A 67922-nucleotide genomic window follows, 5' to 3' on the forward strand; every position below is an offset into this window, starting at 1 on the left:
GAGCCCTCCAGTGCTGCTGTTCCTCCTTCTGGCTGCTCATGGGGTGTGGGGTAAAAGGTAAAGTGGGGGTTTCAGTGCCATGAACTCAGCTGCTGCTGTTTCTGTTGACAGGATGCTGAGGGAGCAGCTCCATTTTTAGGGAACACTACATAGAGAGCGGGATGGCAGCTTTCTGGGTCAGGATCTGCTAGACCTCAATTATTTTAAGCAGCTGGAAGCACTGCAGTCCTCAGCCTGTGTCTGTGTGTGTGCTGCTGGAGAGAATTTTACAGCAGGGGTCTGTGAAGTTCCAAGGCTGTGCTTTAGCCATAAAGAATAATGCCTGGTGGTTTAAAAGCAGGGACCTGAGGCTTTTCTTCTCCTGAAGGTAACCTCAGTTGCGTTTCTTTCACTCCTGTAAGGGCTGCACTCACTCAGCTGTTGACTAACAGCTCTCCCATGTCCTCCTGAAGCAGATAATGACTTTGCACAGCACATCAAACTCAACAGGAGCTGACCGCAGTGATGGCAGAAGAATTCTCTGTTCTAAAGTCCTTATGTTAAAAGAAACACAACAGGAGAGCTTTACAAAGCATCCCCAGCTCTGGCTGAACACCGCCTCTTTTTCTGGGCCTGCTCCCTCTTCTGTTTCCCCTCTCCCCTGATCGTTTTCTGAAGGGTCCATTAGGGAATTGCTGAGGTTTTAAGCATCACTTAATGGGAGCTGGAAAGCCGTGTGAAGGTCTGCAATAAACTCCTGTGCTGCCACTGTGGGTTCCTCTTAGATTTTAACGTGTCTTTGGCACTCCAGATGCCCTCTCAAACCCCAGATCTCCCACAGAGCAGATGGATGGATTTGAGCCAGCAGGGAGAGCATTGTTGACTTGCCCCTGGGCAGTTGTGACCCCCAGAGCACCTCAGAGCCAGCCAAGCCATCAGCTCCTTTTTCTGCTCGGCAGCAGCAGCTCTGGCTGCTGCTAAACACCTTTGCTCATGAAGCCCAGGGGGTTTGAGCTCCAGCAGTGATGGATGGGTCCTGCAAGTGCCCAGGACTCGGGAAACTGGGTGCTGAGCATTGGATCTGCAGCAGTCTCCTTGCTGAAAAACGGGTGACAGGACTGGGATGGTGCAGGACATGAAGGGATTGCCTACCCTGGTGAAGTCCTTGGACTAAGTCAAGCCAGAAACAAGCTACCAAAACCCTCTGCTTCTGGGGGTGAGAAGAGTGGAGGGTGACAAAACCACCACCATGCGATGGTGAGCAGCACAGAGCTCAGGGGTCAGAGGTGTGCACAGGGTAAGAACTGAGCAGTGTGGGCACCAGGATCTTGGCTCTAAGTCTGTGCTTTTGGCCCTCTCCCCCTCCTGTTTTAATTTACAGTTTTCCCTGGCTGTGGTGCATGGAATGGGGACAGCCCTCCTCCTGTGAGGCCTGTGTGCAAATCTGTCCTTGCAGCTCAGCCCCAAGTGCTGGGGAGCTGAGCATGCTGCACACTGCTCTTGAAAGGAAACCAGCCACAACATGAAGCAAGGAGCAGAGCAAAGCCCCAGGGCCTGTCTTGTTACCTGGTTGGCATTTTGGTGGTCAGCTGCCCATACAAAAAAATGGCTGAGAGTAGTAACAGTTTCTGGAGGTCCCAATCAGGAATTTTAATCCAGGAGGTGCTTTGGTCTTCAAGTTCATCTGAAAAGATCTGTGTTAGCATCAATTCAAAAAGCTAACTTAAGATCTCATCACTAAAGGACTCGCCCTGGTTTCCCCCTAAGAGCTGAGTGGGCAGAAGGGGCATCCCCTGTTGGGGAAGATTTGCCTTTGGTCGCATTAGCGAAGGTCTGTAGCTCAGAGAGGAATGCAAAGACTTGGGAAGGAAAGGAGAGAAGCTGGGTAGAATGTGATTGGCTGGGTTAAAAGGTTGTTTTGTTACTTTGACCTGTTGTGTGCCCTAGTTACACGTATGCCAGTAGAAAACAGCCAGTTTAGATCTGACGCCTTTGCTTTCAGAAAGCCTGCAGAACCCTGCTGTGCAACGTGATAAAGGTCTTTGCTTACAGCCGCTCCTGAAAGCATTGCTCCGAGGTGAATCCCAACAGCTCCACTTCTACAGTCCCCAGCTCTCTGTGCTCGTCGGCCAGCGACAGGCATTGACTGAGGGCTCTCAGCCTGGCTCCTCTTAAACCCAGCAACACTGGCTTTGATTTCTTGGGAACCAAAGAGGCAAAGCTGCCAACAGTGAGGCGCCTTTTCCTACCCTGTCGTGTCACTGAGTCTCTGCAGGAGACACCTGCACTCCTCTCCCTTCTTTCAGCTGCTGGAGACCTTCAACTAGGACACGGCAAAACAAAGGTTTGGTAAAGAACACTGCCTGTGCTCAGATCTCCACCCCCAAAGTGCCTGATCCCCATCGCTGCTGACCTGCCAGGTGAGTGCTAGGGGAGCTGTAGGATTACGAGATGTGTCTGGTTACAAAGCTACTGCTGCGTTTGGCCTTGGAAGCTTTCCCAGGCACTGTAGGACTGCTGCTGTGTTTCCCTGGCCAACTGGAAAAGTCTGGGTGAGGACTCAGAGAGGGAAAGGAAGGTCGAAGGAAATCGGAAGCAAAAATGACCATGGGTACCAGAGAGATCCAGCATCCTTGGAGAGCCTTAAAAGCTGTCTGGCAGTGGTGCTGGGCAGCCAGCTGCTTGGACCCCCCCGACCCAACCCCAGAGTTTTTAACACAGAGAATTCAGGGCGTAGCTAACTGCATAATGTGCAACCAAGGAGAGTTGTGCTGTCTCTAAAGCCTCCTCTGATCGCTCTCTTTTCTGTCTGTGTTGCTGATGGGCTTCTTCCTTCGCTCCTCTGCGGTCTCCACAGCGCAGTGACAGTTCGCAGGTCCTGGTGCGGTGAGGTCCCAGCGGGTCAGGGAGTGCTGCTGCCCGGAGAAGTCAGGCTGTGCCGGGCTGCAGAAACATCTGCTCTCCTTTCTGGGTCACGGAAGTGAAGCCTGACTTCGCAGAGCGGCAGAGTTCTATCAGCCTGGGTTCTGGTGAGGTTTGTGGAACAAACCCCCTCCTCTGATGGGAGTCATTAGAGCCGCTACGGAGAACCTGCAGCACCGGCAATTAGCCCGGGGATGGTGTGATCCTCATTAGGCTGATTAAGCTCGCTGAGCACCACATTATTTAAGTGGCTCCAGGCAAAGCAGCCGTGCTCTGCTGGGGAGGGTGTGCTGAAAGGCCGAGCCGGCAGAAGTTTAGAAGGCTGCCAGCGCATTCGCTCCCCGCACTGAAAAAGGGCAGGGAAATAAACGCCGTGCCTGAGCCTGGGGCGAGCAGTGGCACTGAGCCTGTTCCGGCGGAGCCGCTGAAGAGTTCCGCAACTCATTTCTTGCCTTACAGGGCGCACTGCTAGCGCGCTTCCACCTGACCCCCTTCTGGGGAGAGGGATGAGGTTAGGGCAGTAGGGATGTGGGAGTCGAGTGGCAGCCCGTGGCTGTGGGAACAGAGCTCTTGATCTTCAGACTCCTGAAGACAAACCCTCCTTTTCTCCCACGGTTTGTGAAGGAGGAGAGGTTTGTGCTCTTGCTTTTGCAGGGCGCTGCCGGGTGGGGAGCAGGCAGCCTGATTCAGCAGCTGTGCTGCATGCTCCCAGGATTCTGCAAAGCTGCTTCGAGCTTAAAAAAAACTCTAATGAAAAAATTGAAATGCCTCCCCGCCTCCCCCCCCGTGTTTGTTGTTTAAGAGGTGAAGGCTGGTACAGCAGGATGAGTTAGTGCAGAGGAACAGAGGTGTCAAATCCTGAGAGGCATGCGTTTGTTCTTCTCTAGAGAGAGAGAAGGAGAGAAAGCAGCTGGTTATGACCCTGCTTGCAGGAGGGGTGGGGAGCTAATTACTTGAAGGGAAGAGAGAATAAACACAGCTTCTTTGATGGAGCCATTAACTCGCTGCTCCCTGCAGCCAGCTGGAAATGTCTCTTTTACCTCACCAGGGTTTGGATGAGCCCTTGGCTGTTGGAAGGAACTGGTGCACCTATGTGGGCATTGTGCTTCCCACTCTAACAAGGACGCTGAGGAGCTGGAGCAGGTCCAGAGAAGGGCAACCAAGCCGGGGAAGGGGCTGGAGAACAGGGCTGGGGAAGAGCAACTGAGGGAGCTGGGGGTGTTCAGCCTCCAGGAGGCTGAGGGGAGACCTCATTGTTCTCTACAGCTCCTGGAAAGGAGGCTGCAGGGAGGTGGGGGTTGGTGTTGGTCTCTTCTCCCAGGGAACAAGTGGCAGGACAAGAGGAGGTGGCTTCAAGTTGCACCAAGGGAGGTTTAGGTTGGGTATGAGGAAAATTTTCTTCATGGAAAGGGTTGTCAAGGCCTGGCCCAGGCTGCCCAGGGCAGTGGTGGAGTCCCCATCCCTGGGGGTGGGGTTCAAAGCCCTGGAGATGTGGTGCTGAGGGACAAGTGGTGGCAGGGGTGACCTGGTAGTGCTGGGTTAAAGGTTGGATCTGAAAGGTCTCTTCCACCCTAAAACGTTCCAGGATCCTGTAAGTCTATGGCTCCTCCAGCTCCATGCTGCTGGTATCATAACCAAGGTGGCATTTTAGGATTTAGAAGTGATGTAACAGTCAAATCAGGTAAGGCACCCCCTGCACCCCCATTTCCCTCCTCCTCCACCTACTGAAGTTCTCCAGCCCCGGACAGCTCCTCACCCCGCCCGGGGCTCTCCCAGTCCCGGCGAGCGGAGTCCCTGGCGAAACGGCCCCAGAGCTCGGGCGCCCGGTTCCGCCGGGGGCAGAAGCCCGTCCCCGGGAGGGCAGCAGCGCAACCCCCGCCTCTCTCCTCCCCCTTCCCTCCTTCCGTGCGCCGGAGCCCGGGCGGCGCTGCCGGGAGCCCCCCGGCAATCATTGGCTTCGGGCGCGGCGCTGCCGGGAGGGCGGCAGCTCGGCTCCAGCCGCGGCTCCGCCGGTAACCAAGGCGCTGCCAGGCACAGGCGCAAACAGCCGCACTCGGAGCGGGCTCGGGGCCGCCTTTGCAGCCTTTCCCCTTCCTCCCTGCACCATGCTCCGCTGCCGGCGCAGCCCGCCCGCTGCTCCCTGACTGGGGCACAGAGCCTGCTGCTGCCCCGGCACCCGCCCACCGACCCTCGCTTACCCGAGTTAGCTCCATCCCGGGGACTTCGGGCAGCGTCTTCCCCCCGCCCGCTCCCCGCTGTGGCAGCCCTTGGGCGGCGGGGGAGTGAGCTGCGAGCAGCTCGGAGGGGACTGCAGCCGCCGCGGGGGAAGAGGAGCTGCAGCCGCCGCCTCCGGAGCTCTTCATGGCGGCTCACCAGCAAACCAGGATCCAAGCCTACCTGGAGAAGAACAAGATCGGGCCCCTCTTCGAGGTAAGCTGCCGGGGGCTTCGCCGCCGCGGGGGCCTGATGCCCCCGGTGACGGCGGCTCAGGTGAGCGCAGGGACGGGGACGAGTTTGAGCCTGGGGATGGCACCGCCGGCACCCCCTTGTCCTCCCGCACCGCACCTGTGCCCTCTCTCGCCGCCCTCTTCCATGCCCCCCAGGTGCCGGAGCTCCGCGCAGCCCTTCCCGGCGGTCCCGTCGGACCGGGGACTCGCTGCCCTCTGCTTCTTCAACCCCGGCGTGTCGTGGAGCAGGTGGAACAGTTGCCCCTGCGCCCTCCCACCCGCTCCCTGGATACTCCTCGCGGTGGTGGGACGGCGGCTGGGGATCGGCACCCTTTCGGTGCGCTGTGAGGGGGCGGTGGGCTGCCCAAACCCCTCGACTTGTCCTCAGGGCAGGTGCAGGGAGGAGCCGACATCCCGACGGTGCCCTTCCGTGAGCGGCAGCGAGGAGAGGGAGAGGATGGATGGGTGGGTGGATGGATGCCCCCGCCGGGAAATCCGCCCGCCCCCTGGACCCGGCACTCCCGAGGAAATCTGTCCTGTGCAAAGTCCCTGTCGATGGTATCTTGCGAGGTTCTCATCCGCAGTCACACACTCGGGAGCTCGGCTTTGCTGCGGGCTTGCCTTGCTCTCACGGAGCGCAGGGCTGGCTCGGATGGGCAGCAGCACAGATGTGCATCTTTCACTCTTTCTGTGCAGAAGCTGCGAGTTCTCAGAATTCGGGAGTGTGCTGGAGCAATCGTGATTATTGCCACTTGCTCATCCTGTTTCTCAGGCAGTTTTTGCATCTAAATGCACATACATTAACTCCGGCAGCCGGATCCCCAGACGCAGCTCCCTTTTCTCAGCGTTTAACTCGTTCTCCATCAGTGAAACCTCTTCTGCTCTGCTGGGGAGGATGTCTTCTCTCCAGTGCACGTTTAGGGCTAGAATTTGCCAGCCCTCCTAAGAAAGGTTTGAATTTTGTTGCTAGTCCTCCTAAGAAAGGTTTGAATTCGGTTAGTGTTGGCTGAGGGCTGGGGGTAGCACGGGCTGAGGCGGGCTCAGTGTCAGAGGCGGTGAATGCTTTCCTTCAGCACTGCCTGAACCCCCCTTGACGGAGCGTGGCAGGGTGCTGGGGAGCAGCAGGTGATGTTTCTAGGTCTGGAACTCGCAGAAACCTCTGAGCCGTTCTGTTTGTGAATAAGCAGCTGCTCAATGAACACCGTTGCTAGGGCTGTGCAGGGAGAGGGTTTGGGGATCTTTCAATGGGAGCCGTGAGCCCTGGGGCTGTGGAGGAGTTAAGCCCTTGGCAGCTGTCATTTTCTTCTCCATTTTCTTAACTCCTTGTTTTACACATTAAAATGCAAGCTGCTCGGCTTGCCTGCCGTGACTCACTGCGTTTTAACCTAGTTTCTTGGTAGTGTAAGATGCTCCTCTCTGTTGTAGGATGCTTCAGAGCTCAGTAGTGGAGGAAGAAGTGGAGAAGTTGTGTTGGTTGCAGCCTGTCATAGATCATTGCATATTCCACTGATCTCTAGAAGAAGGGAATTTCATCAGGGCAGGAGGAAGCTGTGGAAGGCTCTTTGCATAACCTTGCAGGCTGTCCACAGGTTGTCAGTGCTCTCCTGTGTACCAGGAGGAGATCCTGGGTGTGAAATCCACCCAGACCTGAATAGGCAGGAGTGGATCTGTGGCAAGAGGGTTGTGTAGCTGTTTCATTTAACTCTGTAACATTGGGAGGAAGAGGATGGGGATTCTTCTCTCTGCCACGTTCTGGTTAGCCATTCAAAATCCAAAGGATGAGGTGGAGAGAGGACATGCAGGCTTTCTGGGATGAAGGCAGGGATGGTGATGCATAACCAGGTCCTAGCACATATAAGGAAGGATCGGCCATCAGGAGGACCTGATCCCATGGATCTTGGACAGTCTGACAGGCACAGCTGGCTGGGGCAGAGGGTGGGTTCCTGCTGCTGAAGCACAGTTCCCTGCAGCACAAGCTGTTAGTGGCTGGTTGGTCATCCTGTTCCAGTTGCCCTGGTAGTGTCTCTTTCCTCCCTTCTGTCCTGTCCTTGCCTGGTACAGTCTTTAGGGCTTTTTGTGCCTCATTAGCCAGCACTATCTACTTGAGAACATCTGCTCCTTTGGCCTTCAGCTGGGTCTGCTCACCTTCAGCACAAGCTGCACATGCAGGTGACCTCAGGTTTACTCCTTTGCTGAGGTTTGGTGTGGTTTGACACTGGAGTTGTCTTCCCAGCTGGTGTAAAGGAGAGGTGTTGAAGAGACGTTGCTGCCACGTGAGCTGCAGGCCGGCTGTGGGTCCCCCCTTGGTTAAAAAGTGGTTTCCATCCCTAAAGGAAGGTAGGAGTAACCTTCTGGAGAAAGAATTAATGAGCTGGGGCTGACTCAGCAGGCATCAGGCTCCTCCTGACTACCACCAGTGCCTCCTGAGGGGTAGTAGGAAGTCCTCTCCCCTCAGCTGTGGATGGCAACACACAGGTTCACTCCATTCCAAACAGTTTTACTAGTTAGGTTCTTATTTATGGCTTGGAGGTGGGAAGGGAGGTGGGTGGGAATTAGTGTGTGCCTCTGAGACTGTGTCAGTTTTGGGACTTAAGACAGATTGCAAACCAACTTGGATGCTTCAGCCTCATTTCCCCCTGGAATGCATGTCCTCAGATCAGGGGGTTCTCAGACCTGCTACTTCTCTGCCTTGCCCTCTCCCTGCTGCCTAGGGGGTCTGCAGGTAAAATCCCTCTGAAGCTACAGGTCAGCTGCAGCATGCCCCGGGCTGTGCCGGTGTGCAGGGCTGTGCCGGTGTGCAGAGCTGACAGTGAGGTCTTCAGTTAACCCCTGAGCTTCTGCCAGCTCCCCTGAAGGGCTTGCCCTGGTGTGTAGGGTTTGTGTGCTGTGGTTGTCCTTTTTCTTTCACTTGTGAGAGCTTAGGCATCTCTGTAAGAGATCTGAGGCCTCTCCTTAGGTTTGAGGAATGCCCTCTGGAGATGCCTCCCTGGCATTCTGCTGCTAACAGCAGCAGAGCACTACCTGGGCTTTTTATTTCCTTTTCTAGGTTGTTTCTTTTGCTCTACTGAACCTGGAGTGCAACAAGAATTCCCAATCTGATTTCTTTCTGTGATGAAGCTTCACTGTTGTGGGTTTTCTCCCTCCCCCCCCCCCCCCCCCCCCCCCCCAGTCTTTCTCAAATGTGAACAGGAGGTGTGTGCCTAAAAAAGGCTGGGACAGAGTATTCGGAGTGGGCACCCACTCAGTGCTGCCTGAGTGAAGTGCTGACCCACTTTGTGCTTGCAGCATCCAGTCCTGGCTCTGCTGATAACCCCAGGCAGGGATCCTGCAGGCTTGGTGTGGCTGCAGCTCCTCAGCAGCCAGCTGTGCTCTCATCTGGGCAGCCTGGCAGTGAGCTGCTGTGCAGGGGGAGCTGGATCAGCACTCCTGAGAACAGGCTGCAGTACATCTCCACACTGAGTCTTTGGGGATATTCTTATGTGTAGAGCCACAGCAGGAAAGCATCTGGGAGGTACCTCCTGGCTGTGCAAACCAGGAGGCTGGGAGCTCTTGGAGCTATAAAGAGCCAAGTGGACAAAGCAGTCCCCTGGCTGCCTAAGAATCTTTCTCAGAGCAATGTGGGTTTAAGACCGTGAGTTTGGTTTGAGCACATAAAGGTTCTGTGCATGTTCAGAGAGTTACAGAACTGCTGTGGCTGGAGAAGCCCTCTGAGGCCACTGAGTCCATCCAGCAACCCAGCACCAGCAGGGCTCTGGGGGTGTTGCACAGGGAGGGGCAGGCAGAGTTGTTCTCTTTGGTTTTGCTGCCTGCTTCAGTCGGACTTTGTGGTAGCCTCGATGTGCACTGAAGCAAAAGACCTGCTTAAGGGGAGGGAAAGTCAAAAGTGGTGCAGGGATGTCCTTTGCTTTTTGGGGAAGAGCTGCCTTGGTAAGGTTGGCTTTAAGGGAAAGCAAGTGAAAACCCTGACATGAAACTCCAGGCAGACCCTGGGCTGTGGACAAAGCTCCATCAGCAGGGGCTTTGTGCTTTTGGCTTGGACTGGGGGACTGGCAGGCTGCAGGAGCTGTCAGAAGCCTCCCTGTAACGAGGCCCTGGTAATCCTCCTCTCCTGTGGAATCTGGGTTTGGAAGAGGTTGGCCCTGAATGAGCAAGATGACATCTTTGGGTCTTGCCACCTGGCAGGTTCATCTGTCAGCAGTTCTGCTGTGTGTGCTCCTCTGGGAAGTGTCTGCAGGCAGCTGAAGGCTGGGACCTTTCAGCTGTGTTGGAGCCTTTTTAATTGACTCTTTCCTGCTCTCATAGCTTGTGCTGCTCCAGGGTGGGGGTTTAGGACTCAAAAGGGCAGGCTAAGAGGCTCAGTTGCTGCAGGTCCTGGTTATGTTCATTGCTGGCTGCCCATCCCTGCCATCCTCGTCCCAGGGCTGGTGGTTGTTTCACTCTGCCCTTAGCAGAGGAAAGGGAAGAACAAGAAGTCTGCGAAGAAGTGGAGAGTGCTCAGTTGGTTTGGCTTGCTGGGTCACCAGCTGGGCTGATGGGGAGCATGGCACTGACTTGGGAGACACAATGTGGGTGCCAAGGGGTGAGGGGTAGGAGAGGAGCACAGGAAGCTGCTCCATAAGGGTGGAAGTGATCTTCAGATCATCCCAGGCGTTCCAGCTGCTGTACACCAGGAGCTTGTGTGTTTCAGTCAGCTCCCTGGGGACCTTGGCTTTTAAAGGGGCAGCTCCCCAAAGGTGAGGAGAGCGTCCTGGAGGCCACAGTCCCTGCTGGGAAGGAACAGGAGAGGGAACTGAATCGTTAGGAGGAAGTGTACCATGTGAATAGAGTGACCTGGAGGGGAGAATGGGTAGGATGTGGAAGGGGATGGGGTGACAAAGATCAGTGCCTCACTGCCTGCACTGCTCTCTTTCTCTCCTTTGGCTTCCTTCTGTAACCTCAGTCAGATGGTTACCTGGGAGCTGTGCTGCTCTGCTTTGCAGAGAGGTTCTAGTGCTTGTGGCTGCTGAGAGGAGGACTGAAGGGTGACAAGCACAGGGCAAACACCAGAAGATGTCACTTCTCATCACCTAAAGAGCTCTGCGTGTTTTGCACATTTGAGTGTCTGACTCATCCTCCTGCTACTTGAGCTTGGCAGTGCTGCTGGGACATAGCTCTGCCAGGGAGTTAAAGGTGTCCTTAGCACTACCACTGACACTGCTGTGCCACAAGCTCCTGCAGCAGGCTGGCATCACACTCCAGTTTGGCAGGCTGACACCCCCCCACACCCCCCACTCTCCCCAGCTCTCTCAGCCTGTCCCCACTGCAGAGGGCTTTCCTCCTGGGGCCATTGTTGTGGCCTCCTCTGGACCTGGCCCCTGTCTCCTGCACTGAGGATGCCAGAGCTGGGCCCAGCACTGGGTTTTGGCACATCCTTTTGCATGGTGTGAAGCCTCCAGAAAACCCAGAAGGTGTTGGAGAGCTCCTGCTGCATGTGCCCAGCTGCAGGGGAACTGCAGCAGAGGTAGGGCAGTGCCCAGTGTGGCACAGGGAAGCTGTTTGGAGGTGAAGGCTGGCTGGAGACTCACCTGTGTGGAGCAAAGGAGGGATACACAGAGAGGACTACATGTCTCAAGTAACAGATTTCAGCTCCATTTCCTCTCCTGTGAAGGAGAATACCTGCAAGAAATAGCTAGCAGGGGAGGGAAGGGAGCAAAGGTAAACATGCAATGGGAGAGCAGATTCAGTGGTGACAGGAGAACAGGCTGGGAAAGTGAAGATGGCCAAAGGAAAGAGCCTCTTGATGGTTGACTGAAGAAAAAGCCAAACAGTAAGGAGAGGAAATCAAACACACAGGAGTTAGGGTACTGAGTGCCTGGCAGTGCCATCAGCCCATGGCCTGGTGCCATCCATTGCCCCAGATGGGCTTCTCTCCTGCCCTGCCTCCGTGGTGTCTTCATTCCACAGAGCAGTGTCCGTGGGTTGTCCTTCCTTCATCCTTGTGCCTGGCATGCTGCAGAGATGGCTTTAACCTTGGGCTCAGCTATGTCACTTAGCTAATGTGTAACTCGGAGTGGAGTGTCCAGCTTATGTAAGCTGATATTTATTTAGCTGTCCCCATTATCTCAGACCTACTTTAGTTGTGGCCATGATATGATAAGTGTCAGCCTTGAGCCTGTGCAAGCGCTGCTCTTGTCCTCCCAGGGGCCAAATAGCAGTGACCAACATTTCCTTGCATTTCAGAGGCTTTCCCTCAGCTCATATTGCCACAGTTCTCAGTTTCCAGCTGCTCTTGGACTCCAGCATGAGGGAGGTTGTTCCTGCTGCTCGCTGGGGTGAGGATTCTGTGAGGACTCAGGCATGCCAATCACTTCTGAATGGAAGAAATAATGAGGAATGGAAGAGTAAAGAGGAACTGATGATGAAGGTAAACTCTGGAGGTGCTGCAGCTCTCATCCAGCAGCCTCACACCTGAGTCTTCATTGGCATTCATCTCGTTCTCAGCTGCAAGTGCTGGGTTTATACTGAGAGGTGCAAAAGACCTGGCAGTAGGATGGGCTGGTGGCAGCAGCTGCAGCCATGAATCATTGAACACAGAGGGCTGAGCAAGAGGCTTCACCCTAGACCCTGACATTGGGATAAAGAGGCTTCAGCTGATCAGAGGAAGCTCAGCTCTAGGCTGCTGAGGCTGCTGTTGGGAGAGGCAGTGATGCACAGAGTGCTGCTTCATGGCTGGAAGTTCAGGAAGTCAGAGCAGGTTGTGCCAGCCCTCCTGAGCCCCTGCCTGTGAGCATTGCCCTCCATGGAAGCCCTGAACCCCCCTCAGAGAACCTCTGCTTTCCCCTTCTCTTGGCTGAACTGTGCAGTGCTGCTCCTTTGGGGCAGAACTTGCCCTGGCTGATGGAGCAGGTGGGAACTGAGGAAGATTCTGGGTTACACTCCAGGGAAGCTTTACAGTGACTCTGCTCCATCCCCAGCCCCCCTCGTCTGATCAGCCCCTGCTGAGTGCAGGTCATGATGTGAGAGGGACAATTCCACAGCCCCAGATGGGTGTGCAGAGGCAGAGGGCTGCTGGGAGCAGTGCAAGCTGCTCCAGAAAGTCTTTGTGGTTCAGCAGGCTGGGTGAGTGGGGGCAGGCTGGGCTTACCTCAGGGCATGGCCCTGGCCTCCTCCTCTTCTGCTGAGCTGCTGGCAACCCTTGGGGGCAACCCAGGAGCAGCGACCTCCCTTTTGACAGCATTCTTGTCTGCAGTGATTGAACAGCAGAAAGGAAACCTTTCAGGGACAAAGCCCAAGAGCGGAGGTGTGGAGCTGCTTTGTGATCCCAGGAGCGGTGTAATGCGCTGGGGACAAAGATGTTTGAAGTGCCAGGAGTGAGATAAGATGGGAAAAGCCCTCAGAGGAAAGAGGAGGCTGGGGCAGGTGCTGCAGGTTAGGATATGTGTGGTGGAGTGTGACAAGCTGTCATCAGCTCAGCTTGGAGCTGTCCACCAGGCATACACTGCACGTACCCGGGCTGCTCACCTGGGAGCTCGCTGGGCTCCTCTGTGCTCTCTGTGGACCGCATCAACACTGACACTGGTGTGAGGTCTGCTGGATCTAATTGCCATCGTTTGGAGCTGATCAGAGTCTTGTTGTCTAAGCCACCTGATCCTTTGTCTGGTCAGGAGAGAGCTCTCCTGAGGGCTGCTCAGAAATGAGAGTGAGCAGCTTGCAGCCAAGGCTGTGCCCCCCTGCCACAGGCTCTGGGAGTCAGCCCTGTGATTGGTGTGTGCTTACTGTTAGCCATGACAGGGCAAGACAGAATGTCTCTTAATTAATTTAATAACCTGCTAGGTTAGACATAGCTAATTAGAGCGTTCTTGTAATTGGCCCTATGATTAATTGACTGTGAAGACTGCTTCATTTGTATGAGCCGCATGGACAGTCACAAGGCAGTGACAACCTGAGTGGCTAATGGAGGAGCTGAGCACAGCACAGCAGTGAGAGATGGTCCCTGCAGGAAGAGTTCATGCATTAGGTGCTAGCTTAGACCTGCTTGCTTCAAGGTCTCTTGCAGCCTCATCAATATGTGCACGTCTCCTGCTCTTGGAAGCATCCACAGCTCAGCTGCTGCTAGTTCCTTTTAACCCAGCAGTGAGAGCAGTGGCTGTGAAAGCCTAGGGAGAGACAGCTCCAGAGGAAGGAGAAATCACTGCCCACACTTCTGGCTTGCACAGGGCAAGGTGCAGTCCCTGCAGGAGTGTCCTGCCAGGTTTTCTGGAGCTTCCAGCAACTTTCTGCCTGCTCTGTCTCATTCTGGTCAGGGCAGGACCTAATCTGGGGCAGTACAGTGGGGAAGCAACAGCAATGGCTGTGTTCTCCTGGTGCTCCAGTCTGTAGGGATCATGGAGCTTCCTCCCACCCCTTCTCTGCAGTGCAGCTGGAGTGCACAGGGGGATAGGCACTGAGAGCTGAGCAGGATTCTGCTGAGCAGGAGTCCCACTGAGGGAGAAGGCAAAGGGAGGTAGTGTGGAAGGGGGACACAGCAGTCGAGATGTGGAGAGCAAGGAGACCCAGCCTGGCATGGCTTTCTCTTTGCTGTTATGGGGTGTGCTGTGCACAGAACATGGTATAAAAGAGGCAAAACTCTCTCTCATTTCAGCTAGGTGCAGCTGAGCTCAAGTAGAAAATGCAGAAGTTTGAGCTAGAGTCAGAGACTGCATTGGGCTGGAGGGGAGCCTCCAAGGGCAGCTTGTGCAACCCCACTGCAGGCAGCAGGGACACCTCCAGCTAGAGCAGGCTGCCCAGGGCCTCAGAAAGTCTGATCTGGAATGTCTCCAGCCTTCACCACATCCCCGGGCAGCCTGTTCCAGGGTTCCACCACCCTCACTGTGCAGAACTTCCTCCTGGTGTCCAACCTCACTCTGCCCTGCTGCAGCTCAGAGGAAGGGCAGAAAGCAGAGCTGGCGTTTTGAGGAGACGTCGGCGTGCCTGACACTTCTGCTTGCACTCATAGCTGAAGCTCCTGTGCTGAATTTCAGATCCAGACATGGATCTGTTTGCATCATCTTGTGCTGTTCCTGCTCTGCCCTGGTGCAGAGGCAGCTTCATTCAGGCTGGCTTTCGCCTTCCCCTGGTGCAGCCTCCCCTGCCGAGCGCGCTGTGAGTCAGAGCAGAGAGAGGCTTTGTTTCTGTGCCTCGTTGTACACTTCGGCTTCTCTTATTCAATCCCTTCCCTTCTGTCATCTTGTTTTGGAACCAATTCAAACCTGTGAAGTCTATTTTGAGCCTGGTGTAGTTTGTGATTCCTGCTGTCTGCTGAGCTGTCACTCGAGCAGCAGCTGAGAGCATGGAGCGAGCTTGGGTTGCTTTCATCTGAAGGTGAAGGTGGTTCTGCTGCAGGGCGGTGCTGAGGTGAGACTCCCCCCAGCAGGCAGTGCTGACCTCTCATCTCCTCTCACCTTCACTGAAGCTCGTGTTTAGACTTAAAAGCTGAGCTGGGTGCTGACTGGGGACCTGTGCTGCTTGTGGGAAGTTTGCTCTTTCTGCTGGGTGGCTTTGGGGTTTCAGTTTTGGTTTCTCTTGCTCCTCTACCCCATGGCACAGCAACCCAACACATGCAAGTCACACATTTGATGGGTGAATGCCTTCCTGGAGCTGGTCAAGGACAGGTTGGATGAGGCCTTGGGCAACCTTGTCTAGGGGAGGATGCTCCTGTCAGTTGCAGGGGGCTGGAACTGGAGGATCTTCCAGGTCCTTTCCACCCCAAACCATTCTATGAGGTTTCCTGCTGGGGATGATGAGACTCAGAGGAAGCATCAGCTGGAGGAGCATGGCTTGGGGGTGAGCAGGTGCTGTGAGGTGCCTTGGTGGTCTGAGTGGCAGAATCTGGCAGGAGGGCAGAGGCAGTGAGGACCCCTTCTGGGATCTCTGACAGGAGGCTGTGGAAGGAGATAACTCTCCTGCTCGTGGGTGTGGGTTTGCACAGAGCAGGTGTCTGAAGCTGTGCTGACTGTGCTGTTGGTGCTGGCTGGGTGGAAGTGTCCAGTGCAGAGGCCAGGACCCAGCTGTGCTGAGCTGGAGACCACATTCAGATCTTGCTTGGAGCAGCTTGGGAAGCAAATCTCTAAGAGCTTCTTCCCTCCCCTTTTAGAACAGAATACTCAAACCAAAGAGCTCTGCCTTCCACAATCAGCAGGCTTCGTGCTCTGGGCCACCTTGCTGTTGGCTTCAGTTGTGCTTGCTTGGAAGGACCTCTCTGGAAGTGCTTGAGGCAGCTCAGCTTGAGGCTCAGGACAGGAAGAAGTTTGGTGTTTTGCACTGCATCTTACTGCCTCTTTGTGAGGGTTCCAGCAATGGCTTTTCTTTTCAGCTTTAGGCGTCCAGGATTGGCACAGCCCCTCTGTTGCTCCAGATAAAGGAGCCTCTCTCTCCCCACTCCTTCAAACTTTCCTGGTTCACAGCACACAAGTGATTGTGCTGGGGGTCAGCACAGATCTCTCCCTCAGCCAGGTCATCCTCAGTGTTAGCAGAGGCTTACAGAGTGGTGCTGCTGACCAGGGGCTGATTTCCCCTCCCCTCAGAGCTGCTCTTGTTCCTTGTGTGCTGGATGCAATTATATCCTTCAGTAAGGTACAGAATCCCACAATCAATCTTGTCAGGTTAATTAAAGAGCACTTCCTCCTGTCAGTGGTGGCAGCAGTCAGGCTCTGGCACACAGGCACTGGCACGCAGGCACTGCACCACCTCTCAGCACCCTGTTCCTGGGTGGATTTTGCCATGTGTCCTTAGCAGATTGCCACCCAAGCTTGCCTTTAGAAATGAAGAGCATCAGAGCCTGCAGCTCTCTTCTCAGCTTCTTGTTTTATCCATCCAAGACCAAAAAAAAGTCAGGACTCAGAGAAAAGGTTCAGTCAAGAGCTGGCTGCTGCAGGCTGGCACTTCCCCTTTGGTACAGAGCCCTCTGCAGCAGGGCTCCTGCAGCTGCTGTGTCACAGCATTGCACCTTGCCACTCGTCACCAATTCTGCACTTTGGAGGAAGAAAAGGAAGCAAGCTTTGCTGTCAGGGTGTTGCCAAGCAACCAAAACATGAATTACTCCCCTTTCTGGATTTTTCTTGTGTGATGTCTGTCAGAGGCTTTCTCCCACCTTGGTGAGAGACAGTCTAGATGAAGCTCCCCTCCAGAGCTTCGCTGTTTCTAACTTTAGCAAGCAGCTGAGTCTCTCCCTGTTTGGGCTGGTTTGGGTAGGAGTGGGCAGGCAGGGGGCTGCTCGCTGTGCAATCCAGAGGGGAAGTGACTGTGGAGGCCAAGAGCCCTGCAGGGAGCACCATCCAGGGCAGAGCCAGCAGCTGTGTGAGGATGTGGCTCTGTCCAGCTGCTCTCTCCAGTTGCTAACAGGCTTCTCCTCTATTGATGCTCCTTCTGTGCAACATCCCACTAATGTTTTGTTCTGTTTTGATTTCCCAAAGGAGTTGATGACCAAGCTGATAACAGAGACCCCTGACCAGCCAATCCCATTCCTAATTGATCACCTTCAGTCCAAACAGGGGAACCGTGGGCAGCTCCAGAGGACTCTGTCTGGCTCTGCTGCCCTTTGGGCAGAGACTGAAACCCCAGGTATGTTCTGTTTGCTGGGCAGGGCTGCCTGCACTGTCACCCTCCTGCACTTCCCTCCATCCTCTCCTGGCTGGGCAGTCTGGCTGGGGCTGGGCATGCCCCATGAACCCTCTTTGCCCAGCAGACACTGAATTGAATGGGTGCTGCTGGCTGCCAGCTGCCAGCAGGGGGCAGATAAAGGTCCCTTGGTTCCCTCACTGCCCTCTTTGCCTTCCCATTTCCCTCCTGTGGTGTGGTTGTGCCTGAGGTTAGCCTCCATCCAGGTATTTTCTCTAATGAGACACATCTTTGCCCAGCCACACTCCCAACACCTCCTGAGAAGCTGCTGGTGCTACCTCATGACCTCCACGGTGAATAATTCATGACAGCAGATCTTCAGAAGCATAAAATATAACTTCTGAACTAATATTTGCTGTGACTCTGAAGCAGAAGTGTTGGCTTTGATATTCTGGCACAGGCTGCTATTAGAATGTTGGAGGCTGCACTTAAAAGCTGACTGTGAGCACTCTCAGGGAGTCCAAATGTTCACTGCCTGACAAATCAGCTTCCCGTTTCTATCGAATGGAAAGGTCTAAGCACTGCAGCACAGAAGGCAGCAAATGGAGGTGAAAAGGACTTCTCCATAACAAAAAATGGAGGTTGTGTTTCTCATGGCCAGACTCAGTGATTTCTGAGTTCTGATGGTTAGGAAGTGGCAGAGCTCTGCGAAAGGCAGAGGAGAACAAGCAGAGCGGGCTTGGGACTGCTGGGGCTTGGGTTCTGTGTTCGTGAAGTCTTTGGCCAACCCTCTCATTGCCTGGTCCTGTTCTCTCAACAGAAAACAAGGGAACAAGGAGAGATTTTAGAAGCTATGATAAGCCTTGGCAGGTGAATGCAAAGAAGCCTAAGAAGTCCAAGAGTGACCTTGCTGTGTCCAACGCTTCCCCACCCTCGCCGGAGTCCAAGTCATGTAAGGAGCTTCCCTACCTTGTTAGCTGCTGCAGAGTGCCAGCCCCGTGGCAGTTCTGTTCTGTTGCACTGGGGTGGAAGTGGAAAGCAAACTATGAGCAGCTGAAGTGGCTGGAGATACATGCTGGGGGAGTTTGAGTCTTGCTCTGTGATCACTGGAGTGATGAATGTGCAATGATCATGGAACTGTTTGCTTGGGGAATCCAGTCCAACATCAACCCAGCACCACCGTGGCCCCAGGGCCCCAGGTTTCTTGCACACCTCCAGGGATGGGCACTCCAGCACCTCCCTGGGCAGCCTGTGCCAGTGTCTCAAGTGTTGCATCAGGTCACAGCTCCTCCTTACCCCATGCTTCAGTTCACCATTCTCACCACATCCCACTCACACTCCACTGCTGTGAACATCTGCTTGGCCCTGCTCAGTCCGGGGCTGCTCATCGCTCTCTCAGGCTTTCAGTGTCCAGGAGCTGTGTGAAGCTCTGGCTGTGGCAGCAGAGAGCTGACCTGGATGCCAGTGTGGGCTGCAAAGCCAGGAGTCATGTTTTGCTCCCTAACAGCACAGAGATTTTTGATCCTGGAGGTGGCCATGCAGTGTATTAATGAGCTGGAGGACTTGAAGAGCAGCTGGCCTGGCTCTGTCTGCCAGCCCTGAAGTGTGCAGATGAGAAAAGCAGTATTGATCCTGTGCCATCAGCCCGCAGAGCAGGCTTGCTGAGCTGTGACAGGGCTCACAGACACCTGGGGACGGAGCTGAGATGCATTGGTTGGGGGCTGTGCCACCAGAAAATGATGGCAGGCAGGTCTGTGCAGCCTTCCTCTGTGGGATGGGGAAATCTCAGCTCCACAGAGGGGAAAGCTGAATGTTTCGGTGCACCTCCATCACAGCATTTGCACAGCATCTCCTGGGCTGTAGGCAAGGGGCTGTGAGAGAATCTCTGAAGTGACAGAGTTGGGCTTGAGGCAGCTGATGTGATGAGGGAGCTAAAATCACTGCTGTGATGATTGTGAGGAATGAGTGAGTGGAATGAAGAAAGAGGAAGGTCAGGATAGCATGGAAGGATGCTATGAAGTGTGCAGTGACGAGTGCATGGGAATGGGGTCTGATGGACTCCACCCATACCAAAGAGGGTTGTGTGTTTCAGAGGGTTTGTCTGTAGCCTTGGCAGTTCTGATCCTGGGAGCTCCACAGCTGCTGGGTAGAGTTTATCTCACTTTCATTGAGCTTCACTCATGACAAATTGTGTTTGAGTCCCATGGTTTCTCCAGACTTCTGCCCTGTGGTGTTCTGAAGGATGTGGTTTGTTTCACTCCGATGTGAAGCCAGTTCCAACTCCTTGGAGTTCTCTGCAGCCTGGCAGCCCTGAGGTTTGGTCATCTTTGGGTGTGGGTTTGCTGTACTCAGTTAGTGCCTGTTAGTCCTTCAGTGGTGCTGTGAGGTTCCTGTGGTGTGGGCTCAGTGTGCACATGGAGAGAGCGTTGCCAAGCTGCAGCCAGGCTGGGAGGTGTGGTGCTGCCGGCTGGAGTGAGTGTTGGCACACTGAAGGGAGGAGAGGAGATGGCTGCAGAAGCAGGCAGGGAAGGAGTGTGGGATCTCAGCACAACAGGCAGGGGAGCAAAAAAGAGACCTCAGGGTAGAATTTCTTTCCTAGCCTGCCAAGGACTTGCACTTGCAGCTGCTCCAAGGCTGGAAGCAGTGCTGTCTGGGGCATGATTGCATTCTTTCTCTTTACTTCTCTTTTTCCTTCTCCTTTTTGCTGTAAACAAGAAAAAGGATGAGAAATACTCAGGTTGTGCTCTCCTAGTTGCCTGTGCTAGGGGCTGTGAAGGGAGGCAGGTTTTGGTCACACAAGAGTTTAGGTGACTTTCAATGAGCATGCTGGTTCCTAGCCCAGGGCACTACACATGAACTGGTTGGCATTTCAGAGTGTCCCCAGGAATGATCAGAGCTGGCTCTGGCACTCCAACCTGCCCTGCTCTTCCCTCCTCCTCACTGAGGCTTCCTGTGTCCCTTTCCTCCTGTTCCTCTCTCTGGTGGCTCTGTTTAATGTCTCCTCTGTCTGTGATTGCAGCTGAAGGCATTACCTTACCTCTTGTCCCCTCATCCTCATCCTGAGAATTTGGTGGTAGATGATGAGTAGGAGACTGTGAGCTCAGGACTCTTCCATAGACTCCTAGAATGGTAGGGATTGGAAGGCAGCTCTGGAGGTGACCTATTGCCACCCCCACTGCTGACACAGCTACACCCAGAGCAGGCTGCACAGGAAGATCTCCCCAGGATCCCGTTTGAGTGTCAGCAGGAAGATGAAAGGCAGCATGGGCAGCAGGGAGGTCTCTGCTCCACCTCTTTAATCAACTCTGTTTTCTACACTTGATGCCATCTCTAGATGGTGCTTTAAAGGCTTTGTCTGAAAGCTTTCTCCTTCATGAGAAAAGGGCCAGCAAAGCCCAAAGTGCCAGCTCCTCACCTGCATTCTCTCCTTCTTGCCCCCTGGGGCACACAGCTCTCCTTTGGGCTAAGTGAGGTCCCTCCACAGCAAATATTTTCATTACCTTTGGATGGGCTTGCACTATTGTATTGCTTTTCATGTGGTGGTCACTATGAATCCTTCCTGCTTGCCCCTGAGCTCAGCCCCACGACTCATCCCAGGTGTGGCTTTGTTCACATTGAGCAGAGAGAGTATCTCCAGCTGTTAAAGCAGGAGGAGAGTGAAGTCCTTTCCCCTCCAGGTACCTGAGCTCCTAAACTCACTCTGCAGCTTTGTTGTGGGGTTTTTGTTGTCATTTTTCCCCCCCCGATGTAGGAGTCTGAAGCACCACATCTAAACTTCCTCTATATATCTGTGTACATTCAGTGCCAAGGTCAATAGAGCATCCCAAGTGGGACTGGAGGACAAACCCGGAGAGCCAGGATTTTGATGAACTAAATCATATCCTCCAGGAGAGCAGAAAGCTTGGAAAAGCCCTTGAGAATCTGTCTCACAGTAAGTTGTCTGATTTCAGTTGTTTAATGTAACCTTGCTGCCTGAGTTGTCCTTGGGAAGTGCCCAGCAGGAAGGTGGCCTTCTGGCAAGGAAGGCCAAGCTCAGGGCCATCAGCAGCTCCATTCCTGAGGAGGAGGCTTGCAGAACGTCAGAGATCATTTAGCAGCCTCCTGCTGGCTGAGGCCATCGCCCCCCACCCCCTCTGTTTTGTTCCTTTAGCTTTCTGCCACTTCAGTGAATGAGCTCCTGCAGAGCCCCCCCAGAGGCTGGGCTGAAGAAGGTGCTGGGAACACACAGCAGTGAGGCTGAGGGTGAAGCTTTAACCTCTTTGATGGAGATCACTGGGAAACAGGGAGGTGTTTGGGGTCCTCGGCCCCATGTCGTTCCTGAGAGCTTCCCAGAGCCATTCATGTGCAAAGCATCTGCAGCAAATCCTCCCACAGATGGTACTCAGCTCGTCCATCACAGCCCCCAAGTGCTGTCCCCTCCAAGGCACAGTCCAGGAGGAGCAGTGTCTAAAGGCAGCATCCTCGTGTGAGCAAGGAGTAGTTGTGACAGCTCCTGGAGGTGATGAGGAGCAGCTTTGGTAGGGTTTGTTTCATGTAGAAGACAACTGCAGACAGCCCATGAGAGGTGTCTCCTCAGCATGGGGAAATAGATAAGAGAGAGAAAACAGTGACTTTGGAGGGGGAAACAAGGACTACATCAGTGAGAGCTTGCTGCAAAGTGGGTGTGAAGGACACCTGCCTTCTGAACCCCTTCAGATCCCCTCTGTGAACAGTTAGGGGCTGGAGTGCACATGCAAACAGGGATGGGATGGCTCACTTTGCACAGGGCAGCAGCAGCTGGTGGCATCCAATGTGCCTTGCTGTGAGATAGGTGCTCCACAACACAACCTCTCAGCAGAGACAGCCAACCCTGCTTCAGGAACATCTGAGTCCTTGGTAGGGCCAGGTGGCTGCCACAGAGCAGAGGGGAAGAAATTGGTCATGCTTTGGATTCAACAGGCAGCCTCAGATCAGGAACTGACAGCAAGCTAAGGTTAACCAAAGCTTTGGCAACCATTCCAGGTGAGGTGGCCAGAGGGAGTCCCAGAGGCAGTGGCATCTAGCTGCTGCCATGGGCAAAAGCTTTGCTTTCGTTCCTTCCTGTGGCAGAGGACTAACCAAGCCATGAGCACAGAAGAAAGCCAGCTGCAGGCTAGGAGGAAGTGCTGCTGGAAACCAGAAAGAGCCACAGAATATTTGAGTGTGGAAGGGACCTGTAGAGATCATCTGCCCCAACCCCCAGCTCAAGCAGGGCCACCTAGAGCTGATTGCTCAGGACCATGTTGATAGCTCCTGAACGTCTCCAGAATGAAAGATCTGAGTCCCTCCAGAGAGTCTCCACCAGTTCTGATGCTGTTAGACTCAGCTGATCCTGCAGAGCTCAAGGCAGGCAGGATCCTGCTCCTTTAAGAGAAAGGCAACACAGAGAGGCCTTAGAGCCTGTGTTCTGTTTATCTTCCACAGGGAAGAAGATCAGCAACAGGAGTAAAACTCTCCAACAGTGAGGGTAGAACCAGTTCAAAAAAAGATCAGAATCTGCTACCCAGCCACTAAGATCCCATCCTGGGGTGGGTGGTGAAGCTGAGTGTGGGATGTGGGAAGCTCAATGTGTACATCGCTGAGCTGCCTCAGTGCTTTCAGCGGCCTCTGGAAGACATTCAAGTGAGGCTTTGTTTAGAAGCTCCTACGCTGCAGGGAACTACTGGGGCTGGGTGTGGGGGCGTGGGAGATGTGCTGGCATGGAGTGCCCCTGACAGGCATCAGACCTCTGACTCTGCCCACTGAAACTGGGTGCTTGTGCTGGGGATGGTGTCACTGTGAAGCCATCCTGCATGGCATGTGTCACACAATGGCTCAGGTGGGAAGGGACCTCAGAGATCATCTGCTCCAACTTCTCTGCCATGGGCAGGGACATCTCCCAGCTAAACTCAGCTGCTCAAGGCCTCATCCTCATCCTGCTCCTCCTGGCCTTCAACATCCCCAGGGAGGAGGCAGCCACAGCCTCCCTGGGCAGCCTGTGCCAGAGTCTCACCAGCCTCAGACTGGAGAAGTTCTTCCTCAGCTCCACTCTGACCTCAGCTTCAAACCATTCCCCTTGTCCTGTCTCCAGACACCCTGATGAAAAGTCCCTCTGCAGCCTTCCTGCAGGATCCCTTTAGGCACTTGAAGGCAGCTCTGAGATTGCCCCAGAGCCTTCTCTTCCCCAGGCTGAACACCCCCAGCTCCCTCAGCCTGTCCCCGTAGCAGAGGTGCTTTGTGACCTCCACCAGCAGCCTCTGGCACCCAGCTCAGGAGGGCACAGCTTAGGACATGGTGCTGCAGTGGTTTCTGTGTCAGAGCTGTGGATCTGAGCTGGCCTCAGCTGTCTCAACAGCCTCTCCATGGTCAGCTGAGCATCCCGCCTGGGATGTGTGCTGCTGATTGAGCCACACCGGCAGCCTCCTGCAGAGGGTTTTCATTTCTCCTCTTCAGGCTGAACTTTGGACTGGTGTTGGCCCCGTGTGAGATCGATGGCTGTGATTGATGTCCCGATTGGCACTTTCAGAGAAGCTCAATCAGCCCTTTCAGGGAGGTCGTTTGATCTCCCTGCTGCTGCTGCTGCTGCCATCCGATGCTGCCCTGGCTCCTGAAATCCATTTGCTGGAGGGGTGATGGATGAGCAGCCATCCAAATAATGGTGTTTGAGATTGGAACAGGAGGGATGGCAACAGAATTATTGCTGTTCAATTATCAAGTGGAGCCTGTGTGGCCAGGAGATCACTGCTGCTTCGCTGCTAAGCAGCTTTTCCCTACAGATGGCAAAGGTTTAATCACCTTTGTGGAGATGTTTGCTCTTCTGCTCTAACCTACTCTTAGTCTCAGGACTGAAGTCCCCTCCTGAGTCACAGTGTCCTTTTCTGGAGCAGTATTTGTCTTGCTGAAAGTCTCCCTGATGCTGTTGCAGAGCTGGGGGTTGTGAGTGTCACCTCAGGGTGGTACCTTCCAGTCCTTGGAAGAAGGGAGCTGGCATTCAGGGGCAAGTAGAAGGGTTGAGCTGTGACTGTCTTTAGCTGGTGTGTGCCTCCCATCCTAACCAACCTCCTGCAGTGCCCACCTTTGCCTAAACCCAGGAGTTCTGAAGGGCTTTGCAGTGTGGTTTACTCTCTCCTGAGGTGGCCTTGGCCTGGGGGAGCCTCTGGGCCATGATGTCTGCATCAAAGTTCCTGCACAGAGCTGCCTGGGAAGGGCTCCTTTTGGGTAAGTATTTTGTGGAGGCAGTGCTGATTGGTGCCATCAGAGCAACCATGTGGGGTGTCCCTTTTCAATGCAAGGCTGCTTCCTTTTCTCTTGTGTTGGACAGAGGGTGGGAACAGGCAGAGGGAGTGGAGTCCAGCGTGCTGCGGCAGGAGGGTTTGCCACGGGACATGGAAATCGAATCAGTAAGGTTGGGAAAGACCTTTAAGATCACCAGTTCCAGCTGCAGCCCAGCTGCCATGAGCAGCAGAGCCTGCCCTGCAGCGCCTGTCGGGCTGCCTGTGCCAGCAGCATCTGCGCAGCCCGGGGGGAGGGGGCCCGGGGCAGTCCCTGCGGCGGGCACACACGGGGCAGGGGTTCTGTGCTGGTGCCCAAAGCCGCAGGGTTGGTCATGGCAGAAGGATCACGTCCTGGGCTGTGCTGCAGAGGCTGGGATGCTCCGAGGTTGGCAGCTCAGCCATCCGCGAGCTCCCTGGCGCGGGCTGGTCCCGGGAACGACTCTCGCCTGAGGAGCCGGAGCTGCGGCGAGCTTGTCTGAGCGCCGCCCGAAGCTGGCAGGTCCTGAGGGCTTGGGAGGGAGGCGGCCTGGCGCCTGGGAGCTCTGTGGCCATCTTCTGGATGTTCAGCAGAACGCTTCAAGCTCCTGGCTCCCGCCGAGCTGAAGAAGGCAGCTGAAGGAGCACCACTTCGGTTCCCTTCTGGCTAGCTGCTCGTTGGACTTGTCAGGGGCAGCGGGGCAGCTGGCAGAGGTCAGGCTCACTACAGCCTCAGCTCATTCCGAGTTGCTTTGTCTCTTGCTGGCATTGTTCAAGGACCACAGCTAAAAGCAGAAATGGCCTCTGAAGTTTCACAGCTTTCACTTTCATCCCAGCACCCCTCCTGTAGCCCCAGCACGTGAAGATGCTGCACAGTGTGAAGCTGCTGAGGAAGAAAGCAGCAGGCAGGGGGGGTTGTGCCCTGCCACATCTAAAGGACCTAAACTGGTGCTCACTGGCTTGAAAATTAATTGTCTGCTGTGGAATGGAGAGCATCAGAGCCTGGAAACGACTCCTTGCAGAGGAATAATGCCAGGGAGCAGAGGCATTAGGCCCTGGATTGATTGTGTCTGCTGCAGGAGAGCAGCAGCAGATAAAACTCTGCTGCTAAGAGCTGCTTGGGCAGGAGCTGAGGCCTGATGGAACTGTCAGTAGCAAGGCTCAGTTCCAGAGTTCATTTCCTGGTAAGCTAGAAACAAAGCAAGGTGTCCCAAAGGAAGCCTTTACTGTGGGAGATGCCCATTCCAGACCCCAAAGGGAGTTCCTTCCACCAAAGGATGCTGCAGATGCTCTTTGGGAGGGGCCTCTGTCAGCAGAGCAGACACTGCCATGCTGCAATGACCACCAGATGCTCTCTCCCTGCTCTGACCATGGTGCTGCTGCTGAGGCCACAGGGCTGGCAAGAGGGCTCCAAGACAGCCCTGCAAAGAGCAGCTCTAAGAATGCATGTTCTGAAAGCAGCCATGGCAAAGAGCTGGGCTGGGAGTTTGGGTGGCAAAAAGCCAGAGAGAGAGAGATGCTTTGGGGCAAGCTGCTCTTGAGTTGCTCCTGACCTGGAAATGCTTCTGACCAAACCCCCTCAGCACTGGGGGTGCTTCGCTTTCGGTCTGCCAGAGGTTCCAGCGTGGTTCAGTGCATGGTTACCTCCTTTCCCCGCGGGCCATGGGGGTCCTGTGAAGGTTTGTTGCCAAGTGTGAGACCACCCGGGCCACAGGAGAGTCACAGCTAGGAGAGCTCACTGGCAGGATGGAAGCAGGCAGGGGAGAAGCCAGGCTCTTGTCCAGGGGGCTCAGGCAAACCGGTTTGCATTTCACTTGGAGATTTCCCTCTCCCTAAACTCTGTTTTCACAGCACCATTTCCTCACTGAGCCCTGGAGAGAGAGAGAGGGGAGTCGTGCCCCTGCTGCCCTGGGTGAGGGCTGCACCAGGAGCTGTCTGTGCCCAACTGCTGGCTGAGTTTCAGGAGCCAGGGGTCGGTGGGCTTGAGCTCCTTGGCACTCTTCTGTCCCAGCTGCTGTTTGCTTCTCCATGTACTGTTGAACACTCATTCTGCTGGCACTGGAGCTGAGGGGAGCTAAGGGCAGGTTGTTTCCAGGCCGTTTCCCTAGCGGCACCAATCCTGCTCCACGGTGTGGTGCAGGTGAACTTTGCAGCTCCAGGCTTGCTTGTGCCTGCTGTGCTGCAAGGCATTCAGAGGGAGAATGCTGCCAAAGATGATACTTTTGTTTTAATCTCTTTTGTTTCCAGGCATTGCTCTTTCTGATGAACTGGATAAGGTAAGACCTCCTGTGTGCTTCAGGACCCCCCCAGACAGAGGTGCTCCTGGTAACTTTAGGCAAGGAGAGCTGAATCTGCCTGTCCTGGCAGAGAGCCTTCAGTGCTGCTGGGCTCAGAGGGAGCTTGCACATAGAAAGCTCTGTGGGTGAGTACAGTTTGTGTCCATGCATCCAGAGCTGCAGCCAGGGGGGGCTGGCACCCGTGGACAGAAGCATCTCCCAGAGAAAGGAGGTCAGAGAGGCTGTGCTGAGCTGGTCTGGCAAGGCTGTGAGAGCACAGCAAGGTGACAGAGAGGGGCAAGGCATTGGCTGGGTCATGTAAGGGGCAGTGAGGCTAATAATGGTTGGACTCAGTGGTCTTAGAGGTCTTTACCAGCCTAAGCAGTTCTGGGATTCCATGGTTCCAACCCAGGGTCACTCTTGGCTCTGTCCAAATGGAAGCTCTTGGAGTTCTGCTGAGCAGAGTTAGAGCTTCTGGCCAGGGCAGGGCAGAGACAGTCACAGGACAGCAGCTCACAGCCTCTTCTTGTTCTGTGGTTTGGTGCATTTCAGGAGCTGCCTCTGCTTCAGGCTGAGCTCTTAGCAGGTCTGTGTCAATAAGGAAGAGGCTTTGCAAATGGTTTGGGTTGGGAAGAGGAGAAAACAGTGTTGCTAGGCTAAGTAAGCACTGCAGTGACTCTCAGCAGCTGCTCTTTGTTTGGGAACCATTGTTTCATGGCAGGAATATTTACTGACACAGCTAGGGAGCAGCCAAGGATTGGTGTTCCTAACACTTCTCTCGTTAGGGGATAGGAGCAGAACATCTCTGCTAATTAGGAACCTGTGTTTGAAGTGTCTCTGCTGGCCTAGAAAAGAGTCTAAGGCCAAATATTCCTCTCCCATCATTCCATCTCAGTTTTCTTGCAGTGGTTTGCAGCTGGCCTGTCCTGTTGGACACAGCCCCTGGTCTGCAGCCCTCCTAGTGAGGCTGGGAGCAGGGGCAGCACTTCAGAGAGATCCTCTGCTCTGGGGACAGGCTGAGGGAGCTGGGGGTGTTCAGCCTGGAGAAGAGAAGGCTCCAGGCAGACCTCAGAGCAGCCTGCCAGTAGTTGAAGGGGCTCCAAGAAGGCTGCAGAGGGACTGTTCCCAAAGGCCTGCAGGGACAGCACCAGGGGCAGTGGTTTGAAATGAGAGCAAAGCAGATTGAGATTGGATGTGAGGAACAAGATCTGCACCAGGAGGCTGCTGAAACACTGCAGCAGGTTGCCCAGGGAGGTGGTGAGGCTCCATCCCTGGAGATCTTCAAGGTGAGGCTGAAGAAGGCTCTGAGCAAGCTGCTGTAGGGGAGGATGTCCCTGCTGAGTGCAGGGGGTTGGACTGAGTGACCTTTGGAGGTCCCTTCCAACCCAACCCATTCTATGATACCACTTCAGAACAGCTTCTTCAGACAACTTTGAAGGACTCTTTGTTTCCTTAATCTCAACCCCCAGCCTAACCCTGGGAATCATCCCTCTTGCTTCCACAGCTCCAGCTGTGCTGTGCTTGTAACCCCCCCGCAGCCCCCTCCTCCCAGCACGGGGCTACAAGTGCCAGCCCCAGCCCTGCAGCCTCTGAGGGCATTGATGCCATTCCTGGAGTGAGACACACGACGGCAATCCCAGCAGGGCTATGTCTGGAGGGGCAGGTGCAGAGGTGTTTGGCTTTGCATTAACTCCCCATGCACTAAGGGCAGTGCTGGTAGTCTGCAGCAGCCTCTGGGCTGCGCGGGGCCGAAGCAGCCTGTGTGTGGCTGAGCAGAGCTGGCAGGCTGCTGCCTGGGGGAGCTCTGTGCTTACCCAAAAGGCAGCAGCAGTGTTCAAGAGGATCCTCCAGGTAGCTCCAGCTGCTGCTGGAGAGTAAGAAATAGGAGAGGTTCAGGCACTGGAGTGGGCAAATCCCTCTTGGAATCTTGGAATCATAGAACTGCTTCAGTTGGAGGAAGCCTCTAAGAATCTTCTCCTCAGTCCCTGATTGCCTCTGGGCCTTCTGCAGCCCTCTGAGACTGTCCTCATTTTGTGCTTTTGATGACCACTTCTATTTTCCATCTATTCTTTCCCTGTGTGGCTGGGACCCAGCAGGGCAGCATCTCCCTTGGGGCTCTGTTTCCCCTCAGGATGCTGCAGGTTTTTCTCTTGGGGCTCTGTTTCCCCTCAGGACGCTGCAGGTTTTCCTCTATGGTCTTTGTTCCCCCTCAGGACAGTGCAGGTTTCAACACCCCCATCCTGAGGCCTCGAGTGATTGGGGAATGGATTGGCCGTGAGGAGAACGACGCCGACCCCCTGGCCGCGGAGATGCTGCAGCCCCCAACGCCCAGGAGCAAAAACGAGCAGTGGGACAGTGAGGACAGCAGCAGCCCCGGAGGAAGGTGAGGCTTGGGTGCAGCCTGCACATGGGGTGTGTGTGTGTGAGTGTGTGGGGAGAGGCTGCAAGAGCTGCTGGTCCAGAGGCAGCAGTGTGGAGCAGTGATCCTGCGGGCAGACACTGTGCTGGAGCCGGCAGGACTCAGCCCTTGCTCTCTGCAGGGCAGGTCCTGGGAAAGCAGAGGGCCTGGGGTGGGTTTTGTTTCCTCATTCAGCAGTCTGATAAAGACACTGAATAAAGATCCAGTCCAGGCTGCAGAGCAAATGAGGCATATTGTGTTCCTTGCCTCAAGGGGAAGGAGCAGGACTCAGCATCTCCATCAGACCTGCAGAAGGGAGCAGGCAGCTTTAGTTCTGAGGAGCAAAGATGATTCAAAGCAGCATATTTAGCCTGTGCAGAGGGTGGTACAAGCTGTGAGAAGCCTCACAGCTAATGCTGTAATTATCAAGTGTGATTAATGGCTTTGAGAGCAGTATTGGAGCGGCTTTGTTGGGCATCATGACAAAATCACCTTGCCTGGTGTATGAGCAAGGAGAGCAGGGGGCACCTGATGCCAGGAGAGGCTCACAGGCCACTGAACCACATCCTCAGGTGCCACACGTCCACAGGTCTCTTGAACCCCTCCATGGGTGGTGACTGCACCACCTCCCTGGGCAGCTGGTTCCCATGTCTAGAAAGGAAAATGTGTTTCCTCACCCCCAGCCTAAACCTCCCCTGGTGCAGGTCCAGGCCACTTCCTCTCCTTGTAGCATCTGCTACCAGGGCCAGCACCCAGGACAGATTTCATGGCTGGCCTGACTGGGAAAGCTGGGGTAGCCAACCCAAGGTGGCTGGTGCCCTGCCAGCCTGTGACTCCTAGCAGCCAGTGGTCAGGGAAGGGGGGTTTGAGTGTGCTGAGATGGTGTCCAGCAGCAGGTCTGGAGGACATCCTGGGCTGCAGCCATTTGTGACCTGTGTCCTAGAGAGCAGCAGTAAGAGAAAGCTGTGCTTCCCTCCCTCCCAGCTTGAAAATGGAGCCAAAGAGCAAGGGACTGAAGCAGCAGCAGCAGCAGCACAAGAAGCTGCTGGCTGCCATGCTCTCGCAGGACTCCTTCGACTCTGCCCAGAGCACAGCTCCCTCCGTCACCGAGGAGGACATCGACAACGAGGATGATGCCATGGAGCTGCTGGGTAACTGCAAACCACTCCCTCTGTTCTCTGCCACTCCCTGCAGTAGAGATGAATCTAGCAAGTGCCACAGCTGCTCACAGATAAGCTTCAAACTGCTCCTCCTGTTTGAAGCTCAGGTATCCAGCGACTGTGTGGAGCCTCCTAGGGTTTAGCTTGCAGCTTCCGGGGGGGATGCAGTGGAGAGTGTGTGGAGACAGCAGCAGCTGCATCCACGTCCTGTGAAGGGCCAAATGCCTCAGGAGATCTCCTGCATCGAGCACTTGCAGGTTCTGCTTGGGGAATGTATTTAGGTGCAAGGAGCAGAATCAGCTGTGCTGGCTTCCACTTGGTTCTCTTTTTCTTAGCTGTCTCAGCTCTTTGGTGTAGTTTGGTTGGGATGTAGCAGCTACACACAGCTTAGGCAGTGGGCATTTGTAGCCTCTCCAGAGGCTCTGTTTTTCCAGCAGACTGTAACATCAGATACATCAAACTACACTCTAGAAGCATCTCTGCTGGCTGTCCCAGAACTGCTGGTTGAGAGAAGGGAAATCGCTGCAGGAAGGGAATTAATCTTCCCTTTCCTGCCGTTGTTCAGTGCGAGACGCTCGGCAAGCACTCGTGGCTTGCAGCAGTATTTTTCCCTTCCAACATTTGTTAGCTTTATCTGAAGATAAAGGCCAGCAAGGGAATGAAATGCGCCCGTGCTGCGTCTGCCCCGGCCGGGAGAGGGCTCAGGGCGGCACAGTCCCAGCGGAGGCCACCGGAGGGCGCTGCTGCTCGGTTTATGCCCGCGCAGCTGAGCTGCGAGCGGCTGAGCCGCGGAGCCGAGGCTGCAGGGGAGGAGAAGCCCTCCGGCGGCTGCGGAGCTGTGGAATCTCTCTTCCCAGAGATCGTAGAGCCGGTGGGGAAGGTTCAGCTGATGCTCTGCAGCTTGCTGTGGTGAGCTCTGGCATCTTTTGTGCTACTCATTGCCATGGACATGAATTTCAAACCTGTGGCTGTAGGTCAGTGTACATCCAAGTGTCAGAAGCACAGCAACGACCTACAGCCCTTGGGCACATTGACAAGAAACATGCAGGAGAGAGGAGAAACTGGTTGGTTATTTTTCTCCCTCCTCTAAACTAGAAAGTGACATTTTCATAGGGGGAGCAAGCAGCAAAATAGTTCACGCTTCCAGAGCTCCGCTGCAGGCTGTGTCAGAGTGGCTCTGGAGCTGCCCAGGCTGTCCACCCTAACAAAATGTGGCAGGTTTCCCAAGGCCAGGGCAGTGATCCTGTGAGCTCCTCTAATGGTGCAAGCTGTGGATGTCTGCCTCCTGTCATCCTGGGTGGTGCAGGAGCTGGGAGAGCAGCACTCCCCAGGCTGTGCCAGAGCCACAGCAGCAGCCATTGCTGCTGAGGAAGGGGCAGCCAGGCAGGTCTGGCACTGCCAGGGGCAGCCTGGGCTTTGTGTAGCTTGAGCTGGTTGTGAATCTCAGCAGCAGGGGTGGGGCTGTGAGCTCTGGGTGATACCAAAGGTCTCTTCCAGCCTCAGCAGTTTCCTCCTCGTGGCACTGCTGCCTCTTGCTCACATGCCACCTCTCCAGCAGGTTTCTGCAGCACACCCACATGGGAGGCTCTTCCTTGGGGTGTGGGTTTGCTGAGGGACCCCCAGAAGCTGGCACTGGTGGTCACTGCAGCAGCTGCAGAGGAACTTTCTGGTCACTTTCTGTGTCTGGCTCTCGGTGTGCACACAGCCACAGGCAGCTGGGAGGGAATGGCTGCAGAGAGGCAGCTCCTCAGCCTGTCACAGATTTAATTGTCCCATCACCAGCACCTAACTGCAGAAGCTCTCTAAGTGAGGTTTGGGGTGGAGGAGGCTTGGCAAGGTGTCTGCCAATGGCTTGCAGACCTATTTCTGCTGCTGGCTGTGAGGGGAAATGGATCTTTGCAGGGGATTTCATCAGAGGCTTTCCATGTGAACTTGGATGCTCTTAGAGGGAGAGAAAACTCTCCTGACATGTTTGAGTATTTCTGAGAGGAGCTGACTTTCCTGCTGTGCTCCAGGAAATGGAGAGCAACTGGGCTGTGTCAGTCACAAATAATTAGGCTGAAGTTATGGCTGTGTTGTTTCAGGGGTGCTCCCATCATGATCTGATCACAGCGGTGCTGCCTTCCTGAGCTCTGCTCCAGGTCCATGGTTGGTCAGCACAGAGCTGGGGTCAGGGCTAGCTGTGCTCATGGACTGGCTTTGGGCAGAGAATAGGCAGAAGAGTCCTGAGGAGGCCTTTTGGCTGTTGGTTAAGCTCAACATGAGCCACCGATGGTGGGAGGGAAGTGCAGCATCTGCATGGGAAATCTGAGGCCCTCAGATTCTGGAGTCGCTCAGCGCTGTGGCAGAGTGCAGGAGTCAAAGTGCCATCAAAAGCTGCAGTCACAGAGGCCCAGCATGGAGAGGGTTGGAGGTGACCTCTGGAGATCACCCAGCCCAAGCTCTGCTCCAGCAGGGTACCCACAGCAGCTTGCCCAGGAAGGCCTCTGACAGAGCACCAAAGGAAGGAAAGATCTTTGACAGTCCACACCAAAAGTGATGGAGCCTGGAGGGACCCCAGTCTCTCTCTGGGTAAATCCAGACTCAGATGCCTTTGCCCATGGTCACACAACTACCTGCCTGTGTTTGCTTCCTGAGCTGCTGTGTGTTCAGCCAGCTCTCCTGTCTCCTTGCAGAGGATCTGGATGACCTGAGAATGGAAGGAGTCACAAGTGTGATGTCTTCTGGGAGCAAATTCAATCCAGGCCGGAGCACTCACCTGGCAGAGCCTCAAGCCAAGGTGACGCTGAACATCTGTGCCAGGTGTGCCAGGTAAAACACAGAGCAGCCCCCCCCGGGCTCCCCCAGGCTCTCTCTCTGGGCTGTGCTGACCTCTCCTGTGCTAAAGGAAAGTAATCTCTTAGCTCCCAGCTCCCCTGTGGCCCCTGGCAGCTGGGCTGTGCCAGGCAGGTTGGTGCTTGGTTTGTCACAGCAGCAGTGAATCAAAGGCCAGGGGTAGTCTCAGGCCTTGCTTCCCAGCCTGAAGCTGTTTGAAGCTCCGTGACCCTGAGCTCCTTTGGCTATTTGAGCTTCTGCGGTTTTGCAGGGGATGACTCAGGGAATGCCAAGCTTCCAGCACCTGCAGGAATGGAGATTGAGTTGCACAGGTGCACTGCAGCACTTCCAGCAGTGGCTTCTTAGCACTCCATAATCTCATCCTGTTCCACCTCTGAGAAATGATTTAGTCAGCTTGAAGCCTTTTCGGTTTTGACAGCTGGAAATAATTCCTGCCTGTACAGTAGGAGGGCCAAATAAACAGGTTGGCCTCGCCGGAGCCAAGTCAACTTGAGAAGGCAACACTAACAGAACCCCCTGAAACCGCATTCTTCTCCGCAGACAAAAGCTCATTTGGAGCAGGGCTTTAAGCCTGTTGAAATGACAAAAGTGGCCTTCTCACCCTCCTGTTAATGGGCCAGATTAGCAAGAACAAAGCCGAGGCATGCCAATTTCATCTGCCCGCCTTTGCCGCTGCCTGCTCCTTTGTGTGGCTTGAGAGGGGATTAGCTGCTTGTAAATAAAAAGCAACCTGTGGTGAAATTAAGTCAAAAGTTTGGCCATATGCCACCCTACCGCCCTACTTTTTGCCCCATTTTGCTCCTAAATTACTGCTCATGTAGGAGGAGGGGCTGCAGGGCTTCCTCGGGTGCTCTGGGACACCGCATCCCTCAGACAGCAGCATCTCCCCAGCGGGGCTCGGGGGCTCGGGGCGGCAGCCGCCGGGGGGCTTCTGCCGCTGGGGCTGTGCTGCCGGCAGCCTGGCCTCCTGCTTCAAGGAGAGAGCAGTGGGTGTGCTGGAAAGGAGCTGCCTGGGCTGAGAGCGAGATCCAGCAGCCAGGTGAAAGTGTGGCAGCTTTTCCTTCAGCTGACTTCAGCTGTCCCTGGAGTCACCAGTGGAACAGGAAGGAGAAGAGGAATGCTGTTTTCTGCTTGGCCTTCTTGAAGGTACCTGAACTCCTGCCTGAATTGCTCTGAAGGTTAATTAAATGTGAGATTCCCTGGAGCAGCCCTGCCAGCAGGTGCCACAATATTCTCCATGCCCTCTGCCCTGTGTGCCAGGGAGCAGACAGCTCAGATCTTGTGCCAAACCTCACAGCCTTGGCTACTGCTCTTCTCCTTTGGCTAGCTGGACTGTGTGGCTCTGCACTCTAAACAGGAGATGAGAGAGGAAGACCTCATCAAATCCTCTCCTGACAGTTCACTTCTGCAGAGCTCCACTGAGCCTGGACAGCTCAGGCGGAGAAGGTGCCTGGATGGTCCCTTCCTGGCCTGGGCTCTCTGCACTTGCTGCAGCTGAGCTCTCTCTGCAGAGGCTGGGGGAGTTCAGTAACTGAAGCACCTCAGAGCAAGGCAAGGGGCAGCAGGTGTTGCCAGCAGGTGCTGCTGCTGTGCTCAGCAGCCAGCATTTGTCCTTCGGGGCTGTGAGGGCTCTGCTCTGCTGCAGCATCTCATCCTTCTCCCTGCATCTGAGGGCACCTTCCCTCTCTGACTTCAAGTGATCAGTACAGTCAGGTCTCAGACCTCCAAAGCAGCTGAAGCAGTGGGTGGAGAGAGCTGTGTGGAGCTTGGAGGACACCCAGACAGGGCTTTGCCCTCCTTGCCTCCCAGAGCAGTGCCATTTGCTGCTGCTCAGTGGTGCAGCCACTGCAAACACCCTGCTGTGAAGCCCCAGCCTGGGGCGCTGGGTCCTGCCTGGGGGAGCTCAGAGTGCTGCCATTCTCTGCATTCCTATGGCAAAGCCTTGTGTTTATGGCAGGGACAGCATGAGAGCATTGCTTTGGGTTAGAAACGGTGGTTGGGGGTTCCTGCTCTCTCAGCAGCCTGGTGTGATGAGCCTGGCTGCTGAGTGCTCAGGGATTTGCCTGTAGGCACAGCTGAGAGGGCAGAGCAGAAGCTGCTGCTGGCCATGCTCTAGGCTGCAGCTCAGCAGGTGCCTTGCCTCTGCCCTGGGCCTGGCTTTGGGTTGCACACAGTGAGCTGAGTGGAGCTGTGGCTGGCAGTGGGGGTGCTGCAGGGCTTGTCAAGGCAGAGCTGGGCTGCTGGAGGGGTGCTGGCTGCCTGTGGGAGGAGGATGCCTTCCTGCTTGAAATGTGATTGGCAGAGCTCCAAATGTTAGGAAAGGTTTGAGCTCAGACTGGGAGCTGGCTTTGACTCTTGCATTTGCATAGATCTCATTCTTTCACCTTGCTGCCTGTCAGAAATGAATTTAAGTGATTCCCTGTCTCCATTTTCCTGTGATCCCTCCTCTGGAAGGCTCCTTGGGCGTGTTGGGGCTCTTCTGAGAGGGATTTCCTTAAACAACTGAAGGAGACAGTTGAGAATGGACAGGAGCAGAACTGCAATAAACAATCTTCATAGAAACTGGTACCCAGCCCTCAGTGCTGACAGACTTCCCCACCACCCTCCACCAACAGATGGACTTAGGACAGCCCAGGGCAGGAGTTGTAAGGAAAGGTGAAGTTCTCCCCCCTAGGAGACATCCAGGAGGTACTGAGGGGAGATGCTCTCAAGCTGTCACACCAAGCTGGCTTTTACAGGTTTAAAAAGCACCCCAAGATCCACCCCCAGGCCCCTACCAAACACAAACCAAAGAGAGGGAGAGAGCAATGTGAGGAAAGGTTAATGCCCCAGAGTGTGAATCGCTTTGCAGCCTGGAGTATAGCTGTAAGGAGCTCGCTGTGCTCTGCAGGGATGCTGCCCCTGGGGAAATGCAGATGGGGAGCAGCCTGGGGAGGCTTTTCAGAGGGGAAGGGGCCTGCAGAGCAGTGCCAGTGCCAGAGCTGCCCCTGGGCTGCAGGGCAAGGCAAGCAGCACTCTGGGAACAGGGGTGACCTCGATCTGAAGCTGGACAGAGGAGGTTCAGAGAGACAGGGAAAAGGCTGCAGCCCCCCCTGCTCTTGGAAGGGTTGGGGTCTGCTCTCCAGCACAGAGTCAGCATTGAGCCTCTTGGTGCAGCTGGGCCGGACTTGGAGCGCAGCTGTGGTCACAGCAGTCCCTCCTCCACCCAGGGGCACAGCTGGCTGAGAGGGAGGCTCCTGCTCCGCCCGGACCGCGGCTCCGGGGCTGCAGGCACAGCCGGCGGGTGCCAGGTCTGGCGGCCGAGCCCTCAGGCACCCTCCTCACGCACCAGCAGAGCTCCCAGGGGTTAAACAGAGATCTAAACAGCGATTTGTAGGAGCCAGACCACACTTCCACCTCTCCTCCTGCTTTGTGAGGTGCAGCTGAGCGCTTTGCAAGAATTTAATCAGGCATAAGGTCTGAGATAACCTTCCTGTGCTGTCTGAATGAACTGGGGGGGGGGGCTCTTTTTCTCTGCTGCTGGGGGTGGGTTGTTTTTTGCCAGGACCACCCATTAGCCTTGTGTGCCCACTGCCATGCTGCAAAGTTAAACCTTGGTCTTGTGGAGCCCTGCCAGTGCATTCCTGGCAGTAAGAAGCTTTTGTTTTTAACAGTGCAGGGGCTGCATTCATTCTCCTTCCCCTCACTGGGGTACAAAACAGGGGCTGCATGTGACTAGGGCAGCAATGGGATTATAGCAAACACCCTGTGCCACCAGCCTGGGGGCTGCTGAGCAAGGCTGCTGGGCAGGGGCAGCAGTCGCATACAAATGGAGCCAGCTGCGGTGTTCCAGCCCCTCGCCGAGCAGCAGCGACGGCAGCCAGGTCCTGAGCCCCTTCAGCACGAGAGGGATCAGCCCAGGGGGGCCCCACGCCGGAGGGCAGCTCTCCACTGGGGCATTAAGCTTTGCCGCCTGGCACCGCCGGGGTGCGGAGCACAGTTCAAGTGCAGCAGCATCTGCTTGAGCTGCTAATGTGGGATAAATGAGGGGCTCTGAGCCTGCTGCCAGCGGCACAGGCTCCTGGAAACCTGCTCCAGGGAAAGCCACTCCAAAATCCTCATGCCAGCCTGCCTGGCTGTGCCATCTGCATGGCTGCCCTGCCCTGCCCTGCAGCTCCAGCCCTGACTCTTTCGGGGTGTCTTGTCCCCCAGTCTGCCACTCAGCTTTTGCTTCTTCACTGACTGGGCTGGCTTGGAAGGGATGTTAAAGATCATCCAGCTACAGCCCCCTGCCATGGGGCCCATGGCTGCAACCATCCCAGGTCAGGTTGTCTGGGGCTCTGAGCCCCCTGCTCCAGTTGCAGCTGTGCCTGCTGGCTGCAGGGGCATTGGACTGGATGAGCTTTAAAGGTTTGTCAGGGACTGGCACAGGCTGCCCAGGGAGGTGGTGGAGTCCCCATCCCTGGAGGTGGTCCAGAACCCTGTGGCCATGGCACTTGGGGCCATGGTGGGGTTGGTTGATGCTTGGACTGGGTGATCTTTGAGGGCTGTTCCAACTGAAACCCTTCTGTGATGACACAGATCCATGAGGACCACGAGCATGCTGGGGAGGAGCCCAGTGGTGGTTTGTCCTAGGCTGCAGGGCAGGGGTGGGAGAGCAGGGCTGTGGTTTGTCCTAGGCTGCAGGGCAGGGGAGGGAGAGCAGGGCTGTGGTTTGTCCTAGGCTGAGGAGCAGGGGAGGGAGAGCAGGGCTGTGGTTTGTCCTAGGCTGCAGGGCAGGGGAGGGAGAGCAGGGCTGTGGTTTGTCCTAGGCTGCAGGGCAGGGGAGGGAGAGCAGGGCTGTGGTTTGTCCTAGGCTGAGGAGCAGGGGAGGGAGAGCAGGGCTGTGGTTTGTCCTAGGCTGCAGGGCAGGGGAGGGAGAGCAGGGCTGTGGTTTGTCCTAGGCTGCAGGGCAGGGGTGGGAGAGCAGGACTGTGGCCTGGGGCAGTGACTCTTGGCTGGGTGGGGGATTCTCTGCTGCTGCTCAAGCTTTGACCATTGCAGTTGCTCACAGTGAGTGCTGGGAGGTGCTGGTTCCAGGCATCCCACAGCCAGGACAATGCTGATGAGACCTGAGGCTGCTGGGAAGCATTTGGTGGAAGGCTTGCTAATGAGCTGTGAGGAAATGCAGGAGAGAACCTCCCAGGGTTTGTGGGGGCTGGAAGAGGCTTTGGTCATCCTCTGTGTGCAGACACCCTGGCAGTGAGACCTCCTCCCAGGACACAGCAGACTGCTGCCTCATTCTGCAGCAGGGGGGCAGAAGCCAGGCTAGTGCCAGGCTGGTCTCAGGCTGTGCAGGTGGCACTTCCAGCAATCCATGACCCAGGGCTGTGCCAGCAGGAAGAACCTCTCAAACCCTCCCTGCCAGCCCTGCCTCGCTGGTGGCATCCCAGGGAATGAATGGGTGCAGGGAGAAAGGATTCCCAAAGGGAAGTGGCTGGCCCAGAAATGACCTGTGGGGAAACTTCTGATGGTTGAGAGACAGAGTGTTGGGAAAGTTCTGCCTTCAAGTCTCACCAGACCTTTGCCTTCCTGATCTTGAGCCCTTCCCTCGCTGCCTTCTGCTCCCCACTCTCTGGCTGTGTGCTGAGTGGCTCTTGCAGAGCAGGCAGCCCTGCACTGCTCATGCCCCTAGCTGTCATGCTTTAGCTCCTCTCAGTTTTGGTTTAGTTTGGGTTTTCTGGTTTTAATTTCTCTATTTACCTTTTCTTGGCCCTCCTCTCCCCGAGAGCTGAGCTTGCCTCAGGTTTGTGCTGGCTCCACAGGCTTGGTGCTAAGCAAACGATTCGCTGTGCATCTCTTGAGTGACCAAGAAGCCAATGGGACTCTCTTTGTAGCTCTTTCAGTTCAGAGAGCTGTGGGGGAGTCCACCTCTGCCCTCTTGCTGCTGGAAACTCCTCAGGCAGAGCCCCCTGGGACATCTCTTCCAGCAGCTGGTTTATTCTGTGTTTTTTTGTTAGCTCAGGCTGGTTGTAAAAGGATGGAGCTGGTGTGGGGAGCTGGCTGCACTGCAAACAGGAGAACACCATGGGGGAATTCAGAACGAGTAGGCTTGAAGGATTTTTTCAGCCCTTTGGAGTCTGCCAGCCTTGATTTGTAGTCCTGAGGCCAGCAGGAGCATGTTTGAAAATGAAATGGTTATTGCTGTGCCTGGTCCTGAGCATGACTGTGCTGGCTCCCAGCTCCCCCACTGCATCCCAGCCCTCACTGGGGGACCTGCTTCAGACACCTTGCTCTCTTCCCCTCCAAAACACTCTTAACCCCCTCAGTGATTTCAGAAGACAATTGCTCCCCCAAGCCTTTCCCCCTTGCTGCTCTGGCTCCCTTTGCTGTGTGCTGGGAAGCTAATTCCTTATTGCAGTGTGCATGGACCCTGCTGCCTGCAGCTGTGCTGGACCCCAGCTCCAGAGGTGTGCATGGACCCTGCTGCCTGCAGCTGTGCTGTGCTGGACCCCAGCTCCAGAGGTGTGCATGGATCCTGCTGCCTGCAGCTGTGCTGTGCTGGACCCCAGCTCCAGAGGTGTGCATGGATCCTGCTGCCTGCAGCTGTGCTGTGCTGGACCCCAGCTCCAGAGGTGTGCATGGACCCTGCTGCCTGCAGCTGTGCTGTGCTGGACCCCAGCTCCAGAGGTGTGCATGGACCCTGCTGCCTGCAGCTGTGCTGGACCCCAGCTCCAGAGGTGTGCATGGACCCTGCTGCCTGCAGCTCTGCTGGACCCCAGCTCCAGAGGTGTGCATGGACCCTGCTGCCTGCAGCTCTGCTGGACCCCAGCTCCAGAGGTGTGCATGGACCCTGCTGCCTGCAGCTCTGCTGGACCCCAGCTCCAGAGGTGTGCATGGACCCTGCTGCCTGCAGCTCTGCTGGACCCCAGCTCCAGAGGTGTGCATGGACCCTGCTGCCTGCAGCTCTGCTGGACCCCAGCTCCAGAGGTGTGCATGGACCCTGCTGCCTGCAGCTGTGCTGTGCTGGACCCCAGCTCCAGAGGTGTGCATGGACCCTGCTGCCTGCAGCTGTGCTGTGCTGGACCCCAGCAGCAGCAGCAGTTCTTCTGGATGCAGAGGATGCAGGGAGGAAGGCAGGAGGAGCCCAGGAGCTGGGGGATGCTGGCTGGGGCTATCTGAGGCTCTGGCTGGCAGCTCAGGGTGTCCTGCAGCCACACAACTCTTTCCCAAGGCCTAGGAAAAAGGGTTCACAGGGGAAGAAAGAGTGCTGAGGCTGAAAGGGCTGACAAAGGCTGTAATTTTTCTGCTGTGAGATAATGGTTTGAAGCCAGCAGCAGATAAAAGCCTGCCATAAGAATGGCTTAATTCCCCATCTTGTAAAAGGATTAGATAATTCAGGCTCTTTATGGATTCCTTACGCTGGGAAATATATTTCCACTTTGGGTTCTCCTCAGAAAGAGCTGCAGAGGGCACTTATTGAAATGCACAAAGGGCTGCATTCAGCCATCCTGAGAAGGCAGACAGACACAGAAAAGATTATTCTGCAGCCTGGGTCAATGAGGAAGCTTTGCTCAGCAAGGGGATATTCTGCTTCCCCCAGCTGAGAGCATGGGGGCTGTGAATTACCCACTGGTGACATGGAACCTTGCCACAGGCATCTCCAGGAGAGACTGCAGAGTAATGCTTTTAATTTGCAGAGGGAGGATGGACTGAGCCCAAATCCACTTCTGACTGCAGGCTTTAGGACTTCTCAAGCCATCTGCTGGGCTCTGCTGGGCTGAGCAATGGCATCCTCAGGAGAGGGAGTGCCCAAGGGCTCTTGATCCAGGTGTGGGCAGAGCAGGAGGGCTTCGTGGGGTGGGGCAGGGTGGAACTCAGCCTGGGTGCTGAGTCTCTGCCATGAACAGAACTGATGGAGCCACCAACAGCTTCCTGCCCAGAGCTCTGCCCTGCTGCTCTCAGGTGGCTTTAGTTGCTAATGAGTTTCTTCAGGTAATGCTGATACTCACTCCCCTCACCAGTGGCCATGGTGGGGTCTGACCCAAGTGGTGCTCACCTCAGGCCACCATCAGAATCTGAGTGGCTTCACCCAGCTCTGGCTGAGAAGGAAAAGAAGGTAGCAGTGTGGGAGCCACACACAGCAGTGATGCAACTCTGCTTGCCTGGGGACTAAAGGAGAGTTGGTCCTGACATGGGAAGCCTTCTGCCTGGGGGTCTGGGGGTCAGTCCTGGGAGGAAGGGACTGGGAAGTGCCTGGGGTGAAGTGACCTGGGTCTGGAAGGCTGTGGCAGGAGAGTGTTGTTAAACTCTGATCCAAAGGAGTTTCTGGTGGGCAGCAGGGCGCTGGCTTTGGGGCAGCCTTGCAGCACACCTGCACACTGCTTCCTGCCTCCCTTGGTGCCAGCAGAGGCTCTCTGCTTCATGCAAATGCATGGAGGGCCCTGGCTCTCTGCTCTGATTCAGACAGGCCAGGGACAAACGATCTGCTGATGGCTGTCCAAGCCCAGAGCAGAGCTGACCCTGCGGAGCGGCTGCTCATGCCCTGCCAGCGTGCTGCCAGCTGCCAAGTGAGGCCAGAAGAGAGACCAAGATGCACTCAGGGCTTTCTCCTCACAGCAGTGACTGGATTGCCACAGGGATGTTATTGTGGCTTTGGAAACAGGGTGGGAGGATGAGGAGGTTGCTGTGAAGGGAAATAAAGTTAATCCATGAGGCATTTCCTCGTGGGAAAAGCTCAAGAGCCTTTCTTGGAGTGCTGGAATGAGGCTTCCTGAAAGGTCAGGCACAGAGCTTGAGGCTTTGTAGCACTTGGTCAGCCTCTGCCAGCTGGACTCCACCAAACAGCCCCTCAGCAGAGCTCCTCTACCAGGCAGGTCTGCAGTGGGTCCTCAGCCCCCAGGCTGTGAGTCTGTGAGGCAGTGCTGGGTGTGAGCAGGGGGTGCAGGCAGAGCTCTGTGGTACCACTGCAAGTGTTTTGATTCCATTTCTCCTCAACTCAGATTGCAGGGAGAGAACTTGGCAGAGAGGCCAGAGGATGTCTCCATGGTATCCCAAACAGCTGAGCCAGCAGTGCCAGACTCTGATGGTAAGTCACAGAAATATTTACTGCTCATAAAACCCCAAACACCAACAGCCTGAGCTCAGGGGGAGAGGTTGTGCCTGTAAAAGCAGATTAACCATTTGCAGTGCTCTGGGCACTCAACTCAGTCCTTTTCCCTTCAGACCTGCTAGAAGAGCACCCAGCAGGCTTTTGAGCATGGCCAGCTCGCACTCCAGGGCAACTCCTGGGGGTGTTTGGGAGCTGCCCTGGGCCAGGAGTCATTTGCAGCAGGCAGTTTGGGTGTGTGAGCACTATTTTGGAGGTAGAGTAACTGAAGAGCAGGGACCTGGGCTGTTCATTGCCAGGTGGCCTCTAGCCAAAGGCTGGTCTTGGAAAGATTTGGTTTGCTGCTGTGTATCTGTGCCCAGGACTCAGATCATCAGAGAACCACAGAATGGTTTGGCTTGGAAGGCACCTCCAAAGCTCACCCAGTCCAACCCCCTGCAGTCAGCAGGGACATCCTCCACTGGATCACGTTGCCCAGAGCCCTGTCCAGCCTAACCTGGAATATCTCCATGGATGGAGCCTCAGCCATCTCCCTGGGCAACCTGTTGCAGTGTTCCAGCAGCCTCCTGGTACAAAACTTGTTCCTCACATCCAATCTCAATCTGCTCTGCCCTGGTTTGAAGCCATTGCCCCTGGTGCTGTCCCTGCAGCCTTTTGGGAGCAGTCGCTCTGCAGCCTTCTTGTAGCTCCTTCAGGCACTGGAAGGTTGCTCTGAGGTCTGCCTGCAGCCTTCTCTCCAGGCTGAGCAGCCCCAGCTCCCTCAGCCTGTCCCCAGAGCAGAGGTGATCCAAGCCCCTGATCACTTTTGTGGCCCTCCTCTGCCAGCTCCTTGTCCTTCCTGTGCTGAGGGCTCCAGGCAGGACACAGCCCTGCAGGCAAGAGAAGAACTACAGAGTTTCTTCCTAAGTACCAGAAGAGCCTCAGTGACCTCTCCAAGCACTGCAGTCTGGTGTTAACAGACACTGGAAGAGGAGCTCTGAAGAACCTTTCTGCTGCTCATACAAACGTCTGCAGGTCCTGCAGGCAGGACACTCAGCCCTGCCCCAGCTGCTGCTCAGGGACTGGAAGAGAATAACACCTGGAGTCTGGCTTTCAGAGAATGCTTTCTGGGAGAGGTGAAGCTGGGGAGGGTTAACTTCCTCTTAGCTGTCACTGGAAGACCTGCAGAGAGAGATCTTCCAGTCCCTTGCCTGCCTGTTGGGCAGGGTTTGATTTGCAGTCTGGTCTCCAGCACCCTCAGACAAGTCAGCTCTGCTGAGTAATTCATGCCAAACAAATTGGAGCTAATTTCTCTTGCTTCTAATCTCTTCCAACCTGAGTGATTCTAGGAGTGATCTGCTCAAACTCTGCATCTGTCAAGCCCCAGCCTGGGTTTCAGGTTGAGGGGGCTGCAGAGGTCACCTCCTGCTGAGCCTTTTGGTTTCAATTTGGATGTTAAGGAGCAGCATCACTAAGGGATCTGTGCTCCTTCAGTCCCAGCTGCCTGCAGGTACCACAGGGCCTTGGTTCAGTCTCCTTTGCTGAGGATGAGATCAAGTTGTGCTGTGCTAAGGTGGAACACTGAGTGTGCTGAGTGAACTTTACTGAGCCAATGCCCCAGCACTTTGTCCCCTGTCCAGCTGGAGTCCCTGGGCCTGCTGTGTGCAGTTAGCTCCTGCTTCTAGCCAGCAGGCACTACAAAGTTTCTGCTTCTGCTTGGAGGAAATTGAACAGATTGGGATGGGTAAATTGGACTTTCCCCCCTTTTCTTTCCTGCTCCTTTTAACTGCCAACATAGTGAAAAAGCAAAGCAGGCCTTTGGCTGAAGAGGACAAGTTTGAAGTGAGGGTGTGGGGCAGGGAGGGAGGTGTGGGGCAGCACCAGGTCGGTGTGGAGCAGTTCTGGTGCTGTTCCAGCTGGAGCTGAGAGACCAAGCAGTGAGGATGCAAAGGTGTGGAGGCAGGGCTGTGGCAGTGGCTAAAACTTGGCATCACTACTCTAGTCATGAGGTCTGTGGTAACAGGCTGGACTCGATGATCTTTGAGGTCTCTTCCAACCTTAGTGATACTGAATCACCTCCCACTTCCTACCCACTGAGCACAGCTTTGCAGCCTCATCACCTCTTCTTCCCCTACTGCTGTCTGTCTGCAGTGGTGGTGGCTGCTGCCCTCCCTCCATGTGGTTCTGTCCCTGTGGCAGGGCTGGGCTGAGCTCTTTAGCAGATGGGCAGCTCCCTGCCACAGTGTGCCCAGCACCTCCCTGCTTCCATGGCCTTGAAACACAGCCTGAGGTGTCCTGAGCTGCTTCCTTCAAGGCTTTTAACTCTGTTCTGATCAGGTTAAGAGAATTGATGAAATGTGATGTCTCTGGTTTTATAAAGCTGAGGCTCCACCAGGGCAAGCAGTGGCACAGCCTGGGAGAGCCCTTGGCAGCTGGGGGGAGCTCGCTTGTCACCCAGGTCCTGCTGGAGCCCCTGCTGCTCGCTGCCTTGAGCGTAGCAATTAAAATCAGACCCCAGATTAGCCCTGCATTAGAGCAGCCAGCCATGGAAATGGGCTGAGGTGCAGCTGAGAGCAGTGCCTGGAACACATTTACCTCCCCAGCACTTAATTTATGGGCGTTTGCTTTTCCAAGTGACTAATGCCGACTTAATTAAAGTGATTTACTTCTCCTCTACCTCTTTGGAACAGCTCAGGTTCCCGGGGTGGAAGCACTTCCCGAAGATATTGATGAGTTTCAGAGTGGCTCTCAAGGGGCAGGATATGTAAGTACCTTCCCTCTGATTGTTACCAACAGTTTGATACAAATCAGGCTGTGCACCAAGGCTGTGCCTGGCAGCAGCCAGCCTGCAGGGAGGACACCTCACTCCCTTAACCTTCCTGCGCTTCCAGCCCTCTGACTGCTTTCAGTATTCCACGCCAGGAAGGGGGATCCTCAGAAATCAATTGCTGCTGTCTCACACAGCCCCAGGTGCTGCAGGACTTGCCTGTCCTGCTCCCCCTGTGGCTGCAGCCACTGAATGCTCTGTGTGTGCTCAGACGGCAGCCAGGGAGCCCTGGGAGCAGGGAACACTGCATGGCACAGCATCAAGGGAACAAACGGATTCATGCCCTGAATTCCAGGACTCTTATCTTTGCTTGGAACCCACTCCCCCAGGGGGGTCTGCTGCACACCCCATCGTCCCCCAGAGGGGTCTGCTGCACACCCCATCGTCCCCCAGGGGGGTCTGCTGCACACCCCTGGCTAGGTGAGCTCGTTTCCCCAAGCAGGACTGAAACCTTTGTGAGAACATTTCCATCACTTCTCTTGTTTGTAAGAACATCCTTGTGGACCTGGCAGCTTCCCAGAGCAGGTAACCAGTGGAATGAGCTCCACAATAATTAATAAGGATTATATGAAGTAGATAAAATTCCCCTGACCAGATAACCCCAGAGTGTTGTTGGAGTAAAGGTTGTTACACAACAGAATATCCCCAGAGATCTATAACCTTGTGTGTTCAGCTCTCTGTCATGAGCCACTCGTTCAGGTGCATTTTAGCTGCTTGTTACTCTGCAGTGCCACACAGCAGGAGTGCAGTAATGCAGCCCAGGTGCTGCAAATGGCTCCAGCAGTCTGAAGCCAGGCTCCAGCAGCTTTGCTGTTTCTAGGGCAAACAACAAGAGTTGCTTGGGCTGGTTTGGGTTCTTTGCAGTCTTTTGGGCAGTGCCAAGAGGACACAGGAATTCCTGTTGGAGCACAGCAGTTGTGGCTTAGAGCACACTTCAGGGCTGGTCAAGTAAGTGGAAAGGGCTCAGAGCTTGTTAGCTGAGGGAAGAAGAGGCAATGCTAAAGAGAAAAGAGAGCTAAGGGTGCAGGCTGGTCCTGCAGTCTCTCAGGCAGCTGATGAAGTGCCACTAACAAAGCTGAACTGGGCTGAGCACAGACTGTCTCCAGCACTCAGCTCAGCAGCTGCCAGGTCTGGAGCTCCAGATCAACTCCCAAAGCCTTTTGGGGAGCCTGGAGAGCAGGCTCTGGGGGCTCTGTGGAGAGCAGGCTCTGGGGGCTCTGTGGAGAGCAGGCTCTGGGGGCTCTGTGGAGAGCCTGGAGAGCAGGGTCTGGGGGCTCTGTGGAGAGCAGGATCTGGGGGCTCTGTGGAGAGCAGGCTCTGGGGGCTCTGTGGAGAGCAGGAAGCCCATGGAGCATGGTGGATGCTGCAGAAAAGGAGCAAGGAGCAGATCTTTAGCTGCTGTTGCTTTGAGCCCCTTTGCCAAGCCTCCTCCTTTCTGCTCCACAGAGGTAGAATCAATCTTGCAGCAGCCTCTGAGGCCACTCTTTTCTTATTGATTAGGGCCTGCAGCTGCCAGCTTTGATTTCTCAGTCCCACTGCTGTGTCACACAGGGAGAGAGCAGCAAATAAGCTGAATTGCACAGGGAGAGAAAGCTGCAAGGGAAAGCAGAGATCATTATGAGCAAAACCTTGCAGCCTTCTACTCCAAGCTTCTGCTTAAAGAGAGCAGGTAGCAGCTGGTTGTGAGCTTGGATCTCTGTTGTTATTCAAGGCTGAGGGCTGGGTTTGTTCAGCCTGGAGAAGGGAAGGCTTAGGGCAGATCATGGACCAGCACATCAAGGGTGGTCACCAGGAGGATGGAGACTCCCTTTGTACAAGGAGTCCCATGGCAAAGACCAGGGCTGCTGGGGACAAGGAGCTGCTGGGGACATTCCCATGTGGCTCCAGAAGAAAATGCAGCCCCATGAGCACAGCTGGAGACTGGGATCAGCTCCCAGGGGCAGCAGTGGAGTCCCCTGCCTGGGACGGTTTGAAGGCAGCTTGCCAGGGTGCTGGGGCAGCTCCCTTCAGCTTCACCATCAGCTAGCAAGGCTGGGGCAGATGAGCCTTGGGGTCCCTTCCAGCCTGGCACTCTGGGCTTCAGAATAAGACCCATCCAGCTCTCCAGCACTGGGGGTTGTCTGCAGCTGTATCTCCTCACAAAGGACAGAGTGATCCAACTGCTGCTGCTCCTTGGAGCTCTGGAGGAAGAGGTCTGCTCCCCAGTCCCCTCCTAAGTTCCAGTGACACTTACTCTCTGACAACCTTGCCATGTGAAATATGGAGGTGGTGCTGAGCTGGCTGGCAGGAGGGCTGTGAAGATCAATGTGTGCTTGCAGTGGGCTGCCACAAATCCTTCCAGGCAGGCAGAAATACGCTGTGCAATTACTGCAGGGCTGCTGGCAGGGCAGCTGCTCGTGACTTGGAATGAGTCTCAGGCATTACAGGGGAGGGGAGATGCTCCAGGAGGCTCGGGGGGAGGCAGCAAGAGCCTGGACGTGCTGCTGATCACACACTGCTCATCAGCTGCCCAGATTGCTTTGTGGCACTCCCTGCAGTGTGCACATCACCTGTGTGAGCTGCTGGCCAGGCCTGAGGGTGCAGCTGGGGGGGCCTGCATTCCAAAGGCTCATTTCAGTCTGCCCCTAGTTCAGTGGGTCCTCAGCATCAGCTTCTCCCTCCTCCTCCTCTCTATCTGACACATTTCCATCAGATGTGCCTTGTCCTGCAGAAGGGTTGGAGGAAAACTGGCACAGGCTGCCCAGGGAGGCTGTGGCTGCCTCCTCCCTGGAGCTGTTCAGGGCCAGGCTTTGAGCAGCCTGGGCTGGTGGGAGGTGTCCCTGCCATGGGTTGGGACTGGATGGTCTTTGGGGTCCCTTCCAACACAACCTGTGCCTTTCTGATAAAGCAGCAGGAATTACCTGAAGGGTCTTTGGAAGAGAGCTGTGTGAGCCCTGTCTTCCTGGCCCACGTGGAAGGTGCTTGGTGTGGAAGCCGAAGCAGTCTGGACCCCAGTGTTTAGAGGGGCAGGCACCATCTGCTGCAGGAGAGCCACAAAGCAGAATGGTTCAAGTCTGCTGTGGTTCAGCTGGGTCTGAACAGTGTGGTGCTGAGCAAGCTGCTGTGGGTGCCCCTCTTTAGCCTGCAGAGAGCCCTTCCAGCCCCCACAACGCTGGGGCTCTGGGGTTGGTGTTCTGGTTTGTGGGTTCAATGAGCAAGGCTTGCAGAGGCTTTGCAGTGAGAATCCCTCCAGCTGTATCTTAAGGCCACCCCTGGCAGCTGTGTTGAGAGGTTCCTGGAAGTGCAGGGACTGCTGGGCACCAGTGCTCCCCAGGGAGGTGCCTGTGCTGCTGGGCTGTCTGGTGGCACCAGGCTGTGTTGCCCTGCTGGGTTAGTTGCTGTTGCTGCAAGGAGTCCTCCTTGCAGTGCTGGAGCAGCACAGGCAGTGCTGGTGAGGAAATCCTGTGCTGTTCCCAGAGTGCTGCTCTGCAGAGACACGGTGCCAAAGGCTGCAGTGATTTAAAGGCAGTGCAGCCCCAGCCCCACTGAGGAGCTGGGCTGTAAATCAGAGAGGAATTTGTCCTGTTCTGATGGCTCAGCATGGAGCAGGAGCCGGGGGGGAAGGGTTAGCTGAGTTGCTTTGGATGCTTGGGTTGCCAACTCGTGATGTTAATTAAGGTAAGAGAGGCTATTTGGTAACAGCTTTCATAAAGTACTTTCTCTTCTACATAAAAGCAGCCCCAGGCCCCCTGCTCTCGATGGGGATTGCCTCTGGTTTACTGCTCCATGCTTGAATGTGAAGCTGCATTGCAAAAGTGATTCTCTTCTCTGTGTCTGTGCAAGGCTCAGGCGGCTTGGACCCTGGATGCTGTGGGTGTCAGGCCCGGAGGTTCCCCAAGGCAGAAGCCCCTGAAGGATTCCTTAGCAGCAAAAGAACTTCAGAGCATGGAGAAGCACCTAGCTGGTAGGTGTGGTGGTGTGGGAGCACAGCACCTAGCAGGGCTCTGCCTCACCTGGTGATGGAAACAGGTCAAGCCCTGCAGCTTCCCCTCAGCTTCACTGCAGAGAAACAGCACAGTTGTGGCTGTAGGTGTGATGAACCTTGCTGTAATTGTAGGGAACCCAGTAATTAGCCAGAGATTTAGGCAGCAATTAAGCAGTGTTGCACATGCTGCAGCCTGGGAGCTCACTGACAAAGCTGTTACTGTGCTCACGTTCCACCAAGGTCTGTGCAGTGACAAGCTCCTGATGCCTCTCCTGCACCCGGGCAGCCTGCAGGCAGGGCTGCAGAGGAGCTTTGGCTTGAGGAGCAGCTGTGTCCTGCAGCAGGAGGAGGTTTAGGCTAGAAAAGGAGCAGGACCTGAGTGTCTGTCTGTCTGTCTGTCTTTGTGTGTGCACAGACATCGAGAAGGACCTGGCGCTGTGGGAGGAAGCGAGGCTCTCGAGAAGCCCTGGTGCCCAGCACGCCCCTGGAGCCGCCTCTGACCATCCAGGCAATCTCCAAGCCACGCAGAGCCAGGCTGCACGGCCCCAGGTGCCAGCTCCCCCGGGGAAGAACGCTCAGCTGCAAGGGAGCATGTCCCCCCCGCTGCCCAGCAGCAGGGCGCAGGTCTGCAGCGCGGCCGGCGGCAGGTCCCCGGCGCCCGGCACGCAGCCCAGCAAGCCACCCACCCCCTCCACGGCGGGCAGCCGGCCCGGGACCCCCAGCAGCCTGCTGCCACGGCCCCTGACCCCTGGCAGCCAGGGCAGCAGGGAGGGCAGCGTTAGCATGCAGAGGAGCAGATCCTTGACATCGAAGAGCCAAATGGGGAGGACCCTGAGCGCGGCGTCGGGGCTGGCTGTGCAGCTGGGCGGGGACATGGTCGGCACTGTCAGCACCCAGAGGAGCAGTTTGTCAGAAGTAAGGTTTTCCATCTAAGCTTCTCGCTGTGTCTCAGCTGCTGGGCTGTGCCTTGTGCGGAGGTGCCCAGGGAGCACCCAGCAGCGCCCCGCTGCGGCGGGGCTGGAGCTGTGCTGAGGAGAAAAGCAGCGAGGAAGTGCTGCTGAGCCTGGAGAGGGCTCCGGCAGAGAGGTCACTCCTGTGCCCCCCGAATCCCCAGCAGCAAGGGAGGGCTTTGCTCAGTGCACAGCACTCTCATCAGCCTTACACTTCCCAAGAGGTGCCTGCCTCTGGAATATTAAACACAACTTTCTCTTCTCTGTGGTTCCAGGGTAGTTTTTCCCCCTGCCAGACCTGCAGGGTGGAGCATTCCCTCTCTCTGCATCTTCTGTAGTGGTTTTTGGACCCCGGGACGATCAGCAGGGCTGTGCTGGGTGGAGACAGGCTTTGCAGCACACCAAGCTGGGCTGCACTGAGGGAGGTCCAACCTCCCTGAGCTGCTGCCCAGTGCTGTGAGCATCCGAACCGGGCTGGGGCTGAGCCTCAACACCTCCTCTCCCCTAGCAGTGGCTTGCAGGGGTCCTTGTCCCAAACAAAAAGGGAAATACCCTCTCAATGTTGCTAACCTTGGCTGCCTTAAAGACCACTCTGGTGTGTAGGCAGTGGGAATAAAGGCACTTGACTCAGATCCATGCCTTACAGAGGTGAGTTTCTCTCAGGTAAAGCCTGTCCCTGGTACCTGCTTCTCTCTGGGGTGCTCAGTTTTCAGTGGGGGAGCACTCATTGATTGCAGATCTCTTTGTATTCCTCTGACCAGAGCCTGCTGCCCTTGCTGTGTGACCTGCCAAAGCCCAGCCTCTGCTGCTGTCCTCTCACACCTCCTGTGTACAGACTCAAGAGCTCCAAGGGCTGAGCAGCCTTCTGCCCTGGCTCACAGCTGGCATCGTGTCTCTGCTGTCACCCAGCTGCTGCTCAGCCCCAGCACTGCTCTGCAGGCTCTCATCCTCTGCTCTAATCCCTCCCAGAAGTGACAAATTCTTCTCTCACTGGGTACAATGGCTGCTGCTGACCCAGCTCAAGCCCTGTTGATCCCTTCCTGACGTGCACAAGTGACCTTTGGCTTCACAGAGCCTCCTCTCGGGGCTAGCCCTGCTCCCCAGGGGAGGGCTGCCGGTGTGACACAGCACACTGAGCACCTCTGCCACACTGTCAGGGCCCTTGGAGATCAGAAAGTGGCTGATGGAGGTCTGGCCCCACCTTTGGAGTGGTCCAGCAGAGCCTTTGGGAGCTCCCCAGAGCTCTCTTTGCACACTGACACTCCTGGTCACTTGGAGAGGTTCAGACAGAGCACAGCAGCAGTGGGTTTGGATCAGAGCACAGCAGCAGTGTCTGGGTTGAGTGGCATCCCTGCCTCAGCAGAGCTGTGCCCTATTTGTGGCCATGGGATCTCGTGCCCTGCTGCCCCAGCCTCTCTCTGACCCTGGAACCAGGCTGTAAAAAGGCAAAGCTGGGCTGAGGTAGGAGGAGCACAAGGAATCTCTGTCCTCCTTCCCACCTTTTGTGACCACAAGCACCAAAGTCCAGGCTGATGCTGTGTAAATAACTTTGCAGCTCTCCTTGCAGGTTTTGTGTCCTCCTCCTGTGTGAGAGCAGTCAGGTCAGAGAAGGGGAACTGCCTTCACTCCTCTCAGCCCTCTGGTGTGGCCTGGGAGCTCCCTTAGGTGTGAGCACACGGTGGTCTTGCTGCCAGTGCTGCAGGAGGTTTTGGAGCTCATTCTGCTTCCTTGCTCTCAGGAGGTGTTGATGGCTTGGAGCAGTCCCTCCCTGCCAGCCTGGGTGAGAGGCAGCCAGCTGGGCAGGCTGGGGGTGCTGGCTGCCAGGGGCATGGCTGCCCAGAAGGAGCTTCAATTAAAGCCTTCAGAACCTGCATGGCTGTGCACTGTGGTTATTTATCACCCATCCTAACACAGCTCTCACTGCCTTCTCTCTGTGCTTCTGAGTTGTGACAGGTTCCAGAGCACAGATTGAGAGTGGAATACAAAACTCATGCAGCCAGGTACAACTGAGAGCTGTCCTGAAGCTCTGCTGAAGTCCCTGCTGTGCCTCAGGGAGGTTTAATCTCATTAGAGCACAAATCTGATCAAATGTGGCAAGTGCTTAACATTATCAGCTGCTAAGAATCTTTTAGGGGTTTTTAATGCTCAGGACTTACAAAGAGCTGAGATTTTGTGGCCACACTGCTGCCTCTTGGCACACAGCACACGGCAGAGTTCTGCCAGGTGGGTTTTATTATCAGCTCTGTCCAGGGCTGAACTGAATTACAGCAGAGAAATGCTACCTGGAGAAATGCTTTTATTGGCTCTATAAATCAGGGCTCCAGAGCCCTTGGCAGAGAGGCTTTGTGTGCATTTGCCTTTGGTGCTTTGTGTCCATTGACAGAGGAATGTTGACTCTTGCTCCTCTCTTTGGCTGGAGCCCTCTGTAGTGGCAGAGCCCTGTGGTGGTGGTCAGAAGCTGCTGAGATGAAACTCCTCCTGGCTCCCTGGGCTGCTCAGCACTTGGAATTCTGCTGCCATCTATCCAGGTGGTCTGAGGTGGTGGTCAGCAATCTGTGTGGCTCTCTGCTTGTTACCAGCAGGGAACTGCAGCTTGTTGGGAGGCAGTGGTGATGGACACAAGTTTTCTGCCTGGGGTTTGGAGCAGGGTGTGCTGAGGACTCTGGTTCCACTGCTGCCTGGCTCAGTTCTTTGCTCTGTGCTTTTGGCAGGGGAGAGTGTGCTGGTCTCTGAGAGCTCCTCACTCCTGCTGCAGGAGGCCAGGGCCACAAAGCAAAGTACTTTGCCCAGTTCAGTGCTGTGGGCAGCAGCCTGCTCCAGCACTGAGCTGCTTCAAAGTGGCCTGAAATGAGTGAGGAGCTGCTGCCCAGCTCCTGCTGGGCCATGGCAGCAGCCTCAGTGGCTCCTTTGCCAGGCTGCTGGCAGAGTCAATCCCTCCCTGCCAGGGAGGTGGATCTTGGTTGGACAGCCCAAGGTCTCCAGCAGCTGATCCAGACAAGCCTGGCTCCTGGTTTCAGCCCACGCAGCCCCACAGTAAAGATTCTCCTGGAGCACTGTGCAGGAGAGCTCCAGCTGCACAGGGAGGCTCTGGCTTCCAGCTGCTGTGGCTGCCAGGGCTCCTAAACCTCTTTCTCAGGCATTTACAAGAGCCTGGGCAGTAGCTTTATGGCATCTGGCCCAGCTTTGAGTTCTTTTAGAGCCCAGAGCTGCCAGTTGCAGCTGTTCTGAGGATAACCTCCTGTGCTCCAGCCTCATCTCTCACCTTGGGTATTGCAAAGGCACCTGGCACTGCCCTGTGTGGCACTGGCCTGTGTGGCACTGCCCTGTGTGGCACTGCTCACACACTCAGCTGTGGAGAAGTGTTTGCATGGACACAGCTACAGAGGTTCCACAGAAAGGGAGGCAGCTGCAGACCATTTAGAAGGGAGGTCCTCAGCTGTGAGTGGAGTTCTGACTCTGTGAAACACTTCTGGTCTGATGCTTAGAGCTTTGTGGTGTCTTGGAGACAAAAACTTCCCACAGCATTTTTCCTTCCTAGGCTCTCCCCCTCCAAGAAAGCCTTAGGTTTCAGGTCCTTGTTCTTACTAGATCAGAGGCAGTGAAAGTCCTGACAAAGCAAAGCCTCAGTGAAGCAAACCCTGCCTGGCATGTCCAGGCACAGCCCCAAAGCTGCAGGGACAGCTCTGCGTTCAGCTGAGGCGAGCGTGGCTGCAGCAGCCAGCCAGGGAGGGCTCTGTTGTCAGAGGAGATAAAGGATTCACTGCACAGGTTTGCAGGGGTCCTGGCCACCCCCTACCTCCTGCTTCTGTTGCACAGCAAGGTTATTGTGTTGCTGTTACCAAAGGCTTTCTCCTGGCTGCTGAATTGAGGCTAGGAGTGTTTGCTGCACCTGTGCAGAGCCATCCTGTGTCCCTGTGCCTGAAGCAGACCTGGTTGTGGCAGGATGGATTCTTACCACAGCTTCGGCTCGCTCGGCAGCCCTGGAGAGTGAAGGGCTGGAAGCTGCCCCAGACAAGTGTGAGTATGCTTGGCAGGGCCAGAGAACACACCAGGAGCCCTCAGCTGCTGACTTCTCTGCAGGGCCTGTGCAGGTGAGGAGCTGCTCCCAGAGGTGCTCATTCCTCACTTGTTGGAGGGCTGAGCTGTGCAGGGTGGATTTGCAGCAGCTCTGTGAGGTGGCTGAGCGATGACAACGTGATCAGAGGCCAGGGTTTGCTTGGCTAAGTGGAACAATTTGTCCTGAGGTGCTGAAGCAGCTGCTGCAGCGAGGTGGCATGGAGCTGGAATCGATGCTCTCTGTTCAGTGACTGCAGTGACCAGCAGGGAAAGCCCCAACCCCCCCAGCAGCTCTGCAGAGCTGAGCCTCGCTCCCCAGGACTCCGTTCTCCCTGGCTTGCCTGCCTGCTCTGGAATGCCTCTGCAGGGAAAAGCACTTCTTAATCACACAAGTAAGTAATCCTGCACATCCTCCACCCTTTGAAGCAGCTGCCTGAGGGTGACAGCAAAGGTCAGCAGGATCTTGACCCAAAGGGCAGGGCAAGCAGCAACAGGCAGTGCAGGGAGTGCAGCTCCTTCCTCTGCCTGCCAGGGAGCTGGAGCAGCACCTCCCAGCTTTGTGCTGGCTGCTTTGGTCCTCAGGAGCTTTGTGCTCTGCAGGGTGGGGATGTGCCAGTTCTTCCCTGACAGATTTTAAGTGGCTGACCAGCACAAAGCTGGCCCGTGGTGACCAGCCACCAGCCAGGTGCAGCCCCATTCACTGCAACCCTTTGAGCTCTGCCTTTCAGCCCCTTCCCCAGCACCCCCTGAAGCTGGACAGCTGCTCCAGGAGGGTTCCTCGAGGGGCAGCATCCAGAGCCTTACTGAAATCCAGAAGAAACCTCCCTCCACCACCTTTCCTTCACCCAGGAGGTGTGAGGAGGGGAATCAGTGCGACAGAACCTTCCTCCTGTGAGCCCCTGGGGACTGAGCTGCATCCTTGGAGTGGCAGAGTTGCACTGAGCAAATGAGGACACAGAGCAGAGCTGTTCGATGCCAGCAGTGCTTCCTGCACCAGGAGTGCTAAACGTTGTCAACATCACCACCAGGAGAGGCAGCAGCCCCGACGGGGGGCACCCTGCTGCCGCTGGCACCCAGCAGCTGCAGAACTGACCAAGAGGAGCTGCCTGCTGCCGGTTCCCCCTGCGGGGCTTCAGCAGGGGCCCTGGAGCTGTTCCTGCTGCCAGTGCTGGCTCCTGGCAGGCAGAGCAGCTGGCAGGGGCTGCACCTCACCTTTCACCCTGCAGTCATTACATCTCTCTGGACCTGGCATGGGGGGTGGGTAGTCTGAGTAGGGAAGATTCCACTCCTCAGGCTGTGAGGAAGGGAAGGAGCTGCTCTGGCCTGGCAGCCAGGGGAGCTGATGCGTGTGGAGCCACGAGCTGGGGGTGCTGGGCAGCTCTGGGAGTGACAGGGGATGGACAGGGCAGTGGCACAGGCTGGGGGCTGTGTTCAGGTACAGGTGGACTCTGCATAGCTGTAGAGGAGGTCAGAGCAGCACTTCCCATCCTGCTGTCTGTGAATGTGTTTATTCCCACCAGGAGCAGCCTGGATGTGCAGGGTTTGCTCCTCTCTGGTCTGGCAGGAGGTGTCCCTGCCCGTGGTGGTGGGGTTGGAACTGGATGACCCTCAAGGTCCCTTCCAACCCACACCGTTGTGTGCTCCTGTGCTGGTCCTGTGCTTGTTTAGCTGTGAGTTCAGGGCATGGATAGCTCCTGCAGTGTGCCAGCCCGGTGAAGGCTGAATTTGCCCCTTGGTAGCTGGAATTTGAGCCCTAATTTCTGTGCCTTCACAGGCTTGTGAAGTCAGAGGGACTGCTGAGGAGCCATTCAGGCCACAACTCGCTGGGCACAGCCACACCTGAGAGTTTCCTTTCCCTTCTGCACAAAGATTTTAAGCAAAGCTATTTCTGCAGGCTCAGCAGTCCCTCAGTGGCACCCCTGGGAGCAGGGGAGCCAGCACCTTCCAGGCTCACTCTGATGGTTTGCTTCACTTTGTGCCCTGTGACTATGGATTGAGGGGAGAGAATCTGAGCTCTGTCTGCCCAGGGCTGCAGCTGCTGTGGCTTTGGACTTGTCTGAGGTTTTCTACTGCTTCTGTTTGTGTAATCTTGACTCTTTTCTAGGCTAATAAACGTCCAAGTGCTTGCCCACAGCTGCCACTGCCTGTGTGCCACTGCAGTGGGGGCTCAGAGGGAGGGGTTGGGGGTGGGGGGCAGAGCTGGGGGCTGCCCATGCTGTGGAGCTTTCTCTTGAGTTCATCACCTGCCTTGATCTCTAAGGCTCTGGTCCCAAGGGGCAGTGCCAAGGGTGGAGCCCCCCTGCAGGCAGCCACCACACAGAGGAAGGTCCTGGCTGCGGTGGAGCCTTCTCCTTGGGGGCTGCTGAAGCCAGCCTAAGCCCCAGGGGGAAACCCTGCTCCTGCCAACCCCCAGAGCCGCAGACAGTGCCTGCAGAAGCCTCACTGGAGGCCACAGGATGTGTCAGGTGTGCCAGGGAGGTCTCTGCCCTAGAGGGTGCACAGCCCTGCTCTGGAGTCACATCTGGAGCAGCAAAGCCCCCCCGAGCCCCCACGCCTTGGAGCTGTCTCCAGAACGCACAGGAGGGGCTCATGAGTGCAGCTCCCAACCTTGCTCCCTGGGGCTTCAGAGGGGCTGCAATCCAACACCTCTCCCTGAGTGCCTCCAGGGACGGTCCTCTTCCTCCTGATGTGTGTAACCCAACCCCTCCACGGCTCCAGGCTCATCGAGTGTGGGGCCCTCCAGCTGGGATTCCAAAGCACTTGGACTTCCTGTGCCCCCAGGTGAAGCTCCATCTCCCTGTCCAGAACAGGTCAGCTGTCCCTGACCTTTCACCTGGGCACAGGGCACATTTCCCCTGGGGATGTGTTGGAGGCCCCTGCAGGGCTTGTCTGGGGCACAGCCAGGCAGAGCTGCTGGGGGAAGCTGCAGCACCAACCTGCCGCTCAGCTCGGGGCTGCTGTGTGCACAGGGGACGCTGCTGGCTCTGGCTCTGCCTGCACTTGCTCCTCTTGGAGGCCTTTCCCAACCTGAGTGATCCTCTGACCCTCTTTAGTAGGTGGAGCTGAAGCTCTTCAGGTAGCACCAGGGCCCCAGGGATGTGTGCTGGCTGCTTCCCTTTGCAGGCAGCTGCTGCAGAGCCTGGCAGACGCAGTGCTACCTCCTGGGGCTTGCTCTGGCTGCAGAGTGGCTGCAGAGTGAGGCCGTGCTCAGGTGCTGGGACACTGATCTGGCAGCCTCCAGACACACCAGAAGAAGGTGAACTTGGTGTGGAAAGGTAAGAGTTGTGCCCTGAGGAGGTTGAAGGTAAGGGAGAATGAATTCAGGAGGGTGGAAACTCTCCTTGCCTCCAGGTGGATTTTCTGGGGACAAAATGCTTTGGCTGAGGCATGACCTAGCTTGGCAGAGAGAGCAGAGAGCACCTCCTTGGTCATGCCATAGAACAGCTCCCCTCCTCACATGCCACAGGGAGGCTGCTGCTCTAGATGGGGGCTGCTTCTCCTCTCCTCTCTGGGGAGGGTCTCCTCTCCTCTCTGGGGAGGGTCTCCTCTCCTCTCTGGGGAGGGTCTCCTCTCCTCTCTGGGGAGGGCTTCCTCTCCTCTCTGGGGAGGGTCTCCTCTCCTCTCTGGGGAGAGCTTCCTCTCCTCTCTGGGGAGGGTCTCCTCTCCTCTCTGGGGAGGGCTTCCTCTCCTCTCTGGGGAGGGCTTCCTCTCCTCTCTGGGGAGGGCTTCCTCTCCTCTCTGGGGAGGGCTGCTTCTCCTCTCTGGGGAGGGCTTCCCCATCCCTGCAGCAGGGCTTCCAGTGTGTTGCAGAGGGCTGTGATGGGGTTGGAACTAAGGTGCAGGCCTGTGGGAGCAGGCAGGGTGAGCAGAGAGCTGCAGTGCTCAATCTACCAAGATGCAACTGAACCATGGATGTTCTGTGTGAGGCCCACAGGCTTCTGGCTGTGCTTGCAGGGATGGCAGCCAGCACCACTCTGTGACTTACAGCAGAGCACCTCCCAGCCCATAATGACCACCTGGCACCACCTGCCCTGCTCAGGACCTGTGGCAGGAGTGCAGAGAGCAGCCAGCCTGGTGCCCAGGCAGCCCCAGCACCACGGAAGCTGCCCTGGGACACGCTGATGGATGGCACAGAGGTAAGAAATGGATCTCCTGGAATCCTTCCTGAGCAGGCTGAGGGCTTGGGAGCATCATTGCCTGGTTGTGGCACTGTTGAGGTCTCCAAGGTGCCAGCTGGTTTCCAGGCTGTGGGCTTGAAATCTGTGCTGACAGCAAGGTGTCAGGGGACAGCTTTATGGGATGGGAAGCACAGCCTCACTCTCGTGTACACTGATAGCTGCAAGAAGTGTGTGGAGATGTTGCTGGCAACCCTGAGGCTTTAGCTCACACCTCCAGCTGACAACGTCCCAGGGCTTGTGCAATGGTTTTCCTCCTGCTGATTCCTCTGTGCTGTTACCTTGTTAATTGCTGCACTGCAGCCTGGAACAAGGAGCTCTTAACCCTGGATTTGGAGAGGAAACTTTTCCCCCTTCTATTTCCAGCTGGGGCTGCCCTTGTGCTGAGCAGGACAGCAGCAGCTTGGTGCTGGCTCTCGGAGCTGGCAGCCTGGGCCCGTGCCTGATGTGCTTTACACCACAGTTGCAATGCTCTGTGCTGCGCTTCCAGAGCTGAGCTCAACGTCTTCAGCTGAGGTTGTTTCCCCTCCCTTCACCCATGCCCCCATTCCATGGTGGATTGAAACCAGGCTTCCTGGCTGCAGCCTTTGGAGATCTGAGTTTGATCAGTGGTGGAGCCCTGGAATGTCTGAGCTGAGGAGGGGGAGATGTGCTGCAGGCAGTGCTGGGGTGTGCAGAGTCGCCCCAGCCCCAGCCTGGCACCTCCCTGGCCTCTCCAACCCCCCTTACACCTTCCTGGGGCTGCCAGGGGACCCTCTGCTTGCAGCCCCCTCCCACAGCAGGGGGGGCTGCTGAGGACCCATTCAGATCTCTCTCAGCTCTGGTCAGAGCAGGGCTCACAGGTGGGAATCCAGCAGGGTTTGGTGCTGGCCCAGCAACAGCAAACTGCCTGTGGGGAGCCCTGGCAGGGAGCAGGGAAGGTTCAGACCTTGGTGTGTTTTGGGGGGCTGCAGATGACTCCACACAGACTTGCTGGCTCGGGGGCAGCTTTTCTCTTGGCAGCAGTTGAGTGAAAAGCTGCAAGTGTGGAGCAGGCAGTAGCTGCATTTCAGAGACCACTCTGCTGTTTGAAGCTGGGTTTGAGTCCTGTCTGAGCTGAGAGGAAGGGAAAGCCTGGCAAGGGTGGGAGCTAAAGGCTCTGGGCTGCTGCTGGCCGCAGGGCAGGTTGGGATTAGCTCTCCAGCACAGAATCCTATCAGGAATTGGCCTCCTCACTCCTGCTGGCTTCCCTGTGAGCTCTGCAAGGGGTGCATGAAGCCTGCACCCACCAGCCAGGGCTTCCCTCTCTCTCTCCAGCAGCCTCCCTGTGCCTGCAAGGCTCAGCCCTGTGGGAGCAGAAATCTGCTGCAAAGGGCTTGGAGCAACCAGGGTTTGTCTGGCAGGGGCTGGGCTGGCATGGGCTGGCTCTGCTGGCACAGGGATTCTTGTGACATCTCCACAGGGGACACAAAGCTCTCCCCTGGAACAGGTGCCACAAGTTGTCTGCTGCTCAGAATCCATCGTGGGGGAAAATCAATTTCCTGAGCAATAGATGACTGCAAAGAGGCTCAGAGGGGGTGGCCTGGTCAGCCTGGAGAGGAGAGGGCTGCAGGGACAGCTTAGAGCAGCCTGCCAGTGCCTGCAGGGGGCTGCAGCAGAGCTGGGGAGGGGCTTTTGACAAGGGCTTGGAGTGACAGGATGGGGGGGGGGAGTGGATGGAAGCTGGGAGAGGGCAGGTTGAGAGTGGAAGTTAGACTGAAATTGGTTACACTGGAGCAGGCTGCCCAGGGAGGCTGTGGCTGCCCCCTCCCTGGAGGTGTTCATGGCCAGGCTGGATGAGACCTTGAGCAGCCTGGGCTGGTGGGAGGTGTGCCTGCCCAGGGCAGGGGGTTGGAACTGGATGATCTTCACGGTCCCTTCCAACACAGCCCTTTGTGTGCCCTCCTCAGCTGAGCTCAGCTCCTCTGGAGCTGGTGCTGGCAGGGGATGGACAGGAGTGGGGGCTGGGCAGGGGCAGGGGGTGGGCAGGGGATGGACAGGGGCAGGGGGTGGGCAGGGGCAGGGGGTGGGCAGGGGATGGACAGGGGCAGGGGGTGGGCAGGGGCAGGGGGTGGGCAGGGGATGGACAGGGGCAGAGGGTGGGCAGGGGATGGACAAGGGCAGAGGTTGGACAGGGGCAGGGGGTGGGCAGGGGATGGACAGGGGCAGGGGATGGACAGGGGCAGAGGTTGGACAGGGGCAGGGGATGGACAGGGGCAGGGGATGGACAGGGGCAGAGGTTGGACAGGGGCAGGGGGGTGGGCAGGGGATGGACAGGGGCAGGGGGGTGGGCAGGGGATGGACAGGGGCAGGGGGTGGGCAGGGGCAGGGGGTGGGCAGGGGATGGACAGGGGCAGAGGGTGGACAGGGGCAGGGGGGTGGGCAGGGGCCAGGGGGTGGGCAGAGGTTGGACAGGGGCAGGGGGTGGGCAGGGGATGGACAGGGGCAGGAGATGGACAGGGGCAGAGGGTGGGCAGGGGCAGGCTTTGGCAAGAGCTTTCTCCCACGCCTTGCACGGTGAGAATGAATCTGCAGAGGTTGGTAAATGGCTGTGATGTGTTTCTGCAGGGCTCCAGAGCCCAGGAACAGAACTTCTGCTCCATTTGTGCTGGGCCAGGCTGGCACAGAGGAGGCAGAGGCTGTGGCTGAGCTCCTTGTGCAGAGCAGGAAGGAGGCTCAGCCCTCCCAGCCCTGGCACACCGCCCCAGCTGGATTTCTCCTCCCGGCCCCTGTGCCCCTCGTTAATGCTGTTAAAAGTGACTGCTGCAGAGCAGAGTAAGCCTGGCCTCAGCTGGCAGCTTGGCATTTATTTCCAGTCTCATTTCTTGGCCCTTTGGAGCCATGGAAGAGCTAAATCCCCTCGCCCAGGTGGGCTGGAGGGGAGCAATGTCAAGGCTGTGCTGTGGTGTTCAAAGGGTAAACACAGATGAAATGCACTTCAGAGCTCCTTCAGCCAAAGCTTTTCTTGGACCCTTTCCACCACCCTCCTCATTGTAATTATTTTCCACACCTCCCCCATGGGACTCTCATTTGCTGTGTTCCATCCCCTGCCTTGGGCACTTCAGGTACTGCTGAAGATTCACAGCGTGCCTTGGGTTGGAAGGGACCTTGAGGATCATCCAGTTCCAGCCCCCTGCCACGGGCAGGGACACCTCCCACCAGCCCAGGCTGCTCAGGGCCTCATCCAGCCTGTCCTGGCACTCTTGCAGGGTTGGAGCCTGCACATCTTCCCTGGGCAACCTGCTCCAGTGCCTCAGTGTAAGGAAACTCTCCCTCCTGTCTCTTCTCAATTCTTCTTCTTCCAGGCTGAAGCCTTCACCCCTCATCCTAGCACTCCATGCTTTTGGCTAGAGACCCTTCCCAGCTCTCCTCTAGCCCCCCTCAGACCCTGGCAGCTGCTCTGAGGTCTCCCTGAGCCTTCCCTCCTCCCGGCTGTGCAGCCCCAGCTCTGCCAGCCTGGGCTCAGCCTGGGCTCAGCCTGGTTTGCATTCTGTGTGGATTCCTTTCCTGCAGGCCCAGGGCAGCTGCTGCCCAGGGTGTGATACTCGGTGTAGAAAAGGAATACTTGAAAGTGTTCCTCTCTTTAATTGACTTCTGGAGTTCCACAGGCAGGGAGGGGCCTGAGGCTTCCCAGCTCAAGCCTCTGCAACAAGCCATTAGAGGTCAAAGCAGCTGCAGTGTCATCAGGGCTACTGCTGAGTGCTGCTGTCCTCATCAGCTGTCTCTCTTGTTCCTCCTACCCCAGGCACCAGCCACAAACGCACTTTGCCTCTCAGAGAAGGTTAAAAGCCAAAAGCAGAGCTCAGGCTCTGGTTTGTCAGGCACTGGGGCTTGGGACAGGCTGCTCCTTCCACTTCCTGGCTAAAGCACTACCCTGAACTGCAGACCAGCTGCCAGCAGGGCAGGGCAGAGGCTGTCCCCTGAAAATCTTCAGCCTTCCTCCTCTCCCACTGCTCCTCCTGCCTTAGCAAGGCCTGTCTGGGTGCCCACAGGGCAGCTGGGGACGCTGGCATGCTGACACCAAGGGGCTGCTTGCAGTCACAAAAGAACATTGAAACATCCTAGAAAAGGGCCAGTCCCAGCCAAAATGGTCACTGCAAATCAGCTCTGCCAGCTCTGGGCTCAGCTCTGCCAGCTCTGGGCTCAGCTCTGCCAGTTCTGGGCTCAACTTTGCCAGTTCTGGGCTCAGCTCTGCCAGCTCTGGGCTCAGCTCTGCCAGCTCTGGGCTCAGCTCTGCCAGTTCTGGGCTCAACTTTGCCAGTTCTGGGCTCAGCTCTGCCAGCTCTGGGCTCAGCTCTGCCAGTTCTGGGCTCAGCTCTGCCAGCTCTGGGCTCAGCTGGGCTCAGCTCTGCCAGCTCTGGGCTCAGCTGGGCTCAGCTCTGCCAGCTCTGGGCTCAGCTCTGCCAGCTCTGGGCTCAGCTCTGCCAGCTCTGGGCTCAGCTCTGGGCTCAGCTGGGCTCAGCTCTGCCAGCTCTGGGCTCAGCTCTGCCAGCTCTGGGCTCAGCTCTGGGCTCAGCTGGGCTCAGCTCTGCCAGCTCTGGGCTCAGCTGGGCTCAGCTCTGCCAGCTGTGGGCTCAGCCATTTGGACTCCCCATCCCTGGAGGGGCTCTAAAGCCCTGGAGATGTGGTGCTGAGGCCAGGCTCAGTGGTGCCCTGGCAGTGCTGGGGTAAGGGTTGGGCTCCATGGTCTGAAAGGTCTCTCCCAAGCCAACCATTCCTGTGGCTGTGCTCTCCCAGTGCCCATTGCCACCACTCCTCCATCCCTTGCAGTGCAGGAGGCAGAGGGCAGCCTTGCCTTGCTTTATGTTCTGTCCTCCTTGGCCTGGCTTTGTGTTTTACTTCCAGCTGTTGTGAGACAGGAGGTGAGTTACCCAGAGCTGTTCATTAGCTGCTTAAGCTGAACTGAGCCTTTGTCCTTGGCCAAGTTTTACAGGAACCCACCAAGCACTGGAGCACCTCACAGGCTGTGCCCCACCTCTGCAGATGACATCAGTGCACCAGGACCTCCAAACCTCCTCTTCCAACAAGCCCACATTCTTCCATGTATTTGCTTTCCCTTACCTCAGCCAAGCTCTGTGTACTCATGATTTATGGCTCCCCAAGGAGCTGAAGAATTTGGAATCTATCAGCCTGATCCAAAGCCTTTCCTCAGGCAAAATGCTGCAGGGAAGCAGAGGATGCAGAAGGCTTGGAGGTTTGGCCAGGAGGAGCCTCTGCCATCGACAAGGGCAAGGGCAGGCACCAGAGGGGGCTTTGCCCTGTCTCTGGCAGTGCAGGAGTGGTCATGAGGATCCTCTCTGACCCCCACAGACTGCTGCCAGCTTCCCAGCCAGGCCACCTCCTCCTCTGCAGCCCCTGTGCATGGGAGTATCTGTAGCAGTGCTGGAGCCTGGGCTGTGAGGGAGCCCTCCAGGGAGACTCAGCCCCGAGAGCCGGCACAAAGTGTGCTCCTGGAGCTCGGGCAGTGCAGCCCTGCTGCCTCCTGGCACCAGCTGCCCGTGGCCAGCTCACAGCTCCTCTGAAGCACCCTCTTGTCCCCCTGGCTGTGGCCGCTTCGGGCCCTGCTCAGCCGCGGCTGTGCTGGTGCTGGGCTGCACGGCCGCCCAGGGCAGGTACAGCCACACATCATCTTCCTCAGGGTCCTGCACAGAGCAGGCTCTGCCTGCAGCCCCAGCAGCAGCCTCAGCTGCTGCACAGCTGTGCAGTGAGCAGCCTGGGATGGGGGTCTGGGGGGGGTTAACTTCTCTCATGGCCCCTGGAGGCTGCAGGTCTGGTTTGCTGCTATCAGGGGGAGGTTGAGGGGCAAGGTCTGTGGCATCCATCTGCCTGCTCAGCCAGTCCTGAGCTGCCATGGCCTGGGTGCTTTGCAGACAAATGGCATGGTACTGAGCACCCCCTGCTTGGAAACCTGCCCTGCTCTCATGGTGGCAAGGGTCAGGTCTCTGAACCCAGCACTGCTGGGGCTTGGCAGCAGTGACACAGGGCAGAGGTCCTCTCCCACGCCGGCTTGAGTTGATTTAAGGCCACACCTTGGATACTGGGTTCTGGTTTGGGGCCCTCATTCCAGGAAGGACATTGAGGGGTTGGAGTGGGTCCAGAGAAGGGCACCACAGCTGGGGAAGGGTCTGGAGAAGAGGGCTGGGGAGGAGCAGGTGAGGGAGCTGGGGGTGTTCAGTGTGGAGAAGAGGAGGCAGAGGAGAGAGCTCATTGCTCTCTACAGCTCCCTGAGAGGAGGTTGGAGCCAGGTGAGGTGGTTGTCTTTTCCCTAGGGAGAAGAGCTCCCTATCCCTCCCAAGGGATAGGACAAGAGGAAACTCCCAGGTTGGACATGAGGAACAATTTCTTCCCCCAAAGGGTCACCAGAGCCTGGCCCAGGCTGCCCAGGGCAGTGGTGGAGTCTCCATCCCTGGAGGGGTTTCAAAGCTGTGTGGATGTGGTGCTGAGGGCCATGGTTTGGTGGTGCCCTGGCAGGGATGGGCTCGGGGTTGGGCTCCATGCCCAGCCAGAGCAGTTCTGTGCTCTGTGGCTCTGCCTCTCTGGCCATGCTGTAAGGGATGTCCCACACCAGGCTCTGAGACCCTTTCCAGCTCCAGCTGCCTGCCTGGTTCACAGTGCCAGCTGGGATTGTCCAAGGCAAAGGAGTGGCAGTGGTGGGGCTCCTCCAAACCCCCACCCCTCTTGGTGCAGCCTTGCCCTGGGCCATGCCTCTCTCCTCCCTTCTCTCCCTGAGGGCAGAGCTCGCCTTGCGCCGCGGCCGAGGCTCCTGCCCCCCTCCTGCACTGCTGTGGAGGTTCCCTGCAGTGAGAAATGATCCTCTTGGGGCTGCAGATTCCACAGAGCCTGAAGGTACAGCAGAGGCTCTCAAAATGATGCCTAAGCACCTTTTGGGGTTTTTCCCCCTCTCTGGAATACTTTGAGCAGAGCAGGATTCCAGCCGTGCTGGTGAGGCTTTGCTGGGAGCCGCAGCAGTCAACCCCTGCCATAAATGATCAGCACACAGCAAGCAGCCTTTGACTGCAGACTGGTTTAGCTCCCCCAAGCACTGCTGATCTTCAGGAGCTCCTCTGCTGTCCAAGGGGGGTCAGATGCATTTCCCTGGGGGTGAAATGGAATCCAGAAATGCTGGGGGGCAGGGTGGGAAGTGAGTTTTCTGCCTCCCAGGGCATGGCCGCACCAGTCCCAGCGCCAGTGACGGCGCTGGAGAGAGGAGCACAGAATGGGAGCTGCAGAGGCAGTGCAGAGTGGGCTTTGGGCTACAGGAGGATGTTCATTAGCTCCCAGCACCTGAGCTATGGCTTCTTCCAGTAATCTATTTTGAGTAAGAGGCTGCAAGGCTGGGGCTCATCTTGGGCAACTGCTTGCACCACTTACTAAGGTTATTTGCTGGCTTGGACACCTTCATGGACACCTCAGTGCTCAGCAGCTTCAAGCTGCCCGCTGGAAACAAAGGACCATTGCCCCAGGCTGTTCTGGTGGCTTTGTACCTTTGTGCTCAGCCTGGAGAAGGGAAGGCTCCAGGCAGACCTTAGAGCAGCCTGCCAGTACCTGCAGGGGCTCCAGCAAGGCTGCAGAGGGACAGGACCAAGGGCAAAGGTTTGAAATGGGAGCAGAGCAGATTGAGATTGGCTGTGAGGAGCAAGTTGTGCCCCAGGAGGCTGCTGGAACGCTGCAGCAGGTTGCCCAGGGAGGTAGCTGAGGCTCTGTGCCTGGAGATACTCAAGGTCAGACTGGCTAAGGCTGAGAGCAACCTGCTCTAGTGGGGGATGTCCCTGATGACTGCAGGGGGTTAGAGTGGAGGAGCTTTCAAGGTCCTTTCCAAGCTCTTCTGTGGTTCTGTCAGGGATACAGAGCTACAAAGGCAGTCAACCAGAACCCTGCTCAGAGCCAGCCAGGGCCAAACCCCAACCAACCGAAGCGAAACACGGAGGAATGAGCACAGAAATGCTCTGCTGTCAGCATTCAGCTGGGGCAGAAAGCCCTGGGTCCTGGGTCTCTACTGCATGGCCCCCACCTCTCCGCTGCTGGCAGTGCCTGCAGTGTTTTCCAGCCTCCTGCAGCCAGGCTGGGCTCTGGTTTCAAAGTCAGGAATGTTTAGGAAATGACACAGTTTAGCCAGTGGCAAGTAAGAGAAATTAAAAGTTGGCCTTTTGCCTCCCAAAACAGAGACCTGCTCCTAAAGTGTTGACTCCAAGCTCATAACCTTTCTGGCAGAGGAGCCTGAGCAGCACTGTCAGGGCTGTGGGGATAGCCCCGGCGGCAGCGGGCAGGGGGCAGGCGCAGCAGCTCAGCGCCCCCGGGGTTAAAGCCGCCGAAGAACATTCCTTAGTTCAGCCTCCAGGTAGGTCGTGGTGTTCCTTAAGGACCCTGCAATTGCCGTCCCTCTGAAGCGCTCAGAACAGGGAGTGCTGGCGTGGGGAGACCAGGCACAAGTGTTGGGCCAGCTCTGGCTGAGCGCTGAGCGCTGCGCTTGGGCCACTGCAGCCCTGCGGCGCTGGGGGAGGGTGAGCGGAGAGCTGCTTGGGGCAGGAGCCCCTGGGGCTGTGGGCTGATGGCTGAGCAGGAGCCAGCAGCGTGCTCAGCTGGCAAAGAAGGCCAGTGGCATCCTGGCCTGGGTCACAGAGTGCCATGCTGGGAGGGACCCCAAGGCTCATCTGCCCCAACCTCGCTAGGTGATGGTGCAGCTGAAAGGAGCTGGCCCAGCAGCCTGGCAAGCTGAGGCTGAAAACTGTCCCATGCAGGGGACTCCACTGCTGCCTTGGGAGATGATTCAGTGTCTGACTGTGCTCATGGGGGAAAATTCTCATCTGGAGTCAATGGGAATGTCCCCAGCAGTAACCTGTCCCCATCAGCCCTTCTCTTTTCCCTAGGTCTCCTTGTACAAAGGGAGTCTCCATCCTCCTGGTGGCCACCCCTGATGTAGTGGTACAGCAAGACTGTGGCCAGCAGGTCCAGGGACGTGCACTGGTGTGGCCAGGCCTGGAACCCTGGGTTCAGTTTTGTGCCACTCACTGCCAGAAGGACTTCGAGGGGCTGGAGTGTGTCCAGAGAAGGGCAACAAAGCTGGTGAGGAGCAGCTGAGGGAGCTGGGGTGTTAGTGTTCAGGAGAGCCTCAGCAGTTCTTCTATGATCCTAAACCCAGTGAAGAAAATGAACATGAAAAGAAACAGCTTTGGAGCTGAGCCTCAGCCCAGTGAGGTCCCTCCAGGTTGACATGAAAGAGCTGTGACAGCTCGCTGGAGTGTCTGGCTGTGAGTGCAGGGTAATGAGTGCAGCCCTGACTCACTCAGCCAGAGGACTCCACAGCTGCCTGCTGTGGTGCTTGTGTCACCCCTGGATCAGGTTCCAAACATGACTGACTGGTTTTTTTTCCCCTCCCAATCTGCCCCAGATAGAGAATACTCAAACCTTTGTATCCTGGAAACCTCCAGTCAGACCTCTCATAAACAGCAAAAAAAATGACATCAGTCTCGTGTGTGCAGCTCTGAGGGCTGTGAAACGCCTGCAGTGTGCTGCACACAAGCGCTGGAAGTGTGTGTGTGTGACACCATGTCTGCTGCTGGTGGGGCAGCAGCGAGGGAGATGCTGAAATGCCCAATTCTGCTGTTAAAGAATGACTTGCTTATGAGGCTCCCTGACCTATTAAATGCAAACATCTGGCTGAGGTGTGCAGGATCCAAATGAATTACCCACCAAAGGCTCAGCAGGCAGATCAGGCCTCAGCCTGCTCCCAGCCACCACATCACCCAATATTTCACTGGTGGAAAAAGTGACTGTTTTGTTAAAGGTGAGGCTGCTCAGCAGGCTTGGGTTTTTCCAGCACTGACAATAAGGCTTTATGATTGCTCTTGCTGTGTTCTTCAGCTCTGCTCCACTGCTGCCCTGCTAAACCACCAAAGAGCTTCACAGCTCCCACGGCTGTCCTCAGTCATGCTCTGACCCCATCCTAGCTGATAATTCATCACAGAGTGGCTCAGGTTGGAAGGGACCTCAGAGATCATCTACTCCAGCCCACGGGCAGGGACACCTCTCAGCTAGACTCAGCTGCTCA

General features: G+C 56.3%; 1 protein-coding gene across 4 annotated transcripts; it reads left to right on the forward strand.

The window, feature by feature from the left end:
- Positions 1-4883: 4883 nt before the first annotated feature.
- CUNH8orf34 (chromosome unknown C8orf34 homolog) lies at positions 4884-51496 on the forward strand. 4 transcript variants are annotated; one of them, XM_068162530.1, is made up of 12 exons: positions 4884-5331; positions 16778-16925; positions 17743-17874; positions 20725-20853; positions 26417-26445; positions 28659-28828; positions 29828-29994; positions 32679-32814; positions 41799-41884; positions 44575-44648; positions 48534-48654; positions 49091-51496. In XM_068162530.1, the coding sequence occupies exons 1-12, from the start codon at positions 5263-5265 to the stop codon at positions 49606-49608; spliced, it is 1779 nt and encodes a 592-aa protein (XP_068018631.1). In that variant the 5' UTR covers positions 4884-5262; the 3' UTR covers positions 49609-51496. The 4 variants fall into 4 exon arrangements, with proteins under 4 accessions (XP_068018631.1, XP_068018634.1, XP_068018632.1 ...); XM_068162531.1 differs by lacking the exon at positions 4884-5331 and adding an exon at positions 11670-11751; XM_068162532.1 differs by lacking the exon at positions 4884-5331 and adding an exon at positions 14644-14720.
- The last annotated feature ends 16426 nt before the right edge of the window (positions 51497-67922 follow it).

This window comes from Melanerpes formicivorus, unplaced genomic scaffold (genome assembly GCF_026170545.1).
Source record: "Melanerpes formicivorus ecotype bairdi unplaced genomic scaffold, bMelFor1.0.p_v2 SCAF_65, whole genome shotgun sequence".
Lineage (NCBI taxonomy): Eukaryota > Metazoa > Chordata > Aves > Piciformes > Picidae > Melanerpes > Melanerpes formicivorus.

Coding starts and splice junctions, on each gene's coding strand:
- CUNH8orf34 (XM_068162530.1), top strand. CDS start 5,263: ATGGCGGCTCACCAGCAAACCAGGATCCAAGCCTACCTGGAGAAGAAC. Junction 5,332..16,777: donor AGATCGGGCCCCTCTTCGAG/GTAAGCTGCCGG, acceptor GATTTCCCAAAG/GAGTTGATGACCAAGCTGAT. Junction 17,875..20,724: donor CTCGCCGGAGTCCAAGTCAT/GTAAGGAGCTTC, acceptor GTGTACATTCAG/TGCCAAGGTCAATAGAGCAT.